This window comes from Haemaphysalis longicornis, unplaced genomic scaffold, assembly GCF_048455015.1.
Source record: "Haemaphysalis longicornis isolate Haplotype H1 unplaced genomic scaffold, Haemaphysalis longicornis Haplotype H1 scaffold_11, whole genome shotgun sequence".
NCBI lineage: Eukaryota > Metazoa > Arthropoda > Arachnida > Ixodida > Ixodidae > Haemaphysalis > Haemaphysalis longicornis.
In genome coordinates, this window is record NW_027526214.1 from 3,805,227 (window position 1) to 3,877,315 (window position 72,089).

General features: G+C 47.4%; 1 pseudogene across 1 annotated transcript; it reads left to right on the forward strand.

The window, feature by feature from the left end:
- Positions 1–43,454: 43,454 nt before the first annotated feature.
- On the forward strand, positions 43,455–45,955 carry LOC144160968 (uncharacterized; annotated as a pseudogene). Its single transcript, XR_013320456.1, has 2 exons — positions 43,455–43,565; positions 45,440–45,955. The product of XR_013320456.1 is annotated as an uncharacterized LOC144160968 (transcript).
- Positions 45,956–72,089: the final 26,134 nt, after the last annotated feature.

Sequence of the window (72,089 nt, forward strand, 5' to 3'; positions counted from 1 at the left end):
CAGGCGTTCTGTTAGACCATTCGTTTGGGGGTGGTACGCCGTCGTTCTTCGGTGATCCGTGTTGCTGTAACGTAATACTCCTTGCATCAGCTCCGCAGTAATTGCCGTTCCGCGGTCTGTGATAAGGACTTTCGGGGCTCCATGTCGCAGCACAACTTGGCTTATAAAGAACTTTGCCACTTCTTCAGTCCCCCTCGGAAGAGCGGTGGTCTCTGCGTAGCGCGTCATGTAGTCTGTCGCTACGACAATCCACTTGTTTTGTGATCGTGACGTAGGGAACGGGCCTAAAAGGTTCATTCCAATCCGTTGAAATGGTCTCGATGGGACGGCGATCGGTTGCAGAAGTCCGGCGGGTCTTCTCGGCGGCGTTTTTCGTCGCTGGCAGCAACGGCAGCTCCGGACGTAGTGGGGGACGTGAGAGGTAAGGCCGGGCCAGTAGTACCTCGCCTTGATTTTTCCAATAGTGCGGGCTGTGCCCAGATGTCCGGAAGACGGGTCGTCGTAGCACGCTTCCAAGATTTCGTCACGAAGGTCCGCTGGGATGACGAGAAGGTAATTCGCTCTTGTTCCGGGGCTGAAATTCTTCTTCACAAGGACGGAGCTTCTCAGGCTGAATGCTGGTAAGCGGAGTTTGAAGGTCCCAGGAACGGCAACGTCGCATCCCTCGAGGTACTCGATTATTACGCGTAATTTGGGGTCGGCACGCTGCTGGGCGGCTAGGTCGCTCTCCGTCACGATCCCGAAGAACGCGCTGTCTTCATCAGAGTCTTGTGGCGGTGGGTCGACGGGGGTGCGGGACAGGCAGTCGGCATTGGAGTGTTTCCTGCCGGATTTATAAACGACTGTAACGTCGACCTCCTGCAGGCGCCAGCTCCACCGCCCAAGACGGCCAGAGGGGTCCTTCAAATTGGCGAGCCAACACAGCGCATGGTGGTCTGTTACAACCTTGAATGGCCTTCCATACACGTATGGGAGAAATTTTGAAATCGCCCATATAATAGCCAGGCACTGTTTCTCAGAGGCAGAATAGTTTTTCTCCGCCTTCGACAGACCAAGGCTGGCATAGGCGATTACCCTTTCGCAGCCGCTTTGCTTTTGGACAAGGACGGCACCCAAGCCTATATCACTGGCGTCCGTGTGCATTTCCGTTTCGGCATTTTCGTCGAAATGAGCGAGCACGGGCGGGTTTTCCAGGCGTTTTTGCAGCTCGCAGAATGCTTTTTCATGGTCTTTTTCCCAGCTGAAAGGGGTGCTATCTTTCGTCAAGCACGTGAGTGGCTCTGCAATGCGTGCGAAGTTTGCGACGAAGCGCCCGTAGTATGCGCACAGCCCGAGAAATCTTCGCACGCCCTTCTTGTCTTTCGGCCTTGGGAACTTCGCAATAGCTGAAGTTTTTGCCATGTCAGGTAGGACTCCCGCGGCGTTGACGACGTGGCCCAAGAACTTGAGTTCCCCGTATGCGAAACGGCATTTTTCAGGCTTCAGCGTCAACCCCGATGTATGAATGGCCTCGAGTATAGACTCCAACCTTTCAAGGTGTTCGTCGAAAGTCCGGGCGAATACCACTACATCGTCGAGGTATGCGAGGCAGGTGTGCCACTTAAGGGCAGGTAGCACAGTGTCCATGACTCTTTGAAACGTCGCTGGTGCTTTGCACAGCCCAAACGGCATCAACTTGAACTCGTATAGGCCGTCTGGAGTTATAAATGCAGTCTTCTCTCTGTCTCTCTCGTCCACTTCCGTTTGCCAGTAGCCGGTCTTCAGGTCCATCGATGAGAAGTACTTCGCGGGGCAGAGGTGGTCGAGGGCGTCGTCGATTCGGGGGAGGTGGTACACGTCCTTCTTCGTGATTTTGTTCAGTCGCCGGTAGTCAACGCAAAACCTTAATGTGCCGTCTTTTTTCTTTACGAGTACGACGGGCGCAGCCCAGGGGCTTTTCGATGGCTGTATAATGTCTTCACTGAGCGTGTCGTCGACTTGAGTCTGGATGGCTTCCCGTTCGTGTGAAGAGACGCGTTACGGTGACTGTCGGGTAGGTCGGGCTCAATCTTCGGTTATTATTCGGTGCTTCGCCAGAGGCGTTTTACGTAGTTTTGCGCTCGACGAAAAACATTCGCTATAGCGACGCAGCAAAGCCAATAATTTTTTCCGTTGTTCTTGCGGTAGCACCGGATTCACGTCGAAGGCTGCGGGAGCTTGAAGGTTTCTACGGGTGTGCGTTCAAAGTAGGCGACCGCGATCACTTCACTTGCTTCTTGCGTTTCTTCGAGGAATGCAATTGCCGCGCCCTTGTTTAAATGCTGGTACTCCTCGGTGAAATTAGTAAACAAAATGTGGGATTGGTGTTCCTTGAAGCGCGCAATGCCTCTTGCGACCGACACACCACGGTCGAGAAGCACCCTTTGATCAGTGTCTAAGATAGCGTCGACGTCAGGAGCAGCATCTTCACAGTAGACTGCGACCATCAAGCTTGCGCGGGGTGGCAGGGTGACATGATCATTGGCAATCCTTACAGCAGCAGGTCGTTCGGGGTTCGGTTACGGCGTCGTGGAGTGATCGGAGGAAAAAGTTATCGACTTCGTCGGCAGATCAATTATTGCGTCGTTGTCCGTCAAAAAGTCCATTCCGAGAATTACGTCGCGGGAGCAGTTAGGCAAAATAACGAACTCAGCAGGGTACGTTGTGCCGTCTATGGTGACGCACGATGTGCACGTTCTACTTGGCGTCACGAGGTGGCCTCCTGCTGTGCGTATGTGCGGACCGACCCATCTGGTCATAACTTTCTTCAGTTTAGACGCAAATGGTCCGCTCATTACCGAATAGTCAGCTCAAGTGTCTACGAGGGCGACTACGTTAAATCCGTCGATGAACACCTTGACGCCAGATGCAGTCTTCCTCGAGTTCCGGCTTCGTCGGGACGTCGTATCTCTGCTTGTACGTGTTGACGGTCGGGCAGTGTGTATCGTCGTTGTCATCGTCTTCTCAGCAGACGTCTCGGTCAGGTCGGGTACGCGTCGCGCCGTGTAGCTGTCGTCGTGTTCGGGAGTCTCGTCAGGATTAGGTCGGGTCGTCGTGATGAGGGCATGTCGTGAATCACTGTCTTCAGCGCGCCCTTGCGTCGTTGGAAGGTTTCAAGTTTTTCGCGATAGAGCAACTTCACCTCCACAAAGTTGCCGCCTTTAGTTTCCCCCGCGTGGGCTGGGAGACCTTCCACGTGCAAAGTCAGCACTGCTACGGTGGTCCGGCGACTGGTACGGGTAGGGCGACGGCGAACGGTTGAAACGGGCTGGTCCACGGCTTGTGTTCGACAGGTATTCTTAAATCTCAGATGGGAGCTGGCTGGGTCGGGGTCGTGGTGCGTCGACGGAAAAACCACGTAGTCCGAGTCTCTTGTATGGGCAGCGACGGTAGATGTGGTCGGCCTATCCGCAGTGGTAGCACAGAGGACAATTATCCAGTGTTCGCCATACCTCAGTCTTCCTCGGCGTCTGGGTTTGTGCTACCGGGGGTCGGGCGGGCGACAGTGGGCGGCGGTAGGGCGGGGCCTCTTGACGACGTGCCTCTTGTAGTGTTGGAGCAGGGCGGGGTCGGTGAACAGCCGCGGAGTACGTCATAGCTTGGGGCTCGCAGTGTAATTCGGATGCCACAGAAGTTCCCAAAGCGTTTTGAACTTCATCCCGGATCACGTCAGTTAGGCAAGCGACTTGAGGTTGCGGCGTCGTCGGGAAAAGTATCCGCAGCTCCTCTCTCACTATTGCGCGGATGGTCTCACGTAGGCTGTCAGCCGGAATCCGCATGTTGTCGACGTAGTTCGCTCTAAACCGCGCCAACAAAGTTCCGGTCATACTGCTTAGCACGTATTTCGAGAGCCTTCTCAATCGTGCTGGCTTCGGTCACGAATTCAGCAATGGTTTTGGGCGGGTTGCGGACAAGTCTAGCAAACAGCTCCTCCTTCACCCCGCACATCAAGAAGCGTAACTTCTTTTCTTCCATCCTTTCGGGGTCCGCGCGGCGAAATAGTTGATTCATTTCCTCAACGAAGATCACGACCCCTTCGTTGGGGTGTTGTGTCCGAGTTTCAAGCAAAAGCGCAGCTCGCTCTTTTCTCACAACGGTAGTGAATGTCTTAAGGAACTCCCTTTTGAACTGAGTCCAGTCGGTCAAAGAACTCTCATGGTTATCGAGCCAAGTTTGAGCAGCATCTTCTAAGTGAAAGAAGACATGCCGGAAAGTTTCTTCCTCGTCCCACCTGTTGAAGATGCGGACGCGCTTCAGCTTCTCCAACCATTCTTCGGGGTCTTTAGCGGGGGCTCAACGGAACGATGGCGGTTCCCGGGGCTGCTGCAGGACGATTGGCGACGTTGTTTCTTGCACCATGGTGTTGGTTGCAGCGTTCCTTTTCTTGGGCACTTCTGGCATCAAACCGAACTCGGGTGGTAAATCTTGCAGGTGGAGGCTGGCTCTCATTGGACTGGCTTGGCGACTTCCCGAGGTTGTAGTGGGCATGAAGGCTGCGTACCCAGCACCTCCAGCAGATGTCACGAAGGCAATGACGACGCTGTTGTCTTGAAGGAGAAACAAGTTTATTGGAGTGAACTTGTGCTCCCCTAACAAGTCAAAACAATACAGAGGCGGCGAAGCCGCGGTCAACAAAGTGACTTGCGTCGGCGAGCGGCGCAAACTCGAATGCCCCGGCGTCCGCACTGCAGGCTTTTTATCTTCTGGCGCGCGTGATTCTCGAAACGTTGATTCGCATCGAGAACATAGTAGATCCAAGAAGATTATTCTGGGCTGTTCACGTTAGATCGGAATGCTCTCCCTATCACAACAGATAACACATGCTGCACAGAAAGAAAGAATGGAACACGCGCTTCCCTTGGCGCAGAGATAACAGAGACCGGTGCAGCCGGGCGGTAAAAGCAAAACACAAATAAACAAACCCAATGTATGGTTCGCGGCAATCTATATATTTATATATATATATATTTATAGCAGAACAGATAGATATGGGACGAGGGACTCGGTAAAGATACATATCAAGGTTGCAGTCGTTATATCGAGTGCTATTCGGCTTTTTTTTAGATATTTAATACGGCCGAATGACGTGTGTTTGTCAAGTTTCTTTGATACAATGTGTCAAAGAAACGTGACAAACACACGTCATTCGGCCCTAATGAATATTTAAAAAAAAAAGCCGGATAGCACTGGCAATGATGACTGCAACCTTGATATGTATATATAAATATATATATATATGTGTGTGTGTTTTTTTCATTTATATATAATGTAGTGCGAAGACGAGCAAGTAACGCACCGCCAACCTGCGAGCAATAACGCACAACTGATCAGCTGCGCGGCCACAACCAATGTCAGCAGTGTCCTCAAGATTGGCGTAGGCCCACGGAAGGGGATTGACCACTCGTGAAGTGGTGATGACGACGAGGCAACAGGGTGAGCCACCGCACAATTAGCGTCATCGGCGTGAAGCTCCTAAAGTGGGTGAGACATTCGGCTGGCTGGACCAGCGATTTGTTGGCCACTTTTTAGTGCCCCTTCTGCTTACCACTGCCAAGGCAATAAACCCACATTACAATATATATATATATATATATATATATATATATATATATATATATATATAGTAAGGAAAATGAGAGGCTCGTTGAGGAAATACAGAAAGATAAATTAGCAGTCTACAATGCCAAAGGAGCCATGGGGGTGTGGTTAGGATCTTTTTTCTTTACTACTGGTAATGAAGTTAACATTTTTTGAAATATACGGAAGAAAGAAAGAAAGAAAAGCGCGCGCCCAGAGTGGGGACCGAACTCACGCCTTTCTATTTGATCTCGAATGCCTTTCCAATTCGGCTATCTGGGACACTGTGTTCCCCTTAACTTTCTGGGCGATTTCTTTTTACTAGAAGTGTATCTGACGCTTGAGGGTGGTAGCCAGCGCCCCTCTGACTAAACGGGGAGAAGGGGACCTTTTTTTAACCCCCGAGGCGTGACTGGAACGTCTACAGCCTGTCAAGAGCGGGTAACTGGCGGGAAGGCCTCCTATGCTACCTAGGCATCAAGGCTTCCAGTACCGAGACCCTCGCTAGGCTTTCGCAAAATAAAATAGTTGAGAAATTGGGGCTCTCGTTGTGGAAATAGAGAAATATACATCGGCAGTCTAAAACGCCAAATGAGGCATAGGGGCGCGGTCAGTTTTCTTTGTTTACTACTGTTAATGAATTTTATCTTTTTTTAAATATACGGATGAAAGAAAAGAAGAAAAACACGCGCCCAGAGTGGGGACCGAACCCACGCCTTTCGATTAGATCTCGAATGCCTTTACAATTCGGCTATCTGGGCGACTGTGTTCCCCTTATCTTTCTGGGCTATTTATATTTACTAGAAGTGTATCTGACGCCTGAGGGTGGTAGCCAGCGCCCGTCAGACTACACGGGGAGAAGGGGACCTTCTTTTCAACCCCCAGGGCGTGAATCCAACGTCTACAGCCTGTCATTAGCAGCTAACTGGCGGGAAGCCCTCTTATGCTACCTAGGCATCAAGGCTGGCAGTACCGAGACGTTCGCTGGGCTTTCGCAGAATAATATATTAAGGAAAATGAGGGGCTTCTTGAGGAAATACAGAGGGATAGATCGTCAGTCTACAACGCTAAAGGAGGCCTAGGGGTGTGGTTAGGCTCTTTTTTGTTCACTACTGGTAATGAAGTTAACAATTTTTTTTACTATACGGAAGAAAGAAAGAAACAAAAACACGCGCCCATAGTGGGGACCGAACCCACGCCTTTGGATTAGATCTCGAATGTTTTAGCAATTCGGCTATCTGAGGCGACTGTGTTCCCCTTAACTTTCTGAGCTATTTATATTTACTAGAAGTGTATCTGACGCTTGAGGGTAGTAGCCAGCGCGACTCTGACTACACTGGGAGAAGGGACCTTCTTTTCAACCCCCAGGGGGTGACTCGAACATCTACAGCCTGTCATGAGCGGGTAACTTGCGGGAAGCCCTCTTATGCTACCTAGGCATGAAGGCTGCCAGTACCGAGACCCTCGCTTAGCTGTAGGTCCTCCCTGCTGTTTTACAGCCCAGACCATAGTTCCCAACTGCCTTGTCTCCAGCCTGATTCTTGCCTACTTTAGCATTGAAGTCCCACATAAGTTCGGTATACTGTGTTTTTACTTTAGCCATTGCCGATTCCACAACTTCATAGATGCGTTCCACTTCTTGGTCGTCGTTGCTGGATGTGGGCGCTTAGCCCGGCACCACTTTGAGCTTGTACCTCTTATTGAGCCTAATTCCAAGACCTGCTCCCCTCTCTTTAATGATATAGTATTCGTCTATGTTGCCAGCTATGCTTTTATTGACTAGAAATACCACTCCCAGTTCTCTTCTGTACTCTAGACCACGGTAACAAGGGGGGTGTCCATTTTTCAGCTCCGTAAAGGCTTCGCCTGCCCTCCTAACCTCGCTGACCCTATTACATCCAACTTAATGCCCTCTAATCCTCGAACAACACCTCGAGACTTGCTTCGCTAGATAAGGTTCGCGCGTTAAACGTTGCCAGGTTCAGATTCCATTGGCGGCCTGTCCGGATCCAGGGATTCTTACCACCCTCTGCTGCGCCACAGGTCTGACCGCCGCCGTGGTCAGTTGCTTCGCAGCTGCTGGGGACTGAGGGCCGAGGGTTAATTGGCGTAATCATGTGAGGTTGTGGCCGTTAGTACACAAGGGTGGCCAACCCTGCTCTGGTGAGGGAGTGCTTTAGCGGAAATGGTCGCCGGGATCAGGCCGCACCCCAAGCGCCTATGTGCAATGCCATCAATACGCGGATTTTTTTTAATCCGGTGGGAATTGTCCGGCACCGGGATTCGAACCACGGTCCTTCTGCACGCGAGGTGGGTTTTTTGCCTCTACACCATCGCTGCCTCCTGCCGACTGACATACCCTATGACATCAAAAGTTCAACTGCTCCCTATATATATATATATATATATATATATATATATATATATATATACAGAAAGATAGGGCAGCAGTCTACAACGCTAAGGGAGGCATAGGGGTGTGGTTAGGCTCTTTTCTTTTTCACTACGGTTAATGAAGTCAACATTCTTTTTTATACAGGAGAAAAAAAGAAAGAAAGAAAAACACGCGCCCAGAGTGGGGACCGAACCCACGCCTTTCGGTCCCCACTCTGGGCGCGTGTTTTTCTTTATTTCTTTCTTCTGTGTATTAAAAAAAGAATGTTTACTTCATGAACCGTAGTGAAAAAGAAAAGAGCCTAACAACACCCCTATGCCTCCCTTGGCGTTGTAGACTGCTGCCCTATCTTTCTGTATTTTCCTCAACGAGCCCCTCATTTCCTCACTATATATAAATATATATATATATATATATATATATATATAGGGAGTAGTAGAATTTTGAAGATGGTAGAGAAAACAAGAGAAGAAAAACTTCGAACAAGGTAAAAGCACGACTGTGGCCTACGTTTCAGCAAGAAGAACTTGCTTTCCTCAGAACTTGCTTCCCTGAGGAAAGCAAGTTCCCTTTGCTGAAACGTAGGCCACAATCGTGCTTTTACCTTGTTCGAAGTTCTTCTTCTCTTATATATATATATATATATATGTATATATATATATATATATATATATATATATATATATATATATATATATAGTCGTGAAGTAGAGTGCTTAGTTGCTGCAGGAATACGCACAAAGTAGAAGTACGCTCTTTGGAGAAGTTATTTCCAACGTTTCGACCTGAGACAGGTCTTCCTCAGGAATGAAAGCTTTGGGTAAAATCGTACGGACTCAGAGTGGGGGCGGCGCCCCGAAAACACAAGCCACATGGGAAACAAACACACATACGACCACACACACCATACAGAGCTTATTCTGCCAAAGGCAGGCGAAAAAAAGCCTACAAAAAAAGACGAACGGAAGAGGGAGGAACAAGGGGGCAATCACGAGGCAAGAAAGAGGCAAGGAGGAACACACTGCATGAACGCGGGTGGTGGTGATGAGAGGAAATGCGACGAGTTGACGGGTGGCGAACGGCCCAAAAACATCCTGTGTCCCCGGGAGGGAAAAAACTACAAAGCACACGCCGCCGCGAGCAGTGAGTTTAAACTCACTGCTCGTGGCGGCGTGTGTTTTGCAGTGAGCAGTGAGCAGGAATTTTGAACTCACTGCTCGTGGCGGCGTGTGCTTTGTAGTTGTTTTCCCTCCCGGGGACACTGGTTGTTTTGGGGCCGTTCGCCACCCGTGAACTCGTCGCATTTCCTGTTATCCCCACCACCCGCGTTCATGCAGTGTGTTCCTCCTTGCCTCTTTCTTGCCTCCTTTTTGGCCATCTTGTTCCTCCCTCTTCCTTTGGTCTTTTTTTAAGGCTTTTTTTCGCCTGCCTTTGGCAGAATAAGCTCTGTATGGTGTGTGTGGTCGTATGTGTGTTTGTTTCCCATGTGGCTTGTGTTTTCGGGGCGCCGCCCCCACTCCGAGTCCGTACGATTTTACCCAAAGCTTTCATTCCTGAGGAAGACCTGTCTCAGGTCGAAACGTTGGAAATAAAGTCTCCGAAGAGCGTACTTCTACTTTGTGTGTGTATATATATATATATATATATATATATATATATCTATAGGCGAAACGAGCCAACCTATGAGCCTACGGTTTAATGGTCACCGTGCAGATACTCTTAGCAAATCCTCCATAGCTGTAGCGCAGCATTTCAACCAACCAGGCCACAATTTTGATGACCTTAAGTTATATATACTTCAGTCAAATTTTAAGTCTCCTAGGGACAGGAAATACCGAGAATTGTACTTAATTCACAAATTCAACTCCATGGAACCTGCTGGAATAATGCGTCTAAGGGCAACTTGGAATCCTTGCGATATTCACCGGGAATACAGCATTAGGCATTTTCGTGCATATACCTCATCCAAAGACTATGACAGTTCACTCTGCTCTGTACCTGGTCACCTAATTTCTTTTTCTTTTTTTTTTCATTCCTTAGCGTCAAGCTTAATACTCGCCCTCACGCCTCCAACCTTGCTTTTGGAATTCAATTTTATTTATTTAATTTCTCCTTTTTATTTATTTTTTATTTTTTTACTCCGCGTGGTCTTGTGCCCTGTACGTCACTCTAACTTTATCTTTTCGTTTTTGAGTTTCAGGACAGGCCTGTTCCAGGAATGTTGCCGCGGGTGACACGTGCCATTTCAGTTGCCCGGTCATTGCTTTTTTTTTTTGTGCGTGGGTTTATGTGGTTTCCGTCCCTGTTTTTTTCTCCTTTTTTTTGTTGACCGAGTTAGTTTCCCCCCGTCTCATTCTTTTCTTTTTACCTGAGGCTTGCAGATAGTTTCTGATAAGGGCCCCACTCTCACCGCCTTGTCTGCTTCGGGCGGTTCTGAGATCCTTTCCCTATGCCCCGCGGTGGGTCAATAAGCACCCTATCATCCTTTCTGTCCAAAAATTCCACGAATATCAGCCACCAGCTGACTTCCATGTGACCTACTTCGCGGCTTAAATTAGACAACCTTCTTGACCCCTCAATCTCTCCCCGGACACCCTCCGAAAAAAATCAGCTTGCTCTATTTCCCTTCCATCTTTCCCTCTCCTTTCACCTGGGGTCCTACCCCTATATAAACCCTGCCTGCCAGGCGAGAGATTGCCCTGAGGAAAGCAAGTTCTCTTTGCTGAAACGTAGGCCACAATCGTGCTTTTACCTTGTTCGAAGTTTTTCTTCTCTTGTGTTCTCTGCCATCTTCAAAGTTCTACTACTCCCTGGATTTCGGGTACGAAGATTACGGAGCAAGGTAAGCCCCCTCTCCACTCCCTGGCACACATAGCTCTCATCGGTGATACCAACTTTAAGTACATTCACGTCCACTTCCCTTCCGGACAACATTCACCAAACATCAGCTTTCAAAGCGGCGTCACAACCCATGACATCAGAAAACTGATTGACACCGCCCCACGCAACATCACTCACTTCGTTATGCACTTTGGCACTAACGACTTAAAGAACAACACCGCTGAAAGCACCATCGAGGCCATGAAAACTCTTGTTCACGATATTCATACAAACAGACCCAAAGCAAAGATAACCCTGACAACAGTACTTCCGAGGATCGAAAACAAACACAAGCCAGACATACCCCAGACAAACAGACTTCTAGCTCACTCACAAAGGTCAGCTAAGCTTAACGACTTCCTCATGTACCTTGGACACAACACAGAAAACGTTGACATCATCCACCACGCAAACATTTACCACGACCCCCTAGGACACCTGGCCAAGGACGGACTACACCCTAACTTTCGAGACATCCGACTGATTTCCGAAACAATCAAGCACAGGCTGAGGAACACGTTTAAGGTGACTCTCCCACCTTCACGTATCAACCTCCCGTCTCCAGCCAGCACAGAACAACAGAACCAACCTAACACCCCCAACGGTAGCGAAATGCCATGTCCACCTAAGAACAGCACATGTGACGCCAGCACACAAACTGTGGACGTGGCCGCAACACCAGCTGTACAGCACGTGAGTGAACAACAACCCGACCCACTAAAGACCACACGCTCATGGTTCACGCAGACCCCAACACGCAGTATAACGCAAACAGGCACCCAAACAGGCATCGATGTGGACCTCACCCCTAGCAGCCCCCCTAAACTACTGACTCCAAGAAAAAAATGTCACCCCGGAGGTCTGCTCGGAACAAACAGAAATGACTACCACCGAGTAGGCCGTATGCTCCAACCCCTAAATCCCGCTCTTTCCTCAAAGCTCGAAAACTAGCCGGCAAACAAACCAACTACAGATTTCATCTAAAAACGTACTCCTCGTATCTCCAAAGCAAAAAGATCCCCAAAGGCCTTCGCCTAAAAGTTAGATGTGCCCATGGTGAGCTCCCTCCTGAACTAGCTGCCAGATGGCAAGATATTCTGAATAATGGTTCTCTTTCCCTCGTAGAAATTCTTAGAGAACACTGTACTAGCCAACTCAGCCTCTTCAACGACCAGATTGAAGCTCTCCCACTAAACGAGCAGGAGAAACTAGATCTCAATATTTTCATAAATCGTAAGGAAAATGATCTCGGCAATAAGCAAGCGGTTAAGTTTCAGCGTGACCAACTTCCCTCGCAAAATGCAGCATGTACTGTAGGAGATCAGACTCTCAATAGCCGCGACTATGAAGTACTAGGTCATGTAATGTCTTCCCTCGATACAGAGATCGCTTTAATAGAACCTCCTTCCCCAGCCAATAATCCTATAGAAAAAACGAGCTCTCTCGCAACCTGCCTCAGCAACGTTATTGACATTTCCAAAACACTAACGGCCGACGAAAAAGGTATCCTAGAACGAGGTCTAACTTTCTGTCCCACAAATAACAGTGTTAATGAATACGCGTTACACAAAGATCTCACTGAATTTTCTCGGAGAATGAGACTAAGCGAGTTTTTTCGGAGAAGCAGGACCAACCTGACATTAACGAACGCACCCTCCACCCTCCTAGCACATGGACTCCAGATGTAGATCAATCTCCAGAATTGGATCTGTACTTATAATCAGTATCAAGAGAAATTTTGGCAACAACTAAGCGATTAAACAAGCGCAAGAACCTAACTCCGTCGGAAGAAGTTCCCCTGAATTGCCTATCAGCCAGAACCGACATAGTCATAAAGCCAGCCGACAAAGGTGGTAGTGTAGTTGTTTTACCTATGGGAAAATACAAAGATGAAGCTTATAGGCAGCTCAATAACCCTTGCCACTACAAGCCCTTAGATAACGATCCGAGCCAGGAATACAGCCTAAAAATCCTTCAGACCCTCACAAATCTACGATTTAGAGAATTAATAACGACTACGGACTTAAATTTCATGAAACCGAATAATAAGCATGCAGGACGTTTTTACCTCCTCCCAAAAGTTCATAAAGTCCCCGTAGAATTATTGTTCACTGCCGACATTCCTGGCAGACCCATAGTTTTGAATAACAATACCCCAACCGAAGCATTATGTCTGTTTCTGAATCATCACCTATCCGACATTCCTGCTCTTCTTCCTTCATTCGTTCAGGACATCCCCCAATTCCTCCGCATAATAAAAGCGGTAAATATGGGCGGGTGCCTACCAAGTGAAACCCTCCTTGTTACTCTTGACGTTGCTGCATTGTATACAAACATTCTGTTCGCCGAAGGAATTGAAGCGATTTCAAAATCTCTATCAGTGAACCCGCACCAACATGCACCAGAAGTGTACATAACTTTGTTAAAACTAGTTCTAACTCTCAAATATTTTGAATTTGACTCTTCTTACTTTTTGCAAGTTTTTGGAACTAGCATGGGTACTCCATTCGCACCGACCTATGCCAACATTTTCATGGGGCAACTTGAAGCTACCCTATTAAGCTCTTTTCCGCATAAACCTCAGGTTTACATCCGCTACATGGCGACATCTTTATGATTTGAGAACACGGTCGCGCGACTCTAGAAACGTTTATATCCCATCTTAATTCTTCGCATCCGACTAATAAATTATCCTGCCAGTATTCTGAAAAAGAAGTGGATACTACCGTCATTTTAGACAACGGTAAACTTAAAATCACGCTTTTTAGAAAGCCCACAGACAGGCAGCAGTACCTAGATTATAAAAGCCATCACCCCAGACACTGCAAACAAGGGATCTTTGTAGGACTAGCCACCAGGCTTAGAAGAGTATTCAGTGATGACAGTGACTACGTAGAGCACCTAGATGAGCTCAAGGCCACCCTTATGAACAGGAACCACCCCAAAAGCTCGTTCGATCAGGCGTACCAACGTGTGTCTAATCTCAAAAGGGATGACGTTCTCAAGAAACAGCGGCAAAACGAAAGCGCCAGGCCACCGGCCCTAATAACTAAATTTTCAAACGCCCTCCGAAACGTAAACAATATACTGCGGAAGTACTATCCCATTTTAGCCAGTAACGACCAACTTAAAAAGACTTTCCCGGAAGCTCCAAGGGTTACCTACCTGAGAAACAGGAATCTAAAAGATATTTTAGTGCATCGTAAAACAGGGCCTTCAAAGCAACCAGTTATAGCCAGCTGCTCCCGCCCCAGATGCAAGACTTGTAGGCACCTGCAAACAGACTGCGTTGTAAAAAGCACAGCCAGTAATTATGTTCACAAGAATAATTCAAGTTTTACGCGCACTTCATCCTACATTGTGTATATGTTGGAAGGCTCAATGTGCCACAAACAGTATATAGGCGAAACGAGCCAACCTATGAGCCTACGGCTTAATGGTCACTGGGCAGATACTCTTAGCGAAGCCTCCATAGCTGTAGCGCAGCATTTCAACCAACAAGGGCACAATTTTGATGACCTTAAGTTATATATACTTCATTCAAATTTAAAGTCTCCTAGGGACAGGAAATACCGAGAATCCTACTTAATTCACAAATTCTACTCCATGGAACCTGCTGGAATTAATGCGTCTATGGGCAACTTGGAATCCTTGCGACATTCACCAGGAATACAGCATTAGGCATTTTCGTGCAAATACCTCATCCAAAGACTATGACCGTTCACTCTGCTCGGTACCTGGTCACCTAATTTCTTTTTCTTTTTTTTCATTCCTTAGCGTCTAGCTTAATACTCGCCCTCATGCCTCCAACCTTGCTTTTGGAATTCAATTTTATTTATTTATTTTTCTCCTTTTTCTTTTATTTTTTTTCTCCGCATGGTCTTGTGCCCCGTACGACACTCTAACTTTATCTTTTCGTTTTTGAGTTTCAGGACAGGCCTGTCCAGGAATGTTGCCGTGGGTGACACGTGCCATTTCAGTTGCCCGGTCATTGCTTTTTCTTTTGTGCGTCGGTTTATGTGGTTTCCCTCCCTGTTTTTTTCTACTTTTTTTTCTTTTTTTCTTGACCTACTTAGTTTTCCTCCGTCTCATTCTTTTCTTTTGACCTGAGGCTTGCAGATAGTTTCTGATAAGGACTTCACCCTAACCGCCTGGTCTGCTTCCGGCGGTTCTGAGATCCTTTCCCTATACCCCGCGGCGGGTCAATAAGCACCCTCTCATCCTTTCTGTCCAAAAATTCCACAAATATCAGCCACCAGCTGACTTCCGTGTGACCTACTTCGCGGCTTAAACTAGACAATCTCCTTGGCCCCTCAATCTACAGACAATTCTATATTGAGCTACCAAATGACCCCACAAAATTCTATGAAAGTGAAATTCACAACACCCTCAAAACTCTTGTCACGGAAGCTAATATAACTGCCGCGATGGTTAAAATTATGTCACCGGAACATCCTGCCCCTGGTCGATTTTACTTCCTACCTAAAATACATAAGAGCAACCACCCGGGCAGACCCATTGTATCCAGTAACGGGACGGTGACAGAAAAAATTTCAAGCTTCATTAATCACATAATTAAGGACATCTCCCCTACGTTCCCATCCTACATCAAATATACCAGCCATTTTCTACAGGAAATTGCTGGTATCGTCATCTCCCCAGGGTGTTTATTGGTGACGCTGGACGTCTGTTCATTGTACACAAATATTCCCCACTCGGAAGGCATCGCAGCGAAGGTGGCAGCATTTACTGGCTTAAACAACCCATCAATAGACATAGAGAGCGAAACTCTCGCAACGCTTCTAACCATTGTACTAAATTACAACCACTTCGAATTCAACGAAAAGCACTTCCTTCAGATCAGCGGCACGGCGATAGGAACCAAGATGGCTCCAAATTACGCCAATATTTTTATGGCATCATTGGAAACTCCTTTCACTGAGAAGCAAGAAAAGAAACCACTGTTTTACAGGCGTTTTCTAGATGACATATTCATGATATGGAACCACGACAAAGCGAGCCTTCTCGACTTAATTTCAAAATTTACCGGCCTCCATCAATCAATCAAGTTCACCCATGACATATCTCAAGATACTATCAACTTTTTGGATGTAACCCTTCAGGTGCATGGCAACTCCCTCGCGACCACCGTCTACAAAAAACCCACGGAACGCCCACAGTACCTGCATTTTGACAGCAACCACCCACGACATTGCAAAGTTGGAATACCATACTCGCAGGCATACAGATACCGCCGAATCTGTTCTGATGTCCAAGAATTTGACAGAAACTCGCAAAATCTAAAGAACACGCTTCTGAATCAAAATTACCCAGAAAATATAATGGATGACGCAATCAACCAGGCCCGCCAAACAGACCGCCAGTCAGCTTTGTCAAAAGCCAATTCAGAAAAAACGGAAACACCGCAGACCAACCTGATATTAACATACGGTGCGAACATGCCGCGAGTGAACAACATACTGACCAAGCATTTCAACATGATCAGACAGAGTGAGCACCTGTCAGCTATCTTCACCGAACCACCCCGTGTAGTGTATCGTAAAGACAAGAACTTAAGAGATATGCTTGTTAAAGCTAAAATTGGGATCACGAAACAACACTCAGGCTGCCGCCCATGCGGGAAAACACGCTGAAAAATCTGTCCCCTCATCACCCCAACCGACACGGCAAAATCTAACTTTTCCAAATTTTCCTTCCGAATAAAAGAAAGTCTCGACTGTGATTCCATTAACGTCGTATACAGACTGCACTGCGAAATGTGTGGCAAGGAGTATAATGGCCAGACCGAGAATGCATTCCCACTCAGATTCAACAACCACAAATCCCACGTCACCTTACAGCCGGATCTACCATTTTCCAAACATATGCGCCTGCCGGACCATTCCATTGAGAATATCAGAATCACTCTCCTGCAGTCCGGCATCCGCTCTACCTTCGAACGCGAGCAGAGGGAGTCCTACTTTATACATAAATTCCAGGCATTCACCCATGGCATCAATGAGGGCCCGGTCCGCCTCTCATTCTTGCGACAAAAAGCTGCGCCTTAGACGGAAATATCGGGACCTTGCGGGCAATGGAGGGGGTGAGCGCGGAACCTAGAGCGTGCATACAACTTAAAACAGAAAGCAAGAAGGAAAAAAGGAAACCCCGCTTTAGGGACGAAGTCAAGCAAAACAAACGTATAGAACGCCGCCCTATGCGCCCCCGCCCCTTCCCCGCCCGTTCGGCAACCACCACCAGACTAATCAGTGACCTTGAACAGCTATGAGCGCGCCCCGCGGGCCCGCCGACGCACAGCGGCCTCAATTATGACCGCCGCACCACTGACAGAAAAACGGCCGAAGAATGCGCCGCAAATGAAACCAAATCCCAGTGTGACTTGTTCCGCGGCTCGCTGGCCGCGTAGCAAAGCTTGGCTGCACCATTTGGTTTCGTCGAAGCGGCACCAAGACGAGAGCTTCTGTAGGTTTAACCAGTAGTAAAACAAAACCGAAAATGGGACAGAAAATTCCGAGTATGCCGCGGGGACCATGCTTCGACTGGGCGGGTCGTGCATGCATGCGGCCTTGGGTGTTTGACCGAATCGAAGATCCATGCCTGTGCCGCCATCTTATGTCCGTCTCCCTTCATCCCCCCCCCCTTTTTTTTCCGCTGACTACTTTTACACCATTTGCGGAGCACGCAGGAATCTCTTGTTTTTGATCTTGTGTTTGCTTGTGTGCCTCTTGTTACGTGTTTTTGTGCTGCCTTTTCTTCCGTGTTCTTTCCCCTTCCCTCACCTTCCACCTTTCTAGCCAATAGGAATGTCTCCCTTGCTCAAACTGTTTGAAACACCCCTCACCCGCGACCTCTCCTGCAGGGAAGAGGGAAGTAACCCTCCCTCACAGAAGTTTTTGTTAAAAGACGCAATGTGAGAAATTAAAATACAGCCCTGAAGAAGGGGTTTCTAACTCCGAAACTGTTGGCAACAAAAACGAGAAACGTGTCAGTCGACTGCGTTCACTATTTTTATACTGGCCCATCGAAACTCATGATCCCTATATATATATATATATATATATATATATATATATATATATATATATATATAATATATGTTCATATATATATATATATATATATATACATATTTACACTCTAGGCCATCACGGGGGTCCACGATCGTGCTCCCAGTAGCTAAACTGCGGTGTCGGGTTGGCAGGCTGCTTTTTTTTTTCTCACGACGGCCACAGCCAGGGCTGGAAAACCAGGCTGTTTCTCTGGCCGGAATCTTCTTCCACCTCCACTGCAACTCCTCTATTCTCTTGCGTATGCCCCACAAAAGGTAATGGCCGTCTTCCCTCAGGCAGTCCTGCGTCAAAAATAAACCATTGGCGCTAGTTTACCACACTATATATCTACATATAAATATATATAGTAAGATCGGTTTATGGGCGTAGGCAATGCAGCAGGACGCTCAGTGAAGGCAGTCCGAAGCAAGCGGGGCAAACGGCTGGCTGTCACGCGCTCTTCTCGCGGTTCACGCTGATGATCATCCCTGCCCGGTTCCCTGGTTTTTCATCTTCCCTCTGGCTATATTACCATGGCCAATCTCCTTGAAAAGTTAGGAGATACTTGTATCTCTTCCGCACTAATATATATATATATATATAGATATATATAGATATATATTGTAAGGCCCTTGAGCAACTGGTGAACCGAGACGTTTATTCGGCGATCCAGTCGGTTCCGAACACCGTACCGAGAGCGATGATGAAGATGCACGAGCGAAGAGGATTGGATACTGTTAATGAGAATGATAATGTTACTGCGAGGAGGCAATGCAGGAGATTGCCCAGATTGTACGAACAGTCCCTTGGAGTGTCGAGGCTGTGCCGACGCGTCATACGCGCTCACAATAATTTCCCCTGCGAGTGAAGGCGGGCGCCTGACCACCAATGTTCTCGGAGTACGCCGGACAAAAGGCTTCAGCAGTGACACGTGCACAATTTCTGTGCCACGGTATCGACGGTCCAAGCGGGCTTGACTAGGCGGGACACGATAATTGACAGGGAATGTTTCCTCAAGGACCGTGTACGGGCCTGTGAAACGGTGGAGAAATTTTTCACATAGTCCTGGTCTTCGACTGGGTGTCGAAAGTAAGACCTCGTCACCAGGGTAGAACGCAACAGTACGGTGGCTGGCGTCGTAGCGGTCCTTGTGGTCGTGCTGGCTGGCTTCAGTCTGCAGACGAGCCACTCGACGGCAGTGGTTTACCCGGGAGAGGGACTGCTCGGAGGAGGGGCTTGAGGTCGACACGGGAGCCGATAAAAATGTGGTGTCCAGAATGAACGATGGGTCGCGGCCGTATGCGAGGAAATATGGAGAGTAGCCGGTGGTCCGTTCAACTGCAGTATTATAAGCAAACGTAACAAATGGTAGAATTGTGTCCCAGTTGGTGTGATCAGGTCGAATGTACATAGAAAGCATATCCGAGATTGTCCGGTAAAATCTTTCCGTGAGGCCGTTCGTTTGCGGGTGGTAGGACGAAGTGGTTTTGTGGACTGTGTTTGAAGCACGAAGAACATCTTCAACAATACTGCACAGAAAAACCCTACCGCGATCACTCAAAAGAACAAGAGGGGCCCCATGGCGCAAGAGTATTGCGTGCAGTAAGAAGTCTGCCACCTCTGCTGCGCAGCCAGAGCGAATTGGCGCCGTTTCTGCATAACGTGTTAGGTGGTCAACTGCGATGACAATCCACCGATATCCTGCAGCTGTACAAGGGAGAGGCCCGTAGAGATCTATACCAACCGTTTGGAAAGGCATAGACGGACACGGTAGCGGCTGCAACAGTCCGGCAGGCGGGGATGTGGATCTCCTGCGCTGCTGACAGGACGGGCAGAAAGCGACTTAACGGGCAACGCAGGTGGACAGGCCGGGCCAAAACAAACGACTGCGGACGCGCTCGTAGGTTTTACTGAAGCCTATGTGGCCCGCTGTGGCATCGTCGTGCAGCGCTTCCAGTATCTGCGCGCGGATGGAACGTGGAGCAACGGGGACCGATCGGTGGCCAGAAGAGAGATGAGTGGATCGGTACAAGATGCCGTCCAAAAACTTGAATTGTTGAAGCTGCCGACGCGACCTATTGTTTGAAGGAGGTGATGAGTCGGTAAACTGGTCGATCATTCTACGGCAGTATGTGTCTGCCCTTTGAAGAGAAGGCAGGCCCGAGAGGTCCTCAAATGCTACACGATTGACAGGTGCGATGGGAAGGACCGTGTCGACGGGTAATGACGCGGAAGTCTTGCTCGACCCAAGAGGGCAACGAGAAAGTGCATCCGCATCCTGGTGGTTTTTCCCGGACCTGTATGTGACAGTAAAGTCATATTCTTGAAGTCGAATAACCCATCGTCCGAGCCGTCCTGATAAATGTTTCAGCGTTTGCAACCAGGACAAAGCGTGGTGGTCAGTCACTACTGTGAAGTGGCGGCCGTAGAGATAAGGTCGAAGTTTTTGAACGGCCCAAACCACAGCGAGACACTCTTGCTCGGTGATTGTGTAATTTTTCTCGGCAGTACTTAGGGTACGACGTGCGTAAGAAACAACCCTTTCTCGGCGTTGATCATCAGACTGCAGCAGCACAGCGCCGATTCCGTGGCCAGTGGCATCCGTGTGTAGAATAACAGGGTGAGACTCATCAAAATGGCATAGTACCGGCCCTGAGGTGAGTGCGTGCTTGAGTTGTCGGAAAGCCTCCTCACAGTCGTCTGACCATACAAAGGGTGTTCCGGAGTGTAGCAGCTTGTTGAGAGGCGAAGCAACTGCAGCAAAGTTGCGGACGAAACGGCGGAAGTAAGACGCTAAGACAAGAAAGCTGCGTTGGGCTTTTTGCTGTTGTCGCCGAGGGAAATCGATGACTGCAGCAATCTTCTCCGGGTCGGGCCGAATCCCCTCATTGCTGATGACGTGGCCTAAAACCTTTATGCTTCTTGTGGCGAAACGGTACTTCTTCGTGTTCAACTGAAGACCCGCATTCGCGAGGCATGTAAGAACGTCATCTAGCCGTTTCAAGTGCTCAGTGAAACTTGAAGAAAAAATAACAATATCGTCCAAATAAAAGAGGCATGTTCTCCATTTCAGGCCCCGAAGAACATGGTTGATCATTCACTCGAAAGTTGCAGGAGCGTTACATAGTCCGAAAGGCATTACATTAATCTCATACAGTTCATCAGGGGTGGCAAACGCTGTCTTTTCTTTATCGGCCTCGTTCATTGGAATTTGCGAGTAACCTGAGCGGAGGTCAAGGCTGGAAAAATTTTCCGCTCCTTATAGGCAGTCCAGGGCATCATCAATGCGAGGCGTCGGATATACATCCTTTCGGCTAATTCTGTTGAGTTGGCGGTAATCGATACAAAAGCGAACGGATCCGTCTTTTTTCTTAACGAGGACCACGGGGGACGACCAAAGGCTGTTTGATGGGCGGATAATTTTGCGTTGAAGCATATCGGCGACGTTCTCGCTGATGACTTTTCGTTCAGACGAACACACACGGTATGGGCGGCGGCAAACGATACGGGATCCATCTGTTTCAATTCGGTGCGTTGCGACGGAAGTTTGGCCAAGCGCAGTACAATTCGAATCAAATAAGGATTTGTGCTTGTTCAGGAGGTCTAGTAAAGAGCCAGTTTGCGTGGGGGAGAGATCAGAGCTGATTGCGGCAGATAGAGCCGGGTGCAACGGTTTAGAGGGCGAACTTGGGCAGGAGGAAATAGGGGGAGAGGGGAACAACACAGACAGCTTCGGAGTCAGCAGCGGTAGCCACAGCGGTGCCTTGACGAAGGAGAATCTGTTCAGGAGTAATGTTCGCGGCAACGAGTGTAGCCGACCCGCGGAAGAAGCGCACAAGACAGATGGCGGTCACGGTATACCGACAGAACAGCACGCGACGAAAGGGAACGCGACAGAAGAGCACCGTCATAACAGCACGGCGTCAAAAGGGCACGCGACAAAACAGCACGCGACAGAACAGCACAGCGTCAGAAGGGCACAGCGTCAAAAACGCACACGTCAAAAAAGCAGTGCGACAAAACAGCACAGCGACAAAAGCGCACGCGACAGAACAGCACACCGCAAGGGCACAGCCCTGAAACAGTAGTATGCGATGGCGTAGCTATGTAGTCTGACAAAGTGCACTGGTGGGGCGGGCTCGGGCGGGTAGCACGCATTTTCTCGGGCCCGGGCCGGGCTCGGGCTTGAACCAAAATTTTCGGGCCGTGCCATTCGAGGTCCGGCAATCCTGTGCCACAAATTATAAATTGTTGACAACAAAAAGATTTTTTGTTAAATGAGAACAAAAGGAAGTGAAGTGTAAATTCATTACGGTGCTGTTAACAGATATGATAAAAGGTAATTGCGGTTAGAAAGCTTTTACATAATAAAAAAAGTACCTGGGACTAATCAGCATAGTGGGAGAGAGCGGGCCAGAAAACGATGGCACTCTAGTCACACAGTACCACATAATGGTCTTTTCCCTTTTCCTTTCAAACAAACAAAAAGAACAACGGTGACGTGGACTTTGGACTATATGCAGAGTTTGAAGGGCCAGTTTTTGAAGCAGATCCCATAAGTTCTTTCAGGAGGAATTTTTTTAAATCCATGAAAAGGGGCAAAAATGAACAGAAGCGCCGATAAAATATTGCTGCTAACGTAACTACAGGAAAATACTTAAATAAAGTGGTGAAACCGGACGCATCATCTGCTCAAATTTCGGCAAGTAATGGAACAGCGAAAGCTGCAGTATCTGCTGAAGAATTGCAATATTACAAAAAAATTATCGACTTGCAAAGTATCCTCGGTGTGTCTTGATTTCGAGAACTGGCAAACGAAGTGGCAAATAGAGTTCACGACTTCTGAAAGAACAGTTTCTAAGTGAGGATACTGAAGTTGTACAAAGTTCGGTCCAAGTTCAATGGAAATTTAAATCCAAATTAGTCGTGTTCGCTTTGTGCTTACGCTTTTTAAGCTAACAGCAAACTTCTAGTTCATGTTTATAACCTGTAGGACTAGGGAGGGCATTTAACAATTCTTGTGGGCTCGGGCTTATTTTATCAAATTCTGCCAGGCTCGGGTTTTGTTCGGGCCCACATTTGAGAAGTTTGCCAGGCCCGGGCCGGGTCCAGGCCCGGGCCGTGTTTCTATCGGGCAGGTTCGGGCTGGGCCTAGAAGTGGCGGACCGGGTAGTGCTCTAGTTAGGGCACAGCTCGGGCCCGGGACGGTCCAAAAGGACGAGCCCGGCTCGGCCCAGCCCGTGGGCCGTGCTCGGGCCGGGTAGCACGCATTTTTTCGGGCCCGGACGCGGCTTGGACTTGAACGAAAACACTTTTCGGGCCGAGCCGGCCCGGGAAGACCCTCAATCCCGGCAGTCGTGTCCGCAAATTTAGAATGTTGACAACAAATTTTCGGCTCATTATCGCTTGGGTGAAATGAAAATAAAAAAGTGAAGTGCTGTCATTCTGTCACTGTGGTGACGCTAAAAAAAATAACAATGACGCATTGCACTTAAAAAGCCGTCAAGGCTACAAAAGAAAACGTATGGACTTCTTCAGCATAGTGGGGAGAACGGGTCAGAAAACGAGAGCACTCTGGTAGTAGAGTACATAATTGTCTCTTTCCTCTGTTTTTCAAACTAAAAAAAGAACAAATGTGACCTGGACATTCCACTTTGTGCAGACCATACCACCAAAAATTATCTAACGTACCCTTGGGTCTTTTTACAGCTTTTTATACACATACCTTTTTGCCCATAAAGCGACTTTTTCAGCAGGACACTTTGCGATCATGGAAGAACTTAAGTCTACTTGGATAGACACCTGGTGCAAACCGACAATGAACCTTGGCAAAATAAATTAAGAGAAGTACAAGTTATAAACTACCTCTCGGCAGAGTGTGCTAGCGTCAAAGACAAGTAGGAAAGATAGTTCTTTGGGAAACGAATTGAATGAAATAACGAAGCGTGGAAAATCTGTCCAAGAAATGCATAAAAAATATCCACATTTCTCAGCATCATCAAAGCCATCCTCATTGTGTTTTGGTTGAAAACTGTCGCAACTGCAGCACCTGTTTTGCCAAAACTTTAAAGATACCTTTTTTGGGGTCAGGATATTTATGTTGTACAGATATAGGTCTAAATATTGAACAAGTGAAAATTCAATATACTCCCTCTATGCTTATTTTAGGCTAAAAAGACCAAACTTTGAGGGCTCATGTTTGGATTCTGGCGGGCGCGGGCTTAGCTTAAAAAAACATTGCGGGGGCTCGGGTTTCTTTTATTAAATGCTCTCGTTGTCGGGCCGGGCTCGGGCTATTATCCTAATGTTTTGTCAGGCTCGGGCCTGGCCTTGGCCATGCCTCTACCAGGCGAGGCAAGGCCGGGCCTAAAAATTCTGGCCCCGGCACTGGTCTAGTCTCTGTCATCCAACGATTGCTACCGTCTGCCACTCGCCCCGCGAATTACGCGGTCGTTTGAGGCACGCGTTCATCAATTTGTTTTTTTTTCCACCCCTTGAATTCCCGCTTATGATAGGGGCACGCGCGTCGGCTCAAACAGCGGCCGTGTTGGTTTTCTCGCACCATATTTTCACCGGTGCTACACCACGCCCTGTCGCAGAAAAAATGGCCCCGGAACAAATGACCCCGGAACTAATGGTCCCGGAACAAATAGTCCAGGAACAAATGGTCCCATCTTCAAAGTAGGAAAAAATGGCCCCACCACTACTGCACCTATGCATGAGTGCTCTATGAGAAGGAGGGAGGAGGTCAACGTATTTATATTTATATATCTGTATTTGTGCACAATGTATTTTGCACCTGTCTATATACAGGGTGATCAAAGTTAGGTCGACATTTATTTTTAAAATTAGACGCTTAGATGTACGCGAAGACCACCGCTGCAGTGAGGTTATGCGCCAAGGGGGACACACAGTGAGGTGGTAACTGCAGATGCCCGTTGCTTAATTAACCTAAATTGATTAATTACCTTTTGACCGGCTGCAGTAAGCAGGCATGTTTGTATTGAACATTTAGTGGCAATCGTGTTTCACCGCAGTTCCATTTGCAGAATTATTTTGCTCATTCATGCTCTGAGATGTCCAACCGTGAAGTTTATTTGTCGTTCGCATTATTACGCATGCAAGACAGTGAAGAACAGCGCAAAGCTCCTCCGTTTTGTGAGGACCCTGCTGTGTACGGTGTTTAGTTTGACAAGGAGGACGAGGCATAAGAAAAAAGTGATAACTGGCAGCCTTTCAGTCTTGGCTGGCGTTATCGCAATCTGCAGTACTCGGAACTGCTATCGTAACACAGAACAAAGGGGAGGAGCTTTGCACCGGTCTTCACTGTCTGGCATGCGTAATCATGCGAACAGTAATTAAACTTCGCAGTTCAATATCTCGGAGTACGGATGCGCTAGATGAATTCTGCCAAATGAAACTACTTGTAACTTCTTAATAGAAACGTGCCTGCTTACTGCAGCCACAAAAAAAGTTAACTATTTAATTTAGTAATTAAGCCACCGACATCAATATTTAGCACCTCATTCTGTGACCCTCTGGACGCATAACCTCACTGTAGAGGTAGTCTTCAAGTAATATAAAAGCCTAATAAAAAAAACCTGTCGACTTAACTTTGATCACCCTGTGTAATATATTTGCTGAGGCTGAATTTATTTGAGTTAAATGTTGCATATAAATTTGTCGTCATAAGTGTGAGTTCTCCCGTGCTTCCTTGGCATTGTTCTTCTGTTAAAGCTTGTGTAGCGAGTCCCACTTGAGCCTGTGCGGGGAGCCTATTTAAAGTGGCAGTATTATTTACATTATGTGAAGTATAGAAAATGTTAGTGCGCTCACATTTTCTATACTCACATTTTCTATACTTCAGCAGTACCGGCCCCCTGGCCAGTACTGCCTAATATCAGTCAACTGTACTAGTCAACTGTATCAGTTAGAGCTGTACTAGTGCATCACGCTCGCCGATTTATCGCTATTTCAAAGATAAATTTTACACGATGAATAGTATATTTCGTTAGCTAAGCTTCGTTACGGCGCTCTCCATCTGAAAGGCTTGGCTACCTGCAGTTCAGAGCAAGCGAAGCGACGATCATAAAGATTTTGGATCTTGATAATTTGGTAGCTTGCAGCTTAGATTCATTAGATCCCCAGTTAAATTTATGCTGAGCAGTATTTAATCAATTGTTATCCAACTACCTCAGATTCTGCCTATTCCAGCTTAGATACTTTTGTTTTTCTATAAAAATATGCAATGTTGGTAGTAATTTTCCTCATATCTTGCTGCAAGGTTTAGAAGACTGATGCTAACATGATTTGTTAATTTTGCCGGCATGTTGCGGGAGCGTAACAATTGCTAAGGGCAGCAAGTGAGCTCATCGAAACTGGTCACCCACCATCAACAACAAACTTAATTGTTCGGAATTGCATTTGAGCACAAATATATGCAGTTAATTTGCGCAAATACGCAAACAAGTTTCCGCTCGTCTTTCTGATGGCTTTGCTATCCCAGAAATTGCGAGAACCAAAGACAGTCATTTGTCATGGTTCAATGAAAAGCCAACAATTGATGCAAGTTGATGCACCACGCCGCCAGACGCCTTTTTGGGACGCCCCTTAGAATGTGAGATCAAACAGGAGAGGGCGGGGGGAGTGTAGGTGGTTCGCTTCGGTACTATACTTGTTTTGTTTGAGCTGGCCCTCGTGGCCCTCTTTCGAAGAAATTTTCTATGCTGCTGAATGATCGTGATAACCACGCTGGACCAGCGGCCCAGCCGATGGTGCGCGAGCTAGTTGTAATCAGGCATGCCCACGTCTCGGAACCCTGCCTGCCACCAACCTCTCTTCCTCGCGGCGGCTCCTCGCGACAGGTGCGCTTTCCTGGAACACGGCAGCACACAAAAACTATATTCCTGAGCAGGAAGGGGGCGTAGTCTGGTCGTGCCTGTACTGAGTTGCTGTTAGCGTAGTTGCTGTGGCAAGGAAAACCTCGGAGACCAGACAAGCCTGTGATATTGTCGTTTAGGAAGAACGGACCTTTTTGAAAGCACGTGCACGCATTGTACGTCCCCGCGCACGCCCTGTAATATCCCTTTGTTGCTGTTGTGCCGGAGGGTGCAGGGAAGCCACTGTATAGTCCCGCGCAGGGATGGTACTGCCCCTTTGTTCCTGTTGGGTGCAACAAAAGCCGACCCCCCCCCCTCGTTTTCACTGAGGAGAGGACGCAGTCGAGGTTGCACGGACGGGGGCAAAGGGGGATGTGTCTATTTGAGAGCAGGGATGGTTACCACGAGTGCAAATACCGCGGTTATTTTCAGAGGGGGATTCTTAGCCTGGCAAAGGGCGTTCGGGTTGTTTCGTGGTCCACCCACTGCAATGTCCGTGCACCGAAATGCCCGCACGGAAACGTTCTGCACCGACATGTCCTACACCGAAATGTCCGGATTCTGGATGCAGGGCCCCATTCTTTCTTGTTTTTCCAGTCATATTCATCCCTTTAATTAGCGGGCATGACATACCAATGTTCGCCAGCTCAAGCAGCGGCTGTGTTGATTTACTCGCGTCATATCGTTCACGTTCTTTTTTTGTGCGGATTCCGTGACCCCTGAGGGGTCACTAGGACTCGTTGCGGTGCACCGACGATGCAGACAATAATGAACTTTCCGGCTCATTATATCATGATTGCTTGTGCCATCACTCGTTTATTACAACTTTATATTGCAAGGCGATAACTACTCTATGGCAACCCGCCAGCTATCGGCTCAAGCCGGCCGGCCTTTCTGGTGAACGTCTTTGTCTACACTCCCGTTTTCCCACGCAATCAGGTTTTTCCCCTCCAAAAGATGACGACCGTCAGGGGCCCGCGGGGCACCCGGAACTACTTCCTTGGAATTTGGTTTCGTCGACCTTTCCCCCGTGAGCCAAGGCACGCACGTGAAGTTGGCGAGTCCAAAGTGTCCTATACAATAGCGTCTCAATTATTTCTCTCGTGCTCTTCGGCCGCCAACTGCACTCTCCTCCCCGCCTCTCATCTGCGGCATTCCTGGCATAAAAGCCTAGGGAGACTTTCGCAGGTACAGTCGAGTCCACTTACAACGATACCGTTTATAACAATATATCGGATATAGCAATGAACAGTTATGACCCCGTCAACTTTTGTATTCTTTCTATTGTAAAAAAACGCTTATTGCAATGCTAGAGTGCCACAATAACAGATATAACGATTGAATCCGGTTATATTCTGAACCAAGAATGCAGCAGTGACGGCTCTAATGATGCGGTTGCGCAGCCTACACAGGTAGTGTCTTCGTAGGAGGGCCAATGCGTGACACAGTCCCTCGGGGACTTTGTTTCCGCCAAGGACATTTACCTTAGTCAGGTGAAGCACCTATATGCTCTTGGAAAGCATTTGCGCTAGTTTCACACGCGGCAAACAAAAGTGACCGTTTGTGGCTTCTCCTAAAATTAGTAGTAGTACTACCTTGCTGGCAGGCGAATAAAATGTTTTTAAATCTGTTCCGTCTTTATATTTACTTGGATATTATAATAAGTGGACTGGACTGTACAACGAAAGCATACGCGCAGACTAAGGCAAAACAAGCTGACACATTTCATCTTTATAACAGTGTGACTGCAGGAAGTTGGTCCAATGAAGTTTTGAACGTCCAAGAATAGAAAGAACAAACTTGCAAACATTACTTAACCATTAAAAAAGTGTGCATCTTATAGATATTTTAAATGTAAGAAAGACTGCAACTGAAACAAGGCGTACATTTTTGCCATGTTAAAAAAAGTGCATGCAACTATCCCGCAGAAGCCCAAAGAGCTAAGCCCTTCCTAGTTATAAATTTGTTTGGAAAAAAATAAATGAGCGACATGGATACCTACAGTGTGATACCTATGGATACCTACATGGATACCTACAGCGGGGGTGATACGAGAATTTTTCTTCTTTCGCAAACACTGTTCACTATTATGTTCAAACTTTGTGTGTTGGTTGCTATAACTTCTTGTCTTGGTATCTATCGAATTTGAATTTTTCAATTTTTTACAAGGTACACATTCCAGGGAACATCGTATTGTTTATATTGTAAATATTTCGACACTGTAGGTTAATGCAGTGTAAGCTATGCCATGTATTAAATCCTTGGTCCCAGTGAAGCTGTGTTTGAAGCTTTTTGCCCTATGTACCCATCTAGGTCTTTTAGAAAATATGTAGGTAGCAGGGTTACCTGGTTTATTCAGAGGGAGGGTTGGAAGCCAGTAAAACCCGGCTACTCCATTTTGCTGAACGAAGGACCATAGGCTTTGTTAAAGAAATCCCAAGTACACGAAAACGTCCACAAGGTTCCCGAGGTTTAGTTGGTTCTTCTGAGTTCGTATTGAGGAATTCGCGGTGAAAGGCCTAAACTATCCGTTATTAGTTTGAAGGGATACCTGTTGAGGTAAAGAATTCATTGAAAGCACGGACAACCTTATTTTGACGTCCAGCGTCAGGCCATATACCTAATAGTTTTTGGACCCACCATAATATGGTTAGCTACTGCTACTGTTGGTGCCACAGTTCACATTTTAGCCTGGAATATATTTGGCAGTTTAAAATAACACGCTGGAATCATCTTCCTTGTGATCTCCGCATGCATGGGATGGTGAATTTTCAGTCATTTTAACAGCAGAACTGGTTAGGCCGAGCTTTGTCCGTCAGTCTCACCAAAAAGCCTCGACGACTGAGAAATAACCGTAGTTCGGGAGGGCATGAAACCACAAATCAGAAACACCATGAAACCGGAAACCTAACACTGTGCCATCCCAAAGGCCTCAGGGTGGCACGGTTGTAGCGGCGGCAGTGAACAACACAATAACAATAATTGGAAAGAAAAAAATCTTTGCATTACAGGAATACAGCTTTGCATTACAAGTCTCTCGTCTTTGAAGCACAAAGCTCACTTGCGTGGGGCCTAAACTAGGGTGCCGGTGTTTTTTTAGTAATCGTTACGAAGCGCTCAAGCGCGTGGGGTAAACGAGTGTCCTGGTTTTTTATTACGCGTTACGTTCTAGCGCGAGGCGTAAACGACTTTTCCTGTGTTTTAGCACCATGACTACGTAAAACGACGATTACGACGACGAAGTCGACGACGAAGACGATGATAGGAGATGCCAACATTTCCAGCCAATAAGGGGCTCTGCCTCCGTGGTCGGCATCGAACCTGGGATCCTCGCGTTATGGATACTGATTGAGCATCGCATTCCGGGAGCACTGCATTTCCTTTGGGTTCGTAGCGCGGGCGTTGACTCTAGACTCGGCCGCCAGTTCTAGCGTGGACGGCCCACTTTGGGAAAGATGGGGAAGCCTGCAGACGAAGCGATCCGGTCCTGGCAGTCTTGGAGACCTTTCAGCGGCAAGTTTGGAAATAAATGTGAGATTCAATAGCCTGGTCTCCGACGAAGGGAGCGGACCGCCATCTCTGCTTTTTTTCTTGCAGTGCAAGCTGCGCCATTTTTAAAACAAGAAAAATTTGTAGGCAACGCGGAGTCGCAAAGGTGGAAGAGAGCTTTCACATATTGTGGCACCTCTTCATTCAATCGGAACTGCAAGGCTGGAAAATATTTGAATAGAATCGAGATAACTGCGATACGCAGAGACTTTCAAAAAGTTTTGTAAGGGGGTCTCAAGGCAATACGTTGTTATTATTATTATTTTTATTATTTTATACTCTGTTATTACCCAAAAAATTGACGGGCTACTTAAAAAACGATTAGTGTAGCAGATCGTTTCTATAAACCTTGATGTTGCAAAAGAAACAAAAGCCATTTGGAGTTTCATAGAGTTCGTTTTTCTCTCGGTGTCTGAATAGTTTTACCAAATAACCGCCCTTGCTTTTGCCGGTTTCATTTCAAACATCCTACATAGCGTAAAAATAAATCCGGAACATATTATTCGAGAAACAGTAGCGGAACGGAAAGAGAAAGTCTTACTGAGAATCTTCCACCCTCTTTAATGTTTGTATATACGCTTTAAAATCTAACCAATTGCCCAGGTAGGCATTCCATAAAATCGTGCCCTTCTGTCGTGGTGCTGTTTTGACGCTGTGCTGTTTTGTCAATGTGCTCTTCCGTCACGTGCGCTTTTGACGCCGTGCGGTTTGGTCGCATGCTGTGTTGTCGCGTGCCGTTCTGACGTCGTGCTGTTATGTTGGGGCTCTTCTGTCGCGTACCCTTTCGTCGTGTGCTGTTTTGACGGTGCCCCGGCGATCAAGATGCCTCTTGGGAGAAACCGAGTACATGGAAGGATGAGTACGCCTCCATCATGACAGTTGCCACCGCGAACGGAAATTGTTGTCTCGCTACCACGTTTGAAGACGAAATCGGCACTTGCCACGAAGCACTGCTGCTTGACGTCAGGAACATCCGTATAGTCCGTAGCGGTGATCTCGATGTCGGGGTACCGGCAAGAGATGACCGCGGATGCCGATGATAGAAAGTCCCATCCAAGAATGAGTTCGTGGGAGCAGCTAGGTAACACCGCGCACTGAATATGGTTCCGAATTCACTCTATCAAAACACGTATTGTACAGTAGCCGGATGGCTGGAGCACCTCTCGATTAGCACCGCACAACGAAGGTCCAGTATACGGGGTAGTCACTTTTCGGAGGCGCGGACACAACTTCTCATTATCACTGATACACTTGCTCCGCTATAAACAAGGGCATCAACACGAAAACCTTCAACTTCCACAGACAATGTATTTGATGGTCTTTATGGAGGAGTTTTTGGCTTTTTGACGAGTGCAGTTTCCCCCCCAGAAAAGGCAGGCGCTACTTTTCCGATTGGTTGTCATTAGAGTGGGTCACCGGTCGAAGAGGTGACAGAGAGGGACGATATGGTGAGGGTGAGCGTCGCCGCGATGGACGCTCGGGCGGAGGCGGGCCGAACGAGGTTGGCGGCGGCGATGGGCGACGCGGGAGCGAACCATATGTGCCACGTCGGGGCCCGTAAGAAAAGCCAACGTCACGTTCGAACGGTGCGTACCCGCGTCGTTCATCTAGCTGACGTCGTCTACAGAAACGAGAAATGTGCCCGCGAATGCCGCCATAATAGCAGACGGGGCGGAAACCGGGGAAGGGCTGGCGGCCAGGGTGCATGTTCGTGTAGTATCCCCGTGGCATGCTTGCTGCGGATATCGCTGTTAGGTGTCCGTGGGCCAACGGGGCTTCCATTGGTAAGGGCGGTTTGGATGCGATGGCCGAGTAGGACGGCGTGGGAGTCGTAGGACCAGGAGACGTCGAGGGCGTCACACCCGCAATAGATGCCAGCTCCTCTTTCACCAGGTCGCGCAGCTAAGGAGCTTCCGTGCGAAAGTGATATCGTGGAGCAGAAAACAGGTCGCTGAGCTTCAGCTCTTCACGAATGATTTGGCGTATGAGAAACCATAAGTCTGTGTCCCTTGTGACGGCGTAGCCAGAGCAGCCGGTTGCAAACGAACAGCCTGCAATTCGTCCAGGCGCTGGCAGGTTGTGCGCACATCGCTGACGCTCGTCTGATTTTGCACCACGAGGGCATTGACCGCGAAAGAAGCGATGCCCTTCAGGATGTGGCGAACCTTGTCGGCCTCTGGCATGCTTGCATCCACGCGGCGGCAGAGAGCAACGACGTCCTCTATGTATGACGTATACGTCTCGTCGGAGCGCTGAAGCCGAGTGGCCAGCTTCCGTTTCGCCTAGTCCGACCGAGCGGCTGTCGGGCCGAATATCTTGCGCAACTACTGGCAAAAGCTGGCCCAGTCGTCGATGCGGTGTTTATTGTTCAGAAACCATGTTTTGGCCACCTCATCCAAGGAAAAAGAAACGTGCTGCAGCTTCACCGCGTCATCCCAGCGGTTGAAAGCACTGACGCGAGCATACTTATCCAACCAGTCATCGACGTCTTCCCCGCAGAGCCCTGCAAAATGCGGGGATTCGCGCTCGCGGCAGGTGACGGCAAATGCAAGAGGCGCAGGAGTGGAGGCGCCAGCTTGGTTGCTTCCGGCCTCACGCTGCATCTGTGTTGAAGGCAAACACCGACCGGAACGGAGCTCCTGGGGTGGGCTTGTAAGGAGTTGAGGACGGGACCGAGGTCAACCTCCACCACTTGTAAGGCCCTTGAGCAACGGGTGAACCGAGACGTTTATTTGGCGATCCAATCGGTTCCGAACACCGTACCGAGAGCGATGATGAAGATGGACGAGCGAAGAGGATTGGGTACTGTTAATGAGAATGATAATGTTACTGCGAGGAGGCAATGCAGGAGATTGCCCAGATTGTACGAACAGTCCCTTGGAGTGTCGAGGCTGTGCCGACGCGACATACGCGCTGTAGAAGACTTAGAAGTCCTGTAGAAGTCCTGTAGAAGTCCTGAAGAAGACTTGTCTCTAAGTCGAAACGTCGAAATAAACCCTTTGCTGTTGCTGTTACCGAGGTTTCTTACTTTGTGTTAACCAGGCCTTCGGCCCCATCGCCAGCATGCCAGTTGTTTCAAGACCGGCCCTCGGCGCACCCTCGGAGGAGCAACTCACGTGGAGGTTCCCCAAACATCCGCCTACCTCTGCAGTGATCAGAAATTCACAGACTCGTCACCGTCACCAGCACTTCAATCCGTATGACAAAGCGGCCCCTGCCTTCATCACCATCCGAGGAGCGACCACGTTCGAGATAGAAAGTGAGCTTCCAAGTATTCCAAGAACTGTGAGAACACTGGTGTTCCACGTCGTACAAGCGAGCTGGAGCATTACGGCTGCAATGAGACCCTTCGCCGTCTTCGCCGACTGGTAAACAACACCCTTCGAACCAGACCGGAGCTCCAGAAGTTGGTCGTGTCATGTGTGTTCCCACGTCACACCAACCACCGGCTTGACCGACCAAACGACCACTTCGTGAAGTGGTTTAATTGGGAAGCCCGCAATTTCAACGAAACTATCCGGAGCTACTGTCGTCGCCCAACCAAAGTGACGTACGTGGACTATCAGTTTGACTCACTCCCGCCCCGTCGTTTCCTGGCTGCGGACGGGCTTCACCCCAGCTTCCTAGGAGTCGCTGTGATGGCGCAAACTTTGAGGGGTCTTCTGATACGGGATGCAACAACGACGGCGCCCGGGTGGTCATCAAAAGCGGCCACTGCCAGCAGTCCCTCGCATTACCAACCGGCAACCCAGACCAACATAGTTCCGGTTCGCGACGCCGCGTCAAGTGAGCCACGCATCACGGATCATCATGCCAACCAGGAGAACATCAATGCAGCAAGCCCGGCCGCCGCAGCGGAGAACCCCGAAGACTGCCGCCACCCCCCCATTGTGAACACGGTTCAAGTGCACTTTCCCGGAGTTCTGGCTGATAACATCGACGTGGAGTTTCCGACAATCGCTGAGAGCATGACGCCTGGAACACCTGTGCAACAACGCCGCTCCATATTGACGACCGATAACCTACGCCAGCCGCCCACACCTGCTCCCCGCATTAGGACCGATTGATATGTAAATGGTGAGTCCGGTTCTGTGCCTACATTCCACAGCGCCACATTCCTAAAAATAAGAAAACTTTCTGACAAACGAACTACACGTGATCTTCATAAATCAACGCTTCAAGTGTACCTAAAAGCTGGAGTAACCCCTAAAGGTATCACGCTCTCTCACGCGCCTTCTATAACGAACCTTGATCATCACGACCGACTAGCATGGCAGAACGTTCTCCCAAGTGCTTCTCTCGAACTTGTAAAAATTGCCATCAATCATAGCGAAAAACAGGTGAAACAGCTAACTGCCCAAACCATAGCTCTTATCCGCTCCAACGGGCCCCTGTCACCAGACGAAATAAACTCCTTAGCGGAGATAGAAAAAGCTAAACACCGTTTCCTCATAGACACGCAAATTCGCAAACTAAGACGAGATAGAGTTCCCAATCCTACTTTGCCTGAAATTTCGCCTTTCAACTATAGCCCCGACCCTCAACCACTTTCTTGCATAGTCAATAACCAACCTACTACAGAACCACGCGGCACTGCCATCGTAAACTTATCTAGTACTGCCCTGTCACCTGATGAAACAAAACTACTCTCGAAGGGGCTGAACTTCTGCCCTACAACCGGCCGCTTTAATGAATTCCAGGTTCTTCATGACCTAGATGACTTTTCAAGAAATTTAAGACTAAGAGAATACTTTTTAGATAAGCCTACTAACGTTCAAGATGCGTACACACGCCCAAACAGGCATTGGACGCCAAGCACTCAACGTGACGATTGCCTGAATCTGTACATTGCCGCTGTGCAAAAAGATGTCATGCGGGAATATGAAATTCACAAAGGTAAACGTCAAAATTTAACAAAGTCTGAAAAAGCGTGCTTGAAGGGTTTGGAAAATAGAACTGACATAACAAATACGCCTGCCGATAAAGGCGGAGCGATTGTAATCATGAATACTGTGGATTACATTCGAGAAGGGCACCGGCAACTTGATGATTCAAACTTTTATGAGCGCCTTGCGGAGGACCCCACGATTGAGCACACCAAAATCGCAACTTCGGTATTAAAAGATCTTTTGGACGGGGGAAAATTAACCTCCAGGGAGCACAGTTTAATGCGACCAGTGCAACCCCGCCCGGGCCGATTTTACATGCTTCCTAAGATCCATAAAACTGGAACCCAGGGCGCCCAATCATATCCGGCATTGGCACAATCACCGAACCCATATCGGGGTTTGTGGACAAACTAATAAGGCACATTCCCAGCGTCCTGGACTCGTACATAAAAGACACCACGGATTTCCTCAAAGTTATTTCGGATCTTCGTGTACCAAAGGACTCGTACCTAGTAACCATTGACGTATCTTCCCTTTACACTAACATCCCCCATGACGAAGGGATAGCCACACTAACCAGCATGTATGCGCTCCATAAACAGCCAGATACTCCAGACTGCCATGTAGTTGCGAGGTTAGCGGCCCTCGTCTTAAACCAAAATTCATTTGAATTCAACAATGAATACTTTCGGCAAGTTTGTGGAACCGCCATGGGAACCAAGATGGCACCAAGCTACGCCAATCTGTTTATGGGGAAGTTAGAGGCCACATTCCTGTCTGAATCCCACTTAAAACCCCTCCTGTACAAAAGGTACATTGACGATATCTTTCTTATTTGGACCTACAACGAGGATGAGCTCCTCCACTTCATCGACTGTTACAATTCTGCATACCTACTCTCAAGAGAGCATAAACTTCCTGGATGTGACCGTGACAATTGAAGACGGTGAACTCACGACAAACCTCTATCGGAAGCCAACAGATCTCCAGCAATATCTACATTACCAAAGCAATCACCCACGTCACGGTAAGAATAGCATTCCTTATAGCCAGGCCCACCGTTTCAAACGAATCTGCCCAAAATCGGAAGATTTCACTGCCAACGGCCAAAATTTAAAAACCATGCTTGAGGGGTAGGGGTACCCAGCGCGTGTAACTGATGACGCCATAAAAAGGCCGAAACACTCAACCGCGTGGACCTAATTGCGAACCGTCCCCCACAACGCGACTTACAACGAACAGACCTATGCTTAACGTACAGCACCAACGTTCCTAACGTAAAAAACATCTTGAAGCGGCACTACAACATTCTCGAACAAAGTGAACGCCTCAAACGGGCGTTTCCGTCCGTTCCAGGTGTCGTCTACCGACGATCCCGGAACCTCAAAGACACACTCGTGAACGCAAGGACAAAGTCATTGTCCGCGCATAATGAATGCCTGCCATGCCTGAAATCGCAGTGCCTTGTCTGCAAGGCATTGCAACAGACAAGCACTGCTCAGAGCTCCAACTCAGAGTACTCTATAAAAATTCACGAGAACATGACGTGCGACACTTCCAATGTGATTTATTTGATTGAATGCACTGTGTGTCCAATGCAATATACAGGGCAAACAGGGACCTCTTTCAGGCTCCGGTTCAATAATCACACAGCGCACGCCAAAACGCGCCCGACCATGCCCCTCTCCAGACACCTCAGCCTTCCAGATCATTCTTTCGATAAACTAAGCGTCACGCTCTTAGAGACGGGGTTCAGGTCGATCCGGGAACGAGAACAACGTGAATCATACCTCATATACCGAATAAATACAATAAAAAAGGTATAAATGAGGACCCAGGCACACTTGCAGCGATCAAAACATTGTCATCTACCTAACCGTATAAGTGGCGCTGTGGGTGTAGCCGGAGCCGGACTCTCGAAATCACAGGCACGTGAGCGTTTGTTCAGTGGATTTTTCCCCCATTGGTGATGTCTTTCCGTTTTTGTTTTCATTATTATTCCTTCTCTCCTTTTCCACTCTTCGTGTTCACTCCTATCCTTTTTTTCCCTTAATTCTCTCTTTTATATTATTGTGTTTTAATTTTGGAAACCTTTTCTAAATCTCCGTCACAATCTTACAATTAAGTAATGTTGCTTAGTGTTCGGGCTGTTACAGCAATAACTTCGGTTTACCTTCTCCCCAAAACACGTGTTCGAAAATTGGTTGGGGGATTTACACGTTTGGATATGGCGCATAACCCGGAAGATAATCAATACAATTCTGAGGTCTGCGTTATTACTCGAGCGCACATATCTTTGCCGCTTTTATCCCTATTCGCCCCCGCGGACTGGTTACATTTTTTACTGCTTGCTAATCTATTTTTCCCTCCCTTGCACCTACAGTCGTCTTCTAAGCCCGGCTACCAAACCATCGGGGTTCATTTTATCCGTTTTCCCTCCCCATCCCGTTGAGCAGCTTGCGTTCTGGTTTGGCTGTTTCCCCCCCCCCCATCCCCCACTCAGCGGAGAGGAGACACCGACGACGCCCGGGTTGTCGCTGAACTGCAAAGTGGCAGCTCTTAACAAAGACCTGAAAACTCGGCCTAGCGCCCCGTTCTCGGAAGGCGTTCGTCCGAGAACGGGAGAACCACAAAGCGTCCGAGAACCACAAAACGTCCTTTAATTGTCTCAGCTCTGGGAACGGGCCCATAAACGGGCGGTAAAATGCCTTGTTCGCACTTTCCGAACATATGGCGGGACACTCGCTTTCAATCAACGGAAACATGATCCCTCAGATCGTCTGGGCGTTAGCATAGTGACGGCTAGCGGCGGAAGATATATTGCCTTCTCTCTTTTGTTCTACAACCCCACTTTCGGACGCCTTTGAGCTTTTCGCGTTTCCGCCACAACTCGAATTCCTGTTCAGTGCTCTTTCATCTCCCTTTCTGCCTTTTTTTTTTCAACTATATTGGCGTCTCTCTCTTCGTTGATCATTTTTTGTTCATTCTTCCAATAAGGAAGATTCCCGCTTCGTGTTTGTGTTGTTCACGTATGTTTGTGTGTTGTATCGTTGGCCATTCGTAAACCCGCTTTCCACTTTCGACATATATGCTCTCTTCCGAAACGACCGAAGCCATCATTCCTGTAGAAGACTTGTCTCGAAGTCGAAACGTCGAAGTAAACCCTCCGCTGTTGCTGTTACCGAGGTTTCTTACTTTGTATATATAAATATATATATATATATATATATATATATATATATATATATATATATATATATATATAAATATACAGACGACAAAAACCGCGCGAAAATAAGGTAAGCAAAGATAAGGATACACGAGAAAAAGAATAAAAATAAAGGTTTGCATTTCAGAACGAGGACTTCCTATTTTCAGAGTACTGAATGCGTTGTTTTTGGGGCTGTATACATATTGTAGCATGGGAAAGGGCAGCACAATAGAAGGGAGAGTTTGTACAATAGGAATATGGTTGGTGGGAAACGAAGAAAAGAGAGAAGTGAAAGAAGGAGAAACAGGAAAACCGAATATGCCAGTCTTGCGATCGTCATTCTTATGAACAGGTCGCCCATCTTGTTATCGCCAAGCTAGCACCTATCAATGCTGCCTTGCAAAACACTTCGTTTCGGGCCTTCCTTCAATTCTTCTCTTCTTTGCTACTCCAATTTTTCGGCCCTTCAATAATTCGTATTACTGTTTTTCCTATGTGTAACGTTTTAATGAAATATACATCTCACTGTGGGTAATGCCCTGATTGGTGTAACCATTTTTCTTGAAGTGCTTATTCCTGTTCTGTTGTATGCAGTAGCTCATATGTATATTTCTTTATCACTTTTTGTTTACCAGTGCTTTTTTATTTTATTTTTGTAAACTGACACTATTTGCATTTTCTATGTTTCAGTATGTGCCTCGTCGTTTCTTTTTTTCTTGTTTGCCTTTTTTTCTCAGCAAAAATATGATTTTCCTGTAGCGTTCTCATGTTTTTCGAATACAATATTGTTCTTTTGTTTAGTTGTTAGTGTGCATATATATATTTTTTTACTTTGCATATCTTTGTTATCGCAATGGAATTGAGTTACTTTGGTGTGTTTTGTGTTTATTTCTGTAAAAGCTGTACAGCATGCATTTTTGCCGTCTGCTGCTGACGTTTGAGTTAGGCTGACGGGCTCGTCAAGCTGCTTCTATGCAGCTTTTATCGTCAGCCTTCGATGTAAATAACGATAACTTGAAATAAAAGATACCTCACCTCACCTCAACGAAGCCCTTGTCGAATCTTGTATTAAAACACATCACTGTCGTGAGCTTCGGGTGTCGTGCCTTATCTTTAAGTTTAAATCAGCATTTTTTGGCATCAATGAAAGATATGGGAAAATGACATGTCTGTCCTCTTAATAAATCTTCGGCTTTCATCTTCCCTTTACCCTCTCTTCTTTTTATTCATATGCTAGAATTCTGCGTTTCTCAGCTTAGTGGTATGGCTGTGCAGTTCTCTCCCTTTATAATATTCCCCCCTCAGTTGGCGCCCCCACTGAACGTTTAGAGTTTTGTGCTAGTACCATGTTCATTAGCACAGTGGCTTCACTAATCCAAATCTGAGCAGCAGCTCTGGACATTAAGTTCTTGGTAGAAGTCTGCGGTTCCATTGTTAGGTTTGATGCCCTCACCTTGTAATCTCTTCTTACATGTAAGCGTGTGTGATTCCTTTCCTCTCTCCTTTTTTTCTGTATTCCGTTTTTTCTTGTATTTATTGCTGACCGCCTCTGCATTCGCTGAGCCCACCATGTTCCCTCGATATGTGTACCTCCTGGTGCGGATCATGTGGGTCCACCTGACATTAAGCTCTCTTTCTAACTATCTTCCGTTGTAACTAGATCCATAACCATACCTAGATCCACAAAACATTCAGAAAATGGTTTGTATCGTTTACATACGAAGGTAGTGTGGGGGGAATATCTTTGATTAAGCTATCGATGAAACTAGAGATCATTTCAGTTACCTTCCCTATACCGGAGATGATTGTTCGGCCTTGGTTTAATGCTTCATGTATTTTAGGCAACATATATAATCCTTCTGGAACTGGACCTAAAACTTGAAGTGAGGCTGCAGTTTTTACCGGAATTGTTTTGTCCTTGACGAGCGACATCAGTGTCTGGCATACCTTGTTCTTTAAATGGGGAGTAAGATCGGTGTCGGTTGGTTTAGAGAAGAATGTTGCTGAGCTGTCTTTCTGCCTCAGTGATGCAGTCCTGCTTATTCATAATAAAAATCACGCAACCTTTGTCCGCGGGTCTGATTGTGATGTCGGAGCGGCCGCTTAAAGCTTTAAATGCCTTTTCCTCTTTCTGTGTGAGATTTTTCTAATGTGGCAAACGATTTTTACATTGAGAGAGAATGTCATGTTGCACCGCATTTTTGTAGATGTCTAAGCATTTGTCTCTTTGGGGGGCTAGTTCATGGGCGTAGTGATGGCAGCTAGTGTCCGTAGTAGGGTGTTGTGATTTGCCATAGTAATATGTACGTTCAGCCTATGCGTTTGGCAGAAGTTCTCTAGATCCTTATAGAGTTGGAGTTCTTTAGCCTGCAGGTTGCAGGGCAAAAACTCAAACCTTTTGATAGCATGTGGTCTTCGTCACCAGCGGGGGGTGGGTCGGAAAGGTTTACTACGTGGCACTCTGGGCTGTGAGGTCTTCAGGTCAAGAACACTTTCGGGGCTTGCGTGGGAAGGAAACAAGGACGTGTCTACTTTTTCAACAGGGGACGTTACGCCATCACGAAGCAGCTTTTTAGTTTTGTAAGCATTACTTGACGCTGTTTGTTTTCTGCAAACAATTTTAAAAGGTTAATTTCGTGGGAGTCAAGTCTACCTGGTCAGTGAGTTTTCGTTCCTCACTGAGGACGGGCTCTAGTTGGGAGTTATCATGGTCAAAAACAATATTAAAAGTCTTGGGTGCTTCATGTAGGCGTAGCGCCCACCTAGCCTTAAGCTCTTGAAATATGTCAGAGGTGGCTGCTTTAACTTAAATGCCCGGCAATTTCCGAACACTGCAACATCTGCGATACAAAATGAGGGTGTAACAAGGCACTGATATCGTACTCACTTTTCGACAATTTTCCTAGCCTTCAAAAATGTTTTGACACGGTTAGTCTGTTCTGACCACAAGAGTCACCTGATTCTAGTCATTTTTTTACGGTTTTGGTTCACGAGGGCCGAGAAGGTTCCTCGCAAGTTGTAGCTTGGCTCCGATGGAGAATGGACTGAAGCCTGCGATGCTGCCGCTGGGGTGGCCTGTGCTGGTGAAGGGGGGGTCAGGGCCGCTTCAGCCGCCGTCTGGCAAGCCGATGCTGCTGCCACGTGTCATCTGCGCGCGCGTATCCTCGACGTAGGGAATCGTGTAGGTGGCTCGGCAGGATAGGCACACCCTCGAAACTGGGGTGGAGCATATCAGCGGCTACCACCCGACCCGGCGGGAGCCACTGGAAGAACGTCGTCGAGGAAGAAGAGGCCCCTCCTCTGCTGGCAATGCCGGCGAAGAAAGATGTTGAACTGGGTAGCCTCCCTGTTGTACCTCCCGACGAAACGACGGTTCGTTCCACTCCGGCGGCGGTTGATAGAGTGGGGTCGCATTAGGGTGCCATACACCTTCTTGATGCTAGGGAAGCCTGGTTGATGACGTCCAAAAGGGTGCGATAGCGCCCGAACGCCTCTCCTCCTGAGCAATGGGCCATATTGTTGGTAGCACGACATGTAGCACGATGGCTGTTGTTATCTTCGTGACAAAGTCCAGCAGGAAGCTGGCGTCGTCGATTTTTGCACCGGATTGCGAGATAAACGCTGGCGTTCCTTTACGCCTTGAGTTGAAGTGGTGATGCAGGTGCTTGCAGTAAGAGTATCCAAGGACAATGAAGTAGCTAGATACTTTGGTATCTACTATAAAGTAAACCTTTCGGGCACCTCCCTTCACTGATGACGAAAACACGTGCTATCAAGAGGTGGGAGTTTGAGCCCGGCAATAGGCCAACTTGACAAATTCCAACTCTAGAAGGATCGAAACTTCTCCTGAACGCTTAGGCTGAGTGAATATTAATATGGCTAATCACCAGACACTACTATGGACACTAGGATGCTATCATTATGCCATTGGTCTCCTCCCCCACAAAAAGACATGTACATCAACGCGGTACAACGTGACTTTCTATCTCAATGTAAAAATCGATCACAGCATCACAAAAGCTTTCACATAAAGAGGGAAAGGCATTACAAGGTTTACGAGGCCGCTCCGACATCACGATAAACCCCGCGGACAAATGTTCCGCGATTGTTATTATGAATAAGCAGGACTCTTCACTGAGGCAGAAAGACAGCTCAGCGGTACTTATTTTTATAAACCCAGCGACACCGATCAGACTCCGCAATGTAAGAACAAGGTAAGGCAGACACTGATGGCGCTCGTCAAGAAAAGAAATACCAGAAAAAATGCCGCCTCCTTTGAATTTGTAAGTCCAGTTCCAGGAGAATTTTATGTTGCCTAAAATTCATAAAGCAGAAAATCCAGGCAGACGAATCACCTCCGGTATAGAGATGGTAACAGAAATGATGTCTAGTTTTTGCGATAGCTTAATCACAGACATTCCCCCCACACTACCGTCATATGTAAAGGATACAAACTATTTTTTGCCGGTATAATGGATCTAGTTGTACCGGAAGGTAGCCTGCTAGTCACTCTCGACGTTGCCTGGCTTTATACAAAAATTCCACACACGGATGGTATCATATCAGTCATCCATGTTTAGGATGATGCTTTCGAAGGCAATTGAATTGACCGTAAAACTCTCGGCGTGCTTCCAACGCTTGTTTTCGAGCTGAACAACGTTGAGTTCGGCAGAAAGCACTTCGTGAAAATTGACGAGACCTCGATGGGAACCAAAATAAGACCCATTTATGCCAGTATTTTTATGAGCACATTGGAGTCTGAACTTCTAAGCAACGTACATTTCGCCCTCTTTTCTATCGAAGGTTATTGATGATAACTGTAACCGAGTTGTCACTTCCGCGATAACGAGCGCAAGCTGTCGCTCCTGCGTGAGCGTGACGTCACTCGCCCAGCCTACATAAACCCTTCGTTATCGGCAATAAAACGTTGTTCGACCCATGCCGTCAGCTCGTTCACATGGTGGCAGCGGAAAACAGCCAGCATGACGACACCGCTTGCGTTGCCGACACCGCCTGCATTGCCGACAACGCTCCTGCCGCCTCCGAAGCCCCTCGACACATCGCGAGACGCTTGGCTTGGGTGGAAGACCTGGAAAAGTGAGTTTCAACTGTTTTCCACGGCTACTCAGCTGAGCAAGCAACCGAAAGAAGTGCAGGCGGCGACGCTTTTAGTGACCATTGGAGAAGAGGCTAGAAAAGCGTACGCTTCGTTCAAGTTTGAGCCAGGAGAGGACACAAGCGATGTAAACCTCATAATTCAAAAATTTGAAGACTTCTACAAGCCCGCGAAGAACCTCACTTACCATGAGTTTTGCTTCGGCTCCCGAGACCAAAAAGAGGACGAAAGTTTCAATGACTGGCTTGTCGAATTGCGAACGCTAGCCAAACACTGCGACTTTGGAGACTTAGAAGAGCGCATGCTTCGTAGCCGCATCATACTCGGCATTAGGGACAAGAGCCTGCAAAAGAAGTTAATTTCGGAAAACCCATCTTACCAAAGAGTAGTCGAAATGTGTCGCATCCAAGAGCAAGGCGAGGAGCAGTTTCGGCAGATACGTGGCACCATTGAAGGCGGTGAAACTGCAGCCGTAAATGCGTTGGACAGAGTTTCAAAGCCATGTAGCAAATGCGGCTACAAAATTCATCGTAGCGGTCGCTGTCCAGCGATAGGAAAAGCATGCAAGAAATGCGGAGGATTGAATCATTTCGCCCAAGCGTGCGCGCAGTCATCCTTCTTGCGCAGCGAAGATTCAAGGCGCAAGGAAATAAGAGAGCTGCATGTTGACGAAAGGTCAGATTTTTTTCTGGACGCTTTAACCGTGAGCGCACTCGCTAGCGACCAGTGGACCGCGACAGTTTGCGTTGAAGGCCGTCCGATGGTCTGCAAACTTGATACAGGGGCAAACTGTTGTGTGATTTCAAAGCAAGATGTGTTGTCGCTTCCGAGGAAGACGCATCAAGCCTGCCGAGCAACGTTAACGAGTTTTTTTCGGGCACAAAACGACTGCGCAGTTTAAAGTGAAGTTGTCGCTATCCGTGAACGATAAACAGCATGATGAAACCTTCTTCGTCATTGAGCAAAACGTGCCGGTGACACTCAGCGGAGCAGCAGCAGAAAGCCTTGGCTTAATTTATCGCATCGATAGCGCCGAGACGCAACAACTGTACCCAGCGGCGCAGCCCTTCGCCGATGTTTTCACAGGATTGGGACAGCTAAAAAAATTTGAGTACGACATGAAGCTCAAGCCGGGCGCCGCCGGTGTCGTTGTGCCAGCCAGAAGGGTTCCGGTCGCCATTGAAGAAAAAGTAAAGGCCGAACTTCAACGCATGGAGGAGCAAAACGTCATAACCAAGGTAACCGTACCAAGCGCTAAGAGAGCAGAAATCCTTCGTCTTCTTCATTTGGCCCACTCAGGGGCGGAAAAGATGAAAATTCGGGCTAGGAGTGTTATGTTTTGGCCATCAATGTCCAGCGACATTGACCAGGTTGCAGCATCATGCAAAGTTTGCCAGGCTCACCAAAAGCAAAACACGAAGATGCCTCTGCTGCCTCATGATGTCCCCACTCTGCCATGGGAGATAGTTGGCATGGACTTATTCCATCACGGTGGTAAAGAGTTTGCCATAATTGTAACTTCTACTCCTTTTATTTTGAAATACAGGAGTTTCAATACACAACAGCCCGGCACTTGAAGGAGTGGTGCGCGAAAGTTTTCTCTGTCCATGGCTTACCAGTGAAGCTCTGTAGTGACAACGGGCCCCCCTTTAGTAGCCACGAGTTCCGTGAATTTCTGCATGAACTAGGAGTCACCCACGTGACGTCAAGCCCTTATCATCCTCGTGCAAATGGCATGGCCGAAAGGGCAGTTCAAGAAGCGAAAACGCTACTAAAGAAGTGTTCCTATAATAGCCCCGACTTCTATTTAGCTCTGCTTGAATTGCGCAATACTCCACGTGATGCTATTTTGAAGTCACCTGTGCAGAGGCTGATGGGTCGACAAACGAGAACGCTGCTACCAGTTCCCTCCTGCCACCTGAAGCCGTCACCATTGCCAAGCCGGAAGGTGCACACCCGTCTCCAGGATATTCGCCGCAAACAGAGGGTCTACTACAATCGAGGAGCTAGGGACCTGCGCACCCTCTCACCCGGTCAGAGGGCCTCGGTGTACGACACGCACACGCGGACGTGGTCCCCGGTCGTTGTGCTGGGATCAGCAGGAGCTCCCCGCTCTGTGCTAGTGAAAACAGAAGACGGCCGAGAAATGCGACGCACACGGGAACATCTCCGGGAGGTTCCAGAACTACCGTGTCCCGACACTACCCCAACACCTTCCTCAGGCTTGCCAGACTCCGGTCCCGTTCCAGAGCCGCCACTACCACGGAGAAGCTCTCGGGAACGTCGCGAGCCTCGTCGGTACCCCCTGCCGGAGCGTTCTTGATTTCACCAAGGAAAGGAAGATGTAACAGAGTTGTCACTGCCGCGATAACGAGCGCAAGCTGTCGCTCCTGCGTGAGCGTGACGTCACTCGCCCAGCCTACATAAACCCTTCGTTATCGGCAATAAAACGTTGTTCGACCCATGCCGTCAGCTCGTTCACAATAACTTTCTCATTTGGTGCCATGGGGAAGAGGAACTTCTAAAATTTATACCCGCTTTAAACAATGCCCACGAAAACATTTAATTCTCCCGCTGATATTCCGCATCTGCGATTACTTCCTCGATGTTACAATGAGAATATCGGACAACAAGCATGTGCCCTTAGCCAAAAGACCGACATCAATATATGCATTTTAAAAGCAACCACGTTAACATGGTAAACTCGGCGTACCATACAGTCAGTCTCTGCGTTTTAGAAGGATACAGTCCAACCCAGCTCATTTTCCCTTAACTGTCAGCAACTAACTAATGACCTAACACGACAACAATACCCATCATCTGTCATCAGTGACCCATTAGAAAGTCTGGAAAACAGGACCGCCGCCACCTCATAACTACTTCAAAAGCCAAATCTTTGAATACGACCCCCAACCTTATTCCAGCATATGCCGCTTCGTTCTCCGAAATTAGCTGCATACTCAGAAATCACCTCAACATTTTACTTCACAGCGAAACTTTGCGACGTGTTTTCCCTGAGCCTCCCCGCGTCGTGTACCGACATGCGAGGAACATCAGAGATATTGTAACGTTATCAAAGGTAAAAACCCCAGTTTCACAGGCAGTAGACACTACAATGAGCCTGGGTGCAAACTGTGCCCCATGATAACAAAGCCGCTGTCGCCACCAGCACCACGTCTTCATTCTCTTTCCAGATAAGAAGAAACTTTGACTGTGACAGCGCGAACATTTTCTACCTTTTGAATTGCAGCATAGGCAACGCCCAGTACGTTGGTCAAACTGAAAATCCGTTTAGAATGAGAATCAACTACCACCGAGCACACATAAAGTGCCTCACCTTGCCCATCTAAGCATGTTTATAATCTATGCCACCCCTTGCCCGCATTCACAGCCACGGTGCTTCAGTCCACTTTCAAAATGATTTATGACCGTGAAGCCCGAAAATCGTACCTTATATACAATTTTGACACTGTCTTCAGCGGCATAAACGAAAACACAGACCGATTGTGTTGCTTTCCCAATCAGGCACCGGAGAATGCTGATACAGGAAGCAACTGAGAAATTTTGTTCAGAAAGAGAACCATTTTTACTTCTTTTCTCGCTTTTTTTTTCAAATCTTTGTACAGTTTACTGTACACATAAGGATCTTCGAACTTTATCAGTGTACTGCTTGTGTATCGTTGCCCTACCGTATGGGCACGAAGGTACATAGATTTCACATTTGTACCACTTTGTGTGATCTTTTTATATTAATATTATTAATAATAATAATATTATACTAATATTATGTCATATATTATTATAATATTATTTTGTGTCCTCTTGCACTGACCAATTGCTATTTCGAATATGATCTTGCATGAATGCTCTTCGAGAACTTCATTTGGCACTGTATATCGCCTTTTTGGATGGGTTATCTAGCTTTATGGCCAGTTATTTCTCTGCATTTTTGTGATCTAGCTTAAATTAACGTTACTTTGCACTGTATAGTCCTTGCATCGAGAGACCTTGCCTTTCTGCGTCCGTCTCGTGTACGGCTGTCACATTTTACGCGGAAAAAACGTTTTCCTGAATTCACTTTATGTGAAACCACTTGCCGTTCGGCCCTTTCTTCGAACCTCTTTCATCCCCGCATCCCTCTTTCACCGAACCTCTTTCATCCCCCCCGCTACTAAAAACCCCCATCTCTTGTCTCATTCACCCTCTTTCATCCTGCCTTCCTCTTTCTCTCTCTTTTATTGTTTTCGTGTGTGTGTGTTAACGCTTGCACTAGGCGTCCATAATTAACTTTGGGTTCTCCCAGCCTTTTCTCCTAACCAGTCAATTCACAGTCAACCAATGCGCAGGAAACAACTCTCCTTATTCACCCACTCTCTTCCTTTCAGTGGTCACTTCAGTGCCATGCGTCGTTTTCCTGTTATCGTATTGCCTCGCCTCTCTTGATTACGAAACCTTTTCCCCTCTATTCTCCATTACCACTCGAACACCTGCCGCCCCCCCCCCCTTCTGGAGCTTCGTATACTTCTGTGTCGCGCAAAGCGTACGTTTTGCTTGATACATCTTCTTGCCCCGCCTACATCTGAAATGTATATAAACCCAAATTACCAGCGCTTTTTGCATCTTTGAAAAAGACTGGGCCCCTGTCGAAAACACATAATAAATATTGTTATGTTTTTCAATATTATATCTCTATCATACAATTAACCTTATAGCCAGGAACCTTTTCGCTTAACTATACGGATATATGTATGTATGTGTGTATATATATATATATATATATATATATATATATATATATATATATATATATATATATATATATATATATATATTTATACATATATATTAGTATATACATATATATATGTAAGAGAAGAAAAACTTCGAACAAGGTAAAAACACGATTGTGGCCTACGTTTCAGCAAAGAGAACTTGCTTTCCTCAGGGCAATCTGTCGCCTGGAAGCCATGGTTTATATAGGGGTAGGACCCCAGGAGAAAGGAGAGGGAAAGATGGGAGGGAAATTGAGCAAGCTGATTGGTTTGGGAGTATGTCGGATGAGAGATTGAGGGGCCAAGAAGGTTGTCTAGTTTAAGCCGCGAAATAGGTCACACGGAAGTCAGCTGGTGGTTGATATTCGTGGAATTTTTGGAGAGATCAATTGCCATGTCCACCTAAGAACAGCACATGTGACGCCAGCACACAAACCGGGGACGTGGCCGCAACACCAGCTGTACAGCACGTGAGCGAACAACAACCCGACCCACCAAAGGCAACACGCTCATGGTTCACGCAGACCCCAACACGAAGTATAACGCAAACAGGCACCCAAACAGGCATCGATGTGGACCTCACCCCTTGCAGCCCCCCTAAACTACTGACTCCAAGCAAAAAAGTGTCACCCTGGAGGTCTGCTCGGAACAAACACAAATGGCTACCACCGAGTAGGCCGTATGCTCCAACCCCTAAATCCCGCTCTTTCCTCAAAGCTCGAAAATAAGCCGGCAAACAAACGAACTACAGATTTTATCTAAAAACGTACTCCTCGTATCTCCAAAGCAAAAAGATCCACAAAGGCCTCCGCCTAAAAGTTAGATGTGCCCTTGGTGAGCTCCCTCCTGAACTAGCTGCAAGGTGGCAAGATATTCTGAATAATGCTTCTGTTTCCCTCCTAGAAATTCTTAGAGAGCACTGAACCAGCCAACTCAGCCTCTTCAACGACCAGATTGAAGCTCTTCCACTAACCGAGCAGGCGAAACTAGATCTCAATGTTTTCATAAATCGTAAGGAAAAAGATCTCAGCAAAAAGCAAGCCGTTAAGTTTCAGCGTGGCCAACTTCTCTTGCAAAATGCAGCATGTACTGTAGGAGATCAGCCTCTCAATAGCCGGGACTATGAAGTACTAGGTCATGTAATGTCCCCGTCGATAGAGAGATCGCATTATTAGAACCTCCTCCCCCAGCCAATAATTCTATAGAGAAAACGAGCTCTCTCGCTACCTGTCCCAGCAACGTTATTGACATTTCCAAAACACTAACGGCCGACGAAAAAGGTATCCTAGAACGAGGTCTAACTTTCTGTCCCACAAATACCAGTGTGAATGAATACGAGTTACACAAAGATCTCACTGAATTTTCTCGGAGAATGAGACTAAGCGAGTTTTTTTCGGAGAAGCAGGACCAACCTGACAATAACGAACGCACCCTCCACCCTCTTAGCACTTGGACTCCAGATGTAGATCAAATTCCAGAATTGGATCTGTACTTAAAATCAGTATCAAGAGAAATATTAGCAACAACTAAGCGATCAAACAAGCGCAAGAACCTAACTCCGTCGGAAGAAGTTACCCTGAATTGCCTATCAGCCAGAACCGACATAGTCATAAAGCCAGCCGACAAAGGTGGCAGTGTAGTTGTTTTAGCTATGGGAAAATACAAAAATGAAGCTTATAGGCAGCTCAATACCCCTTTCCACTACAAGCCCTTAGATAACGATCCGAGCCAGGAATACAGCCTAAAAATCCTTCAGAGCCTCACATATCTACGATTTAAAGAATTAATAACGACTACTGACTTAAATTTCATGAAACCGAATAATAAGCATGCAGGACGTTTTTACCTCCTCCCAAAAGTGCATAAAGTCCCCGTAGAATTATTGTTCATTGCCGACATTCCACGCAGACCCATAGTTTTGAATAACAATACCCCAACCGAAGCACTATCTCTGTGTCTGAATCATCACCTATCCGACATTCCGGCTCTTCTTCCTTCATTCGTTCAGGACATCCCCCAATTCCTCCGCATAATAAAAGCGATAAATATTGGAGGGTGCCTACCAAGTGAAACCCTCCTTGTTACTCTTGACGTTGCTGAATTGTATACAAACATTCCGTTAACCAAAGGATTTGAAGCGATTTCTAAATCTCTCTCAGTGAACCCGCACCAACATGCACCAGAAGTGTACATAACTTGTTAAAATTATTTCTAACTCTCAATTATTTTGAATTTGACTCTTCTTACTTTTTGCAAGCTTTTCTAACTAGCATGGGTACTCCGTTCGCACCGACCTATGCCAACATTTTCATGGGGAACTTGAAGCTACCCTATTAAGCTCTTTTCCGCATAAACGTCAGGTTTACCTCCGCTACATAGACGACATCTTCAGGATTTGAGAACACGGTCGCGCAACTCTAGAAACATTTATATCCCATCTCAATTCTTCGCATCCGACTATTAAATTATCCTGCCAGTATTCTGAAAAAGAAGTGAACTTCCTAGATACTACCGTCATTCTAGACAACGGTAAACCTAAAACCACGCTTTTTAAAAAGCGAACAGACAGGCAGCAGTACCTAGATTATAAAAGCCATCACCCCAGACACTGCAAACAAGGGATCTTTGTAGGAAAAGCCACCAGGCTTAGAAGAGTATGCAGTGATGACGGTGACTACGTAGAGCACCTAGATGAGCTCAAGGCCACCCTTATGAACAGGAACCACACCAAAAGCTCGCTCGATCAGGCGTACCAACGTGTGTCTAATCTCGAAAGGGATGACGTTCTCAACAAACAGCAGCAAAACAAAAGCGCCAGGCCACCTGCCCTAATAACTAAATTTTCAAACTCCCTCCCAAACGTAAACAATATACTGCGGAAGTACTACCCCATTTTAGCCAGTAACGACCGACTTAAGAAACTTTCCCGGAAGCACCAAGGGTTACCTACCGGAGAAACAGGAATATAAAAGATATTTTAGTGCATGATAAAACAGGGCCTTCAAAGCAACCAGTCATAGCCAGCTGCTCCTGGCCCAGATGCAAGACTTGTAGGCACCTGCAAACAGACTGCGTTGTAAAAAGCACAGCCAGTAATTATGTCCACAAGAATAATTCAAGTTTTGCGTGCACTTCATCCAACAGTGTGTATATGTATGAATGCTCAATGTGCCACAAACAGTATATAGGCGAAACGAGTCAACCTATGAGCCTACGGCTTAATGGTCACCGGGCAGATACCCTTAGCAAATCCTCCATAGCTGTAGCGCAGCATTTCAAACGACCAGGCCACAATTTTGATGACCTTAAGTTATATATACTTCTGTCAAATTTTGAGTCTCCTAGGGACAGGAAATACCGAGAATCGTACTTAATTCACAAATTCAACTCCATGGAACCTGCTGGAATAATGCGTCTAAGGGCAACTTCGAATCCTTGCGATATTCACCGGGAATACAGCATTAGGCATTTTCGTGCATATACCTCATCCAAAGACTATGACCGTTCACTCTGCTCTGTACCTGGCCACCTAATTTCCTTTTTTTTCGTTGGTTAGCGTCTCGCCTAATACTCGCCCTCATCCCTCCAACCTTTGCTTTTGGAATTCAATTTTATTTATTTTATTTCTCCTTTTTTTTACTCCGCGTGGTCTTGTGCCCCGTACGTCACTCTCACTTTATCTTTTCGTTTTAAGTGCGAATGCACTTCTTAAGCGAGCCTGAAGCGTCCGCCGCCGTCCGCATAGCAACAGCTGCGGGTGCGCGCGCTCCTCGTCTTCCTTGGAAACGGGGGGAGATGGGCGCGCGCTGCCTGGCCGCTGACATGGCACATACCCACGTGGGAGATTGGCCAGCAATCTCCTCGTCTTCCTTGGCAACGGGGGGAGATGGGCGCGCGCTTGCCTGGCCGCTGACATGGCGCATACCCACGTGAGGGATTGGCCAAGAATCGGGTGTGAGAAGGGCTAATGCACCCGCCTAAAGGAGTACTGACACTAAATTTCAAAGCTGAGATCCGCTCTAGCAATCAAGTACAACGACAACACAAATAGGTGTCTGTGAATAAATGCATCTTTCTTTCGTTGTAGTTGAGTGTGTGTGTGTGTGATCTCTCTTTCGCGAACATTACCGAACCGCGGAAATTCAACTCCTGCATTCGCTCTTTCACATTCTTCCCCTCGGGGAAATGCGGGGAATTTTTTTTTAGTTTCCGGACAGGCCTGTTGAAGGAATGTTGCCGTGGGTGATACCTGCCATTTCAGTTGCCGGGTCATTGGTTTTTCTTTTGTGTGTGGGTTTATGTGGTTTCCCTCCCTGTTTTTTTCTCCCTTTTTTTCTTTTTTTCTTGACCTAGTTAGTTTCCCCCGTCTCTATCTTTTCTTTTGATCTGAGGCTTGCAGATAGTTTCTGATAAGGACCCCACCCTCACCGCCTGGTCTGCTTCCGGTGGTTCTGAGATCCTTTCCGTATACCCCGCCGCGGGTCAATAAACACCCTCTCATCCTTTCTCTCCAAAAATTCCACGAATATCAACCACCAGCTGACTTCCGTGTGACCTATTTCGCGGCTTAAACTAGACAACCTTCTTGGCCCCTCAATCTCTCATCCGACATACTCCCAAACCAATCAGCTTGCTCAATTTCCCTTCCATCTTTCCCTCTCCTCTCTCCTGGGGTCCTACCTCTATATAAACCGTGCCTACCAGGCGAGAGATTGCCCTGAGGAAAGCATGTTCTCTTTGCTGAAACGTAGGCCACAATCATGCTTTTAGCTTGTTCGAAGTTTTTCTTCTCGTGTGATCTCTACCATCATCAATTCTACTACTCCCTATATATATATATATATATATATATATATATATATATATATATATATATATATAAATATACATATATACATATATATATATATAAATATATATTTATAGATATATATTATTAAATATATATATATATATATATATATATATTATCATATAAAGGGAATCAGAAATAGGAAATGAAGGGCTCGGTGAATTAAGTCAGAATAAGGGTTGGAACTCAGGAAAACCTCTGAAAGCAAACGGGGAATTTCGGTAGGTCATAGAAACCGAAGAAGAATTTTTTGAGTCTTAAAGAAGGTGGTGAAAAATTGCCCGCCGGGTGGGATTCGAGCCCACAACTTCCAGATTACCGGTTTTGTGCGATGACCACTTGGCAACCGGCGGGGCTCTTTCCCCACCACTTTTACAGATATTTATGTTAAGGTATTTTTTGTTTTTCCCACTTGGGAGTGGTAGCCAGCACCACTCGAACTACTCAGGGTGAAGGGGACCTTCTTTTTAACCCCCGGGCCGTGACTCGACTGTCTACGACATGTAGAGAGTGGTCGAGCGTTGAACTTTCTTAGATACTTTTGCCAACAAGCCCGCCAGACCAGACGCCCTCACTATGCATGTAGCGAATAAAATTTGGGAAATGACGAGCTCGGTGAAGCAAGACAGAATAGGGGTTGGCAGTCAGGAAAACCTCGGAAAGCAAAGGTGGATGGTCTAAGTCATAGAAACAGATGAAGAATTTTGAATAGGAAGGGATTTTTCGCTTCACCACTTTCTGTCTTACTCCAAAGCTTCATCTGCTTCTATTACCTACCGCGTACCCCCTTTGGTTTTTGAGGTTTTTTTGACTGCCAGCGCATATTTTGTTTTGGTTCGCCATATATATATATATATATATATATATATATATATATATATATATATATATATATATATATATATATATTGCTGCGAACCATACATTGGGTTTGTTTATTTGTGGTTTGCTTTACCGCCCGGCTGCGCCACTCTGTTATCTCGGCGCCAAGGGAAGCGCGTGTTCCATTCTTTCTTTCTGGGCCGCATGTGTTATCTGTTGTGATAGGGAGAGCATTCCGGTCTAACGTGAACAGCCGAGAATAATCTCCTTCGATCTACTATGTTCTCGATGTGAATAGATGTTTCGAGAACCACGCGCCCCCAAAGATAAAAAGCCTGCAGTGCGGACGCCGGAGCATTCGATTCTGCGACGCTCGCCGACGCAAGTCACTTAGTTGACCGCGGCTTCGCCGCCTCTGTATTGTTTTGACTTGTTAGGGGAGCACAAGTTCACTCCAATAAACTTGTTTCTCCTTCAAGACAACAGCGTCATCATTGCCTTCGTGACATCTGGTGGAGGTGCTGGGTACGCAGCCTTCATGCCCACTACAACCTCGGGAAGTCGCCAAGCCAGTCCAACGAGAGCCAGCCTCCACCTGCAAGATTTACCACCCGAGTTCGGTTTGATGCCAGAAGTGCCCAAGAAAAGGAACGCTGCAACCAACACCATGGTGCAAGAAACAACGTCGCCAGTCGTCCTGCAGCAGCCCCGGGAACCGCCATCGTTCTGGGGAGCCCCCGATGAAGACACTGAAGAATGGTAGGAGAAGCTGGAACGCGTCCGCATCTTCAACAGGTGAGACGACGAAGAAACTTTCCGGCATGTCTTCTTTCACTTAGAAGATGCTGCTCGAACTTGGTTCGAGAACCATGAGAGTTCGTTGACCGACTGGACTCAATTCAACAGGGAGTTTCTTAAGACCTTCACTACCGTTGTGAGAGAAGAGCGAGCTGCGCTTATGCTTGAAACTCCAACGGAGCACCCCAACGAAGGTGCCGTGATCTTCGTTGAGGAGATGAAGCGACTTTTTCGCTGTGCGGACCCCGAAATGACCGAAGAAAAGAAGCTGAGGTTTCTAATGCGAGGAGTGAAGCAAGAGCTTTTTTCTTGTCTAGTCCGTAACCCGCCAAAGACGGTGGCTGAATTCGCGTCTGAGGCGGCCGCGATGGAGAAGACGCTAGAAATTCGAACGAGGCAGTATAACCGCCCTGTGAACTCGCTGTTCTCGGAGACCATCGGTGCGCAACTGGAAGCTCCGATACAATGCGCTAGACCATTCGAGCAGTGGTGAAGGGGGAGCTTCAGAAGCTTTTTCGAAGAACGCCGCAACCTCAAGTGGCTTCTCTGACTGACGGCTGCCGTGAAGAGGTTCAACAGGCGCTGGAAACTTGTATGCCTTCAGAAGCACTCCGTCAGCCCCAAGCGATGACCTACTCCGCAGCTCTTCGCATCCCCGCCCTGCTCCAACCCATCGTGAAGAGGCCCAGCCATACCGCCGTCCAATGCCGCCCGCCCGATGCCCTGTTGACCAATACCAGCGCCAAGGAAGACTGACGTGTGGCGAACGCCATATAATCGCCCGCTGTGCTAGCACTGCGGATAGGCCGACACATCTACCGTCGCTGCCCTTACAAGGGGCTCGGTCTTCGAGGATTCTCCGTCGACGCACCACGCCCCCGACCCGACCAGCGCCCTACTGAGATCGACGAATACCTGTCCAACACGAACCGAGGACCTCCCAGCTTCAACCGTTTGCCGTCGCCCTACCGGTGCCAGTCGCCAAAACGCCATAACACCGGTGACTTCTCACGTGGAAGGTCCCTCAGCCCACGCGGGGGAAGCTAAAAGCAGCAACTTCTGGAGGTGAAGTTGCAGAATTGCGAAAAAACGAAAACCCTCCAATGACACATGGCCGCACCGAACACCGTACCCGCAGCCCAACGACTCGATATAAGCCGGACGTGACTCCCGAACCCGACGACGACACGATGCGACGCGTACCCGAAACGACAGAGCCTGCCGCTGAGAAGATGACGAGAATGACGACGCATGCTGCCCGAACGTCAACACGCACAAGCCGAGATACAATGCCCCGACGCACCAGAAACTCGAGGAAAGCGGCGCCCGACTTCCAGTTGTCCATCGACGGCTTTGACGTAGTCGCCCTCATCGACACGGCAGCCGACTACTCGGTAATGAGTGGCTCATTCGCGTCGAAGCTGAAGAATGTTACGACAACATAGGACGGTCCGCATATACGCACAACAGGAGCCCATCTCGTAACGCCAAGTGGAACGTGCACATCACGCGTCACCATAGGCGGCACCACGTACCCTGCTGAGTTCGTTATTTTGCCTAACTCCTCCCGCGACGTAATTCTCGGAAAGGACTTTTTGACGGACAACGGCGCAATAATTGATCTGCAGACCAAGTCGATAACTTTTTCATCCGATCACTCCACGACGCCGGAACCGAACCCCGAACGACGTGCTGCTCTAAGGATTGCCAATGATGATGTCACCCTGCCACCCTGCGCAAGCTTGATGGTCGCAGTCTACTGTGAAGATGCTGCTCCTGACGTCGACGCTATCGTAGACACTGATCAAAGGGTGCTTCTCGACCGTGGTGTGTCGGTCGCTAGAGGCATTGCGTGCTTCAAGGAACACCAATTCTACTTTTTGGTTACTAATTTCACCGAGGAGTACCAGCATTTAAACAAGGGCGGGCAATTGCATTCCTCGAAGAAACGCAAGAAGCAAGTGAAGTGATCGCGGTCGCCGACTTTGAACGCACACCCGTAGAAACCTTCAAGCTCCCGCAGCCCTTCGACGTGAATCCGGCGCTAGCGCAAGAACAACGGAACAAATGATTGGCTTTGCTGCGTCGGTATAGCGAATGTTTTTCGTCGAGCGCAAAACTACATCAGACCCCTCTAGCGAAGCACCGAATAATAACCGATGATGGAGCCCGACCCACCTGACAGTCACCGTACCGCGTCTCTTCGCACGAACGGGAAGCCATCCGGACGCAAGTCGAAGACGGCATGTTCAGCGCGGACATTATACAGCCATCGAAAATCCCCTGGGCTGCGCCCGTCGTACTCGTAAAGAAAAAAGACGGCACATTAAGCTTTTGTGTTGACTACCGGCGACTGAACAAAATCACGAAAAAGGAGGTGTACCCCCTCCCCCGAATGGATGACACCCTGGACCACCTCTGCCACGCGAAGTACTTCTCATCGATGAACCTCAAGACCGGCTACTGGCAAATTGAAGTGGACGAGAGAGACTGAGAGAAGACTGCATATATAACCCCAGACGGCCTATACGAGTTCAAGGTGATGCCGTTTGGGCTGTGCACAGCACCAGCGACCTTTCAAAGAGTCATGGACACTGTGCTACCTGGCCTTAAGTGGCACGCCTGCCTCGTATACCTCGACGACGAAGTGGTATTCGCCCGGGCTTTCGACGAACACCTTGCATGCAAGGTTGGAGTCTGTACTCGAGGCCATTCGTTCATCGGGGTTAACGCTGAAGCCTGAAAAGTGTCGTTTTGCGTATGAGGAGCTGAAGTTCTTGGGCCACGTCGTCAACGCCGCGGGAGTCCTACCTGACCCGGCAAAAACTTCAGCCATTGCGAACTTCGCTAGGCCGAAAGACAAGAAGGGCGTGCGAAGATTTCTCGGGCTGTGCGCATACTACCGGCGCTTCGTCGCACACTTCGCACGCATTGCGCAGCCACTCACGCGCTTGACAAAAGATAGCACCCCTTTCAACTGGGAAAACGACCAAGAAAAACATTCTGCGAGCTGCAAAAACGCCTGCAACGCCCGCCCGTGCTCGCTCATTTCGACGAAAATGCCGAAACGGAAATGCAGAGGGACGCCAGTGATATAGGCTTGGGTGCCGTCCTTGTCCAAACGCAAAGCGGCCGCGAAAGGGTAATCGCCTATGCCAGCCGTGGTCTGTCAAAGGAGGGGAAAAACTATTCTGCCTCTTTGAAAGAGTGCCTGGCTATTATATGGGCGATTTCGAAATTTCGCCCATACGTGTATGGAAGGCCATTCAAGGTTGTAACAGACCACCATGCGGTGTGTTGGCTCGTCAAGTGGAAGGACCCCTCTGGCCGTCTTAGGCGGTGGAGCTTTCGCCTGCAGGAGTTAGACCTTACAGTCATTTATAAATCCGGCAGGAATCACTCCGACGCCGACTACCTGTCCCGCGCCCCCCGTCGACCCACCACCACAAGACTCTGATGAAGACAGCCCGTTCTTCGGGATCGTGATGGAGAGCGACCTAGCCGCCCTGCAGCGTGCGGACCCCCACTTACGCGTCATAATCGAGTAACTCGAGGGATGCAACGTGGCCGTTCCTAGGACCTTCAAACGCAGCTTACCAGCAATCAGCCTGAGAAACTCCGTCCTCGTGAAGAAAAATTTCAGCCCCAGAACAAGAGCGAATTACCTTCTCATCATCCCCGCGGACCTTCGTGACGAAATTTTGAAGCGTGCAACGACGACTCGTCTTCCGGACATCTCGGCACAGCCCGCACTATTGGAAAAATCAAAGCCAGGTACTACTGACCCGGCCTTACCTCTGACGTCACCCACTACGTCCGGAGCTGCCGTGACTGCCAGCGACAAAAAACGCTGCCGACAAGACCCGCCGGACTTCTGCACCCGATCGCCGTCCCATCGAGACCATTTCAACAAATTGAAATGGACCATTTAGGCCCGTTCCCTACGTCACAATCGCAGAACAAGTACATTGTCGTAGTGAAAGACTACATGACGCGCTACGCAGAGACCGCCGCTCTTCCGAGGGGGACTGCACAAGAAGTGGCAAAGTTCTTTATAAGCCAAGTTGTGCTGCGACATGGAGCCCCGAAAGCCCTAATCACAGACCGCGGAACGGCATTTACTGCGGAGCTAATGCAAGGAGTATTACGCTACAGCAACACGGATCACCGAAGTACGACGGCGTACCACCCCCAAATGAACGGACTAACAGAATGTCTGAACAAGACAATCGCAGATATGCTGTCAATGTACGTTGACGTTGAACATAAGACTTGGGACGAAGTGCTCCCGTATGTCACGTTTGCGTACAACACGGCTATCCAGGACACGACGCAGCTGGCGCCGTTCGAGTTTGTCTACGGTAGAAGGCCGACTACGATGCTCGACGCCATGCTTCCGCACGTAGAAGACGACGACCTCAACTCCCACGTCCACGGATATCTTCAACGTGCAGAGGAGGCCCGCCAGCTCGTTCGAGTTCGTATAACGGACCAGCAGCTGGTGGATGCGGGCCGCTATAACCTCCGACGCCGAGACGCCGAGTACCAACCTGTGGATCGTGTGTGGGTTTGGACTACCATCCGACGACGCGGACTCAGTGAGAAGCTCCTGCGACGCTATTTCGGACCGTACCATATTCTACGACGTGTTGGCCAACTTACCTACGAAGTGATCCCCGAAGGCGACTCCAGCACATCACGACAACGCACGCGGCCTGAAGTCGTCCACGTGGTTCGCTTAAAACTTTCTACGGACGATAACGAATTTTATTTTTATTTTAGGACTGTCGCTTATGTTAGCATCGGGTCGATGCACTCTTAGAGGGGGGGTAATGCCGCGAACCATACATTGGGTTTGTTTATTGGTGTTTTGCTTTTACCGCCCGGCTGTGCTGGTCTGTGTTATCTCTGCCCCAAGGGAAGCGCGTGTTTCATTCTTTCTTTCTGTGCCGCATGTGTTATCCGTTGTGATAGGGAGAGCATTCCGATATAACGTGAACAGCCCAGAATATTCTTCTTGGATCTACTATGTTCTCGATGTGAATGGACGTTTCGAGAATCACGCGCCCCGAAAGATAAAAAGCCTGCCGTGCGGACGCCGGAGCATTCGATTCTGAGACGCTCGCCGACGCAAGTCACTTTGTTGACCGCTGCTTTGCCGTCTCTGTATTCTTTCGAGTTGTTAGTGGAGGACAAGCTCGTTCAATGAAACTTGTTTCTCCTTCACGACAACTGCGTCGTCCTTGGCTTCGTGGCAATATATATATATCTATATATGTATATATATATATATATATATATATATATATATATATATATATATATATATATATATATATATGTATGTTTTTTTTTAAATATATATATAGATATATATATATATATATATAGCAAATCAGAAATTGGAGATGAGGGGCTCGGTGAAATAAGACAGAAAATATGGTTTAGCAGTCAAGAAAATCTCGGTTAACAAAGGGAAGGTTGTGGTCGGTCACAGAAACCGATGAAGAATTTTTTTAGTCGGAATAAAAGTGTTGAAAAAATGCCCTCCGGGTGAGATCCGAACCCATGACCTCAAGAATATCGGTCTGGTGCGATAACCACTACGCTACCGGCAGGGCTATTTTCCCACCACTTTCTCGGGTATTTATGTTAAGATATTTTTGTTTCCTGCACTTGGGGGAGGTAGCCAGTGCCACTCGGACTACGCGGGGTGAAGGGGACCTTCTTTTTAACCCCCGGGCCATGACTCGAGTGTCTACGACATGTCGAGAGTGGTCGACCACCGTAATACCCTCTTAAGCTACCCTTTTCACCAAGACTGCCAGAACAGAGGCCCTCGCTAAGCATGTAGTGAATCAGAAATGTGAAATGGGGGGCTCGGTGAAATAAGACAGAAAATAAGGTTTTGCAGTCATAGAAACCGATGAAGAATTTTTTGAGTCAGAAAGAAAGTGGTGAAAAAATGCTCGCCGGGTGTGTTCCTACCCGGTTCCCACTGTTCCACCCATTTTTCACCACTTTCTTTCTGACTCAAAAAATTCTTCATCGATTTCTATGACCCACCACAACCTCCCCTTTTCTTTCCGAGGTTTTCTTGGCTGCCCAACCTTATTTTCTGTCTTATTTCACCGAGCCCCTCAATTCCCATTTCTGATTCGCTACATGCTTAGCGAGGGCCTCGGTTCTGGCAGTCTTGGTGCTAAGGGTAGCCTAAGAGGGTATTACGCTGGCCGACCACTTTCGACATGTCGCACACACTCAAGTCATGGCCAGGGGGTTTAAAAGAAGGTTCCCTTCACCCCGAGTAGTCCGAGTTGCACTGGCTACCGCCCCCAAGTGCAGGAAACAAAAATACCTTAACACAAATACCCGAGAAAATGGTGGGAAAATGGCCCCGCCAATAGCGTAGTGGTTATCGGAGCAGACCGGTATTCTTGAGGTCGGCTATGTTCGGATCCCACCCGGCGTGCAATTTTTCACCACTTTCTTTCTCATTCAAAAAATTCTTCATTGGGTTCTATGATACACCACAGCCTCCCCTTTGCTTTCTGAGGTTTTCTTGACGGCCAAACCTTTTTTTTTATATATATATATATATATATATATATATATATATATATATATATATATAACATATCCCTGTTAGGAGCGCAAAGAAACAAAATATTAATTGACTAAACATGTTAGATGGGGACTGTCCTTTATGGAGAATGATATCTTACGAAACGGAATTTGGCTTTATACAGTTCGTGCATTTGAGTCTTCACGGGCGGTGACGTACAGCTAATGTGGAAAGAGATAAGGACGGAAGAAAAGAGTATGAAAAATTGAGAAAGCAAGGCAGCAATAAGGAAGGGGTAACCTAAAAAAGCATAAATTAGCGAGACCGGAAGATAGAACGAGATGACGTAGCCAGAACTCATGAGCAATAAAAAGCGGGAGAGAACGGCAGAAATAAGAAAGCGCAAAAAATAAAAAACTTCAAATAACTGGCAGACGCAGTGAACGACAGACATGCATAGTTGTCTGTCTAGCGGGTAGTGGTAGGGGACACATGACAGAGTGGTCGACAGGAGTGGTGAGGTGTAACCGCCCTCTGTCAGCATCAGCCCGCAAACGGGAGCACTACGCACACGTGCGCATGTTTTAAAGCTTTCGCGTCCGAACGACGCCCGTTTTCGTCTACCTGAAAGACGACCCCCATCCCATCACCTCCACTATGTCTCTTTAAGGCGCACCCGGCACCAAAGCCAGGAGATGTCGGGGTGTCAGAGGAATTTCGGAAGTGGATAGACGGGAGCCAAAAATGATGTTGCACAAGGGGCAGTAAAAAAAGCTACTTCAGTCGCACCGACGAGTGACGGCTAAGTGGTTGCGAAGCTCAAATAGGAGTTATAAGTAATGAGAAGGTAGACAAGAACCGCCTTGCATGGCGAGGCACCGGAAACCATAGGGTAATAGAAACGAAGAAAAAAGTATGTGGTAGTGGAATTCAAAGAGAAAGAGGAATGCACGAAAAACCTTAAAACAGAAGAAATATTATCATAAGCAATGGGCAGAAATGTCACAGTTTTCACAAGGCTAAAGTTATTGACAGGGCCACTAAATTTTCACACCAAGATCAGCTTTGTAGCATGATTCGCATAGTTTCACAAACACGTTTGTGGTGTTTCTGACTCTAACAATACTCATTATTTAAAAGCTGACACTTAGCCAAATAGCAGCATGTATCCCTTCCGGATAACGCCAGCAAAGGCAACAGTCATTTGAAGTACACATCTAGAAAATCAATAAAACAGGTGAAGCATGTTGAGCCCTTGTAAGAACCAAGACAGAGATAACAATAGACATCACGAGTATATGGCAGAAGAGCCATCGAAATACAAAGCAAAACCAGCTGTTGTGCAACGTTTTTTAAGGCGTAGGCTTACAAACAGCACATGGATATACGAACCACATACATTAACATAGGAAAGATAAGAAGCAAGCGTAGGTGCTATCTACAGGGTGTAAAAGAATTAGCCAGGCTATGGAAGATCAGGAGCCATTCGCTGGAGTGCTGAAGGGAAGGCAGGACGAACTAATAAATCAGAAGACGGACGAGATGCTGGAACAATGCAGAGGCAGGTAAGACGCCAGTTAGAAAAGTCAAGCAGACAGCGATGACGTGACGTCTTCTAAAATTCGACGTTCGCAAGCCTCTATCCCGCATTTGGCGCGTCAAATAATGAAATGCACAGCAGCTTTCCACAACTGTACCCATTCCAAGAGATATCGTTGCATGATGACATTTCTCTGAAAGGGGCGGCTGAAGAGTATTGTAGGTTTCTGCGCTAGAGATCACTACCACCGACACGACCTACAAGTGAGCCCTCCGAAGTCCCGCTTGTAGCTTTCCCCGCAATCGACTATCCATTTTTCATACACGGATGCAACCGAGTCATTTGTCGTGCCAACAAACGTTCTTCACCGCGTCAATACGAAATAACCAACGAGGCAATTTCTCACCTATCCCACCACTCCCGATTGAGTCTCCGAGAATAGTAAAGGCTAGCCTAGCTCTTAAGCACAATACCTTCCCAATAAAAGCTAGCTAAGGTGGTGGCCCTTTTAAAACCTGGTAAACCAGCAACGACGTTTGCCTCTTTCTGATCAATGGCTTGGCTAAGCTATGTCGGCCAAATTATGAAGATAATGATTTGCAGTTGAATGGCCTGTACCTTGAAAGCAAAACACTAACCGCCTCACATGAACCGCTTTCGCGAAAATAGAGCAGGCATTGACAAAGTCATTACACTAGTTTCGTCTCTGGATGAAGAATTCCATAGTATATACGTTCCTATAGCCATATTTTCGGACTCCAATCGGCATTTCATTCAGTTTTTATGATGTCATTCTTACATCCCTTGCTGCTCTGGGATTTGTGGAAAACGTTACGTTTAGATCCTAAGTTACCTACACGGGCGACAACTTTTATGTCCACGCAGGAAGACCCAAATTCCTACTATACTATACAAAAAGGAGTACCTGTAGGAACCGTCTGAAGCCATCTGCTACTAGACAGTTTCTTAGACGGTTCCTTAGCTCTCCCACCCACCTGGCGTTCACGTCACACTTTATGCTTACGAAATCTGCAGCTGGAGTGCGTCGCAATCACGTCATACCACGCAGCGAAGGCTACAGAAAGCTCTGGCAAAAATATCTGCGTATAGTTTCCCCAGGGGACTCCACCAATTTTCCGGGAAAAGTGCCGCAATCGCTTTTACTCGCACGCACGTGAAGCGATATCAACAGGTTCTCGCAGGCCGCACCCTACATTATGTGCGAACCCAAACATTCATTAGAATATTTTTATACCCAAATCTTTCCTGGGCTCCTGAAGTGACGAAACTACGTACAAAAATTACCACAATATAAAAAATCCTTGGTATCTCCCTGGCAGTCGCTGAGGCAGTGACTGTCGCCTAAGATACTGCTCTTCAAAGCCTATGTTGACAGCTTACTTCACTACAGCCTCGCTCTCCTTCGTGGGCTTCCGCTAACAAGCAGACAACAGCTAAATGCGTTAAGAAACGACTGCCTCTGCATCTGCCTCGGCATCCCGAAAGGGTCGTCGTGCTTAGTTACGATCGCTGAAGCTGGCTGTCTGCCTTCGGACGTGATACAACTCCAGGAAACTGCTAATTAGGCTGCTCTATTGGCTGCACGCCAAAAGCAATACGCTAAGACGCATGGTTGAAAATGGTAATTAGAATTTTTGGCGAGCACTCAGGAAAATAAATATTTCCGTTCCCTCCCTGGCACCAAAAGTAATGTCATCTAATTTTCGACCCTGGACCCTTTTACCTCTTCATATCAGATGCAGCATCCCCGGAGCTGGCTCCAAAAAGAGCATGCCTCAATGTGGCTTCCTCCATTTATTACTTACCCATATCAGCCGGCTGTACAGTGATGAAACCCACATCTGCACAGATAGCTTCTGCACATCAGAGCGCTGTTCCTGTGGGATATTTATTCACTCTGCTAGCCGCACGTTCTCCCATTGCTTCGAGCGTACGACATCATCTATGACATCCGAGCATCACGCCGTCAAGGAAGATATGCGCTACATTTTACGCCAGCGGCTAAAGCAATAAGCCGTTTTCATGGACTCGAACGCGGCTCTCCAAAGCCTGCAACGCAACGACTGCTTCACCATTATTGAGATGCCTCTTGTGATATAACATGCCTGCACCGCCTTGCCAGCGATGCTGGACACCTATAGCATTTCAGCGGCTTTCTTGTCACTATGGTATTCTCGGAAATGAGAAGGCGGACTAAGGTGCTTGCCTGGGCCTTGAAATGCACAATGTTAGAAAGACTTTCTTTACTAAGTCTTATGCCAGAACCATGGCGAAGGGGCTCCTTTTAATGAAACGGGACCGTCTCTGGTCCCTTCAGTGCCAGCATGCCTTAATGCGCTACATACACTCTGAACTCAAGATAAGGTTGCCAGAGGTACTTCCGCGCCGATTACAGAGGCTGTACCACCGCCTTCGTCTCAACAGAGCATTAACGAAGTCATACCATTTTGGCTTGATGTCAGGAAAAACCCTTACTCCCACAACTCAGGATCGCCGAAGCCATGGAGCGTGTGTTGGTGGAATGCCCCGCATATACCTACGCAAGGTTCAGTCTTGTGCCAGAACTAGAGCGCCTCAGCCCAGGACAAATTACTCTGAAATCGTTCCTTGGTCCATGAGCATCTCCACCAGCTCAACGGTAAGTAGTGGCAGCTTTTTTCGCCTCTCTGAGCAGGATTGGCATCATTCCATTAGTTTACAGTAAAAAAAAACTCTTCATTCTTACTACTGACACAAACAGAACGCCTTTTTTTGTTGTTTTTGTGTTTTTTCTTTTCTTTCTTCCTCTTTCTTCTGTCCTCTAATCAATCGGCCATTTTGTTACCCTCTTTTCCTTTCCCCCCACCGAGCAGCATGTCGGTGTCAAAATGCCCTAGGTTTTCTCCTCTAATAAAGACACTTCTCTCTATATATATAGACAGAAGAAGGCAGTAAGTGGGCGAAAGAAAAATGTAAGGAATAAAGTATAAGGAATAAGGAATATAAGGAATAAAGTGTGACCCTATGCTCTGCATGGTTTTTGTTTTTGCATCATCGGACAAAGCTTGCGCCGAGCTTCCTCGCATGGTCAGCAACATGTGCGTTGGGGGTTCTTATGTTTAGACGACGTTATAATGTTATTAGGAGGGAAGGAAAACCCCCTCTGCAGGTTCTTGAGTAGGGTGTGTTCGGTGGCGACTGGAGCTAGCCACAGTCGCCAGTCAAACAGAAGAGGGCGCTTTGCAGAGTTACAAAGAAAACATGTATTTCAGAACAAAGCACGACGTTGACAACAAAGCTTAGACGAGACTACCATGGAGCTAACAAAAACCGAAAAGAAGTAAATAGTTTACAAATGCGACATCAAGAAACCCAAAACGTCTAATGTACAGAAAAACCTATAAAACTAAACGCCAGAAAAGTGCCATAGAAAAGTTCATAAATAGTTCACCATGACGTGGCGTAGTACTAGGGGCGTCGGGGTGCCAGTTTGCGTTGTCCTGACGCCAACGTCGGGCTGTCTCGCGTGCTGACCTGTTGACGATTAAGCTGCTTCGCTGCTCTTCAAGGAACGGCACACACTGTAACGGTCGTGGCCGAAACCTGGTCACCACCAGTCTCCCCGTCAAGGAAGGCCGCGGGCAGTAGGCACCCGGTACCGCCAGTAGACAATGAACTCGAGGCCTTGGTCGTTAAGGACCGGGGCACGCTGTACGCGTGTGCCTGCCACGGGCAAGGACACTGGGGATTAAGACGCTGGTCAGGGGAGGCCTTGGCGTCAGGTAGATCCCTCTGAGTTTGGGTCACCGAGACCCGATGAGCTCTCGATCTGCTCCTGGACGCCGCTCTCCTCGAACCCTCCTCTCGGAGCTCCTCCACTCCAATGGCAGTCCTTCCTTGTTCCCCTCTGGGCTCGTCACCGCTCCATTGTGGCCGGCTGTCATGGGCCTAGCACGTTTCTCGCCATTGGCAGTGTGGCCTGCCACCTTTTTTTCGGGCCTGCCGAAGCTAGGACAATCCCTTCACGGGCATGGGGACAATCCCTTCACATGCGCCTTACCTCAGAAATGTCTTTTGCGTTTCTAGCGCTCTTTTACGCCGTTTGTGGAGGCTCAGGAAAGATGCGTTCCATTTTTTCGCTTCGAAGAAGGATGTTTTAATTTTTTAATTATGTCGTTCACATTCGGAGCACCGGCAGAGTAAGTGTACATGAGGTTGGTTTGGCTTTTTGAAGTGGATAGTTTGGCATCGCTTAGGATATTCGGTTTTGTCTTTTTTGTCAGTTTTCACAATTGCGTCATCCATGTCTGGCAGCGGATACTGTTCACGAAGGAGATTGTTTGGAAGCTTTTTGCGGTTTAGAGTGAAGTCCTGAGGGCCATTGCGCGGAGTTTTAAACGTAAGCACCTAGCTGTACTGTATGCCATTCTTGCAGTGCTTGACAAGACTACTTTTGAATTGCAGGTATTTGTGGTTATCAGTCGGTTTCCACTACTACAATGTAAAGAGTGTTTCTCCAGATATTTTGACTACCTCGTCCAGGAAGTTAATTTCGGATGCCGAATGCAAGTGGGAAAATGAAATGTAGTTGTGAAAGGTACTGAAGGCCGCAACCCAATTCTAAAACGCTGCTTTCTCCGTGACACCAGACGAGAAAGATATCAATAAACCTTTCGTAAAACAGCGGCCAAAGAGTTCTTGTGCCAAGAAATTTTCTTTCCAGCTTGCCCATTAATTTATTTCAATAGTTTGTACGAATTTTTGTAGCCATTGAGGTTTCATTATATTGTATGAAGGGCTTGTCATCGAATTCAACGCTATCCATTTCAAAAATCTTTGTAGCAGTTCCAGGGTTTCACGGTCGACAGTTCCGTTGAGAGATTGCGATTCTTCGTACAACTGCATGACCGCTTTGACGCCGCTCTCTTCTGAAGTGTTAGTAGAGAGGAAGGACACGTCCAGGGTGACAAGCAGGGTGTAGGCAGGTATGCGAAATTTTAAAATTGGCAGAGAAAATCAGTCGTGGTGTTTATGTAGGAGGGCAGCCTACCAGGAATGTCTTCTATAAGAATGTGTAACACCTTTTCTCCTAACAAGAACTTTTTCCTATCACTGAAAATAATGTCATCTGCATAGCCCTAATATATAATTAAAACACTTATCTCGCTGAATAGGGTGTGTCCATAGCCGGGTTGACGCAATTTTTGGTCTGCGGTGTTTTTCTGTGGCCTGTCGTGAAAGTACTCCTTCAGTCTTAGTGTGCGGGCAAACTCATCAAGATCCTTGTACATTCCTACCAGTACCACGGGAAAGGTGGTCGAATGGAGAATGTCGAGAGTGTCATTCGGCTCAACTTCTATTCCTTTTGTGCTCATGGCCCCTATCCACCATCACCTGGATACGGTGTGCGAGGACGACCATGACTTGGCCGGAAAACTGGAGAAGTCGTTTTACGTGGATGACATACTCATAGGAGTGGACACATACAATGAAGGATTGGACGTTTTAGAGAGATCGAAATCTCTAATGAGTAAAGCTGCTATAAATCTTCGTAAATGGAAAACTAATGACAAGCAGCTTCAGAAGGTTTTTGACCAGAAAGAGGAAAACGTTGCCGGAGCACCAACTTCTGGGACCGTGCTCGGAATGCTTTGGAATACAGACAATGATTGTTTTAGCTTAACGCCCAAAGCAGTAATCCAGTATTTGGCTTTGGGCACGTCGAACTCGAAGCGTTTTTTGCTGAAGACGGCGGCCAGAATCTTCGATCCACTTGGAGTTCTCGCGCCATTTACTGTCACAGCTAAGATCCTGTTTCAACAATTGTGGGTGAGGCAGGTGTCATGGGATGCTGAGCTACCCACAGATGTAGCCATGTTGTGAAAAGCCTGGTGCGCCAATTTACTGCACCTGAAATCGATTAGGATCCCACAGTGCGTGAGACATGGACTTGACTCAGTAGTGAAAGCTGCTGACATTCACGTTTTCGTAGACGCCAGCTTGAAAGTATACGGAGCGTGCGCATACCTCAAGACTTAAGACACCAATGATCATTTTGTCACTTCCTTGATTATGGCCTAATCTCGACTTGCACAGATGAAAGCCTGACTCTACCGAAACTGGAACTGATGGGCGCAGTGGTAAGAACGAGAATGGTGAATTATCTGCGAACATCTTGGGATCCGTTCTCGCTGAGCGTTGTCGTGTGGACGGATTCTACAACCGTACTCAATTGGATCCGAGGGCATCTAAACAAACAAAACCAGTTTGTCTGGAATCGAATACTTGAAATCACAACTGTAATCAAACCGGAGGACTGGATATATTGCTCAGGTGAAGATTTGTTGACGAGTAGTGTCTCTGTGACTACTCTACGGGATAGTCGAATATCGTGGAGAGGCGCAGAGTGGCTGCCGAAACCGCGTTCTGACTGGCCTACTGACCCAAGCAGATTGAGAGACGCCTGCGGGGAGCAGATCGTGCACCCACAGCCGAGTGATGGCCCACAGCTGGGTAATGAGGACTCTCAATTTGCAGGGGTGCTTCTCCAGACACAGGGACTGTCAGAGCCCATTTTATGCCTCCAGAGATTTATCAGTCTGCAAGAGCTGCTGCGTATCACAGTACAGGTCTTCAGGCTCATGGAACGCTGTCGACATACGCAAAGGTATTTTCCTTCGTCGATCACCGCCGAGGAGACGGCCAGGGCCGAGATTTTCTGGATACGGCATACCCAAAATGAAGTTTTCGACCGAGAGATCAAGACTCTTCGACCTCGCCAGTGTGTTGACATCAAACTGTCCTGCATAACCTCCACCCATTTTTTGAAGACAACCGAGTTCTTCGTTTAAGTGGTCGTCTTCAGGGAATGAGAGCTGCCTACGTGGAAAAGCATCCGGACATACTACCCAAGCGGCATGCCTTCACAAGGTAATGGTTGTTAAAGCCCAGTCTTGCGTACTTCATCGTGGCGTAGCGAGCACTATGGCCCTGTTACATCAACGTTTAAGGGTTATACATGCTCCACATGGTTCTAAGTAGGTGATTTGTGCTTGCTTCCTCTGTAAACGATTCAGCAGCAGACCTGTTAACGTGCAACATGCTCCGCTGCCTGAGGACCAACTACTGGCATCCAAACCATTCGAGGTAACTGGACTCGACTTCGCCGGTCCACTTTACGTGAAAAACACCCTGGGCGCAACTACTTCAAAAACTTATATATAGCTGTTCACATGCTCTACCACAAGAGCTGTGCACCTGGAGTTAACAACCGCACTCTCTTCGGAAGCCTTCCTTCTGGCTTCTCGTCGGTTCCTGGCGCGCCGAGGGGTACCGTGCACTTTGTACTGCCACAACGCGCTCGTATTCAGAAGAGCTTTAAGAGATATCAAAGAGGCACGGAGGATAATTGGCACCTCTCCATTATCCTCATTTCTCGCCACCAACTGGATTAAGTGGAAATTGATAGTCGCAGAAGGGCCGTGGTGGGTAGGTTGGTGGGAGAGGCTGCTTCGCTCCGTAAAGTCAGCCTTGCAGACGGTGCTTGGAAAGACGAGCATGAGCGCAGAGGAGCTGACCACGCTTCTTGCAGAAGTAGAAGCTGTCATCGATTCAAGGCATCTTACTTATACGTATACCAGTGTGGAGGAGCCCTCACCTATATGCTCTGCACAGACTCAAAACACGTTCTTGTTTGGTGTACCGCTATACCTAATTTGTGCGCATGATAGATGTGAGATGCACGTAGGACGGTGAAATAAAAAGATTAGTTGGAAAGTGAGTTGGAAAATGTGGGCTGTTATGGAAGGTTTAATAAAAAAGGCACAGGCAAAAGAGCTTACATCAAGAAAGGGAATTTAGTGGCACCGACTTTTTTATTGCTATAACACTTGCTGTTCACTAGTAATTCCATAGGATACCCAAGCAGACTTATTTTGGGCCAATTCAAGGCGAGATAAACCATGAGGGGGTCGCAAACTGAGGCAGCTTATTCTAATTTATTTCAAATCAAGTTCCTAAACAACAGTAATTTTAGGGAGGCAGGTGAAGAAGAAAAATTGCGAAGATAGCCTAACATACGGTTCGCATTGTCAACAATGTTGCTTATGCGAACAGACCTGGTCAGGTAAGAAGTAATGTGCACTCTTTAGTATCGATAGGATGAACAATTGTAGAGTAAAACATTATTGAGATGGTACGAGGAGGAAGTGGGTGGCATTCGACATACGCGTTATTACTTGACACCTAAATATATTGGGTTCATTAGCCAAATACTACACCAGTTTGAAATAGCATTAGGGTCGTTTCAGAAAATACAAACATCATTCGCGTCGTTAATTTTGCGAAATATCACACAAGAATCAGCGAACAGGTGTATGTGTGATGACACAAAATGAGTGAGGTCATTGATGTAAATTAAAAATAATAGGGGACCCAGTACTGAACCTTGGCGTACACCAGAAGGAACAGGACATTCTGTGAAATTATACGAGTTGGCCGGAACAGAATGTGTACGGCCACAAAACAAGTATTCCAAGCATTTGAAAACATCGCGATTAATGTTAGGTTTGCTTAGTTTCACGAGCAGGTGATTGTGGGATACTTTCTCAAAAGCTTTTGCAAAATCTAAGAAAATAGAGTCTGCTTTGGAGCGACTGTCAAGATAGCGATGAAGCTGGTGTGTAATAGATAATAATTGTGTTTCACATAAAAATTTCGTCAGGAAACCATGTTTTGCATCCGTGAAAATGAGTTGGATTCGAGAATTGTTACAATACTTGTGTACATGGCATGTTCCTAGATTTTACAAAGAATGGTGGTAAGGGGTATAGGGCGTTTTTTAAAGGAGATTCTTGGGTACCTGATTTCTGAACGGCAACCACCTTACGATATTTCAGTAACGGGGTAGAGACCCGCTTTAAATGAATTGTTGAAAAAGTTTGGAGAGAAAAATTGAAGAATACGATGCCGTGCCTTGAAGAAACTTAGGGTATAATTTAGGTCGACACCAGTGATTGACGTGGGCTTAAGTGACTGTAATATTTCATAAATTTCCTTAGTGTCAATAAAAATTGAATTCATCAGTGCATAGTCGTGCAGCCTTTTAGTAGGTAGAGATGTACTGAAGGAAAACACAAAATTACTACAAAAAAACCT